At 37.6% G+C, this 72089-nt stretch overlaps 2 protein-coding genes across 2 annotated transcripts; both read right to left on the reverse strand.

Annotated features, from left to right (window-relative positions):
- Positions 1-5322: 5322 nt before the first annotated feature.
- LOC149848326 (iron-sulfur cluster co-chaperone protein HscB homolog) lies at positions 5323-41976 on the reverse strand. Its single transcript, XM_090004002.1, has 9 exons — positions 41835-41976; positions 41427-41637; positions 41055-41151; positions 40827-40916; positions 28707-28772; positions 28526-28594; positions 28301-28439; positions 7644-7745; positions 5323-5685 (listed from the first exon to the last, which is right to left on the reverse strand). Exons 1-7 carry the CDS (start codon positions 41974-41976, stop codon positions 28302-28304), a joined length of 813 nt encoding a protein of 270 aa, XP_089860128.1. The 3' UTR covers positions 5323-5685; positions 7644-7745; position 28301.
- Positions 41977-58792: 16816 nt separating this feature from the next.
- On the reverse strand, positions 58793-63901 carry LOC149848327 (bidirectional sugar transporter SWEET1-like). Its single transcript, XM_089991001.1, has 5 exons — positions 63734-63901; positions 63579-63615; positions 62135-62513; positions 60616-60735; positions 58793-59213 (listed from the first exon to the last, which is right to left on the reverse strand). The coding sequence occupies exons 1-5, from the start codon at positions 63765-63767 to the stop codon at positions 58992-58994; spliced, it is 792 nt and encodes a 263-aa protein (XP_089847127.1). The 5' UTR covers positions 63768-63901; the 3' UTR covers positions 58793-58991.
- Positions 63902-72089: the final 8188 nt, after the last annotated feature.

Here is a 72089-nt window from a genome sequence, read left to right on the forward strand (position 1 = left end):
TCTATATGTCAATCATGCTAATGTTTGTTTCCTAGTGTTATAACTGTACTTACATGTGCCATGTGTTGGAAGTATATATGCATCTATGTGCATTTTCGAAGCTAAGTTCAGTGGGGTTTTGCATAAGCACTCATGCATGTGGTTTGGCGTCAGGATGCCAGACCTTGATCAATAAATAGAACCTGATAGTCACTATGGGCAGAACTTCATACCCATTGTTTTTAATGGTTCTTCTTCTTCTAATTTTGATCAATGGTAACTCGCTTTCTAGTGTCTAAATTCATTTATGAGTAGAAAATGGAACTCTTTTTCCATCTGTGAATCTCCAAAGAAATATAAAGCAGGTCATTGAATTTAGTTCCGTCGTTTATTAGTAGTTCTTATTTAAAATTTTCATTATTTTTATTAATATTATATATTTTATTATTTTGATCATGAAGCTTACGCTTCAACGCCTCGAGGCTTATGCCTCGCTTCATAACAGGCTCAACGCCTCGCTTTGCCTCGTCGCATTTAACAACCTTGATATATATATATATATATATATATATATATATATATATATATATATATAATGTGTGTCTGCGTGTGCTCGCTCCAAGAAGACCTACATTAACCTAATAAAAACTACAGGTGTTGGTTGTATATTGTGAATTAGACATTGGTACCTTGTATGCCATTGATTTTTCAAGATCTTAAAAAACCTACATGCACATCATATCATGATCCAAACCTTGTTTTCTACTAAGAAATATATGTAAATTGTATCTATAGCATTTAATCAACCAATTATTGTGGGTTTAATGTTTCAGTAAAAGTGTACGTATGTACACATGCATTGGTGTAGGGTTTGTTGCCGGTGGAGCCCATCTCTGAGAATAAAGTTGGGTTGACAATCGAAGAGGCGGACTGGTTCTCCAGACACAAGTGATGCACACTCTACATCCAGGCTAGTGCGAGATGTTGTTACTGCACTTTTCTAGAAGTTTCATCAAAACGTAACTTTAAATACCAGGCGGTATTGTAAACAATAGAAAGAGTGATGACAATTTGGGTGAAGGAATGTAAACATGTAGAGAATGGTTACACCATACCAACACACATATATTTAACTTTTTGAATGTAAATACATGTTTGATTTTTTATGGGCAATATTATGAGCTATTTTGTGTAAAAATTTGGAGGAAAAACCATGACTGAAAAATGTCTAGAACTTGTAAACCAATGGCTGATATGTTAAGCAGCTCATAACATTTCTTTTTTTTTTTTAATCAAGCTGGGGATCAAGGCCTTCCTTTTTCCAATAGACAAACCCTACTGGTAGCTATACAATTAGGCAGTTATTCAACCACTCATTCCAGTGGGGTTTGAACTTGCAACGTCCCATCACTTGGTGGCTTGCAGAAACTGCACCTACCAAACGGTGGGAGCCCCCGTTGATAGCTCATACCAAATTTGCATGAGATGAGGTCTATAGATGTGGTACTGTGAAAAGATATGATTGCACAAATATTTGTGCATTAATTAAGCACCCTCTATCTTGCATACAGGGCCTGTCAGTTGTGGAGCCCAAGGCTTGATGGAGGGCGATCAGGTGCTTAATGCACAAATTATGTGCCATGTGATTGCACCATATCCGAAATTATGCGCAATGTGGTACTGGTGAAGGTAATTTCAAATTAGGTTCTGTTTGGGAGCTTTGCATTGTGATGAAAACACCATTTTCATGTATTATCAAAATGTGGTGTTGAGGATGGGGTTGCCAAAAATATCTTGAGAACATTGTTTACACGTAACTGCCAATTCCATTATCAACGAGGGTTTTCGCAACACCACTACTCCCAAACAGCAGAGAGCATTGAGGAAACTGCAATACACCTAGTGATGACGGGTACTATCTATCCTGAGATGCTTGAATCAGACTCAGGCCTAGGGTTGCCGGCAACTCCATTTGCATGTTAGAAACCCGTTTCTACGAATACAAATATACAATTATTAGGACATGAAACCTAACATTTTGGAAACTTGTGTGGGAAACTCATTGGAAATACGTTTCCCATCGTAGAAAAATCATATTTATGAGTTTTTCATGCATTTCACTTAAATAAGAAAACTTTTTCTATAAAAAAAAAGTTGAGACATGTCTTATTTACATTTATTAATTACTTACTTTTTAAAGGTCGGGGTAGGCCTAGGAAGACTTGGATGTAGATGATAGGAAAGGATATGAATGCTTTGAACCTCACCAAGGACATGGCATTGGATAGAAATGATTGGAGGAGAAGGATTCATGTGGAAGACCCAGAATGATTTTCTTTGTTGGTTCATATCGCCGACCCCAATTGTTTTGGGATGAAGGCGTAGTTGTTGCTGTGTTGTTTTCGAATATGCGTGTGCACACACACACACATTTCCCATTTTACATGAGTCTACGAAAGTTGTGCCCCATTTCCATTTCTCAAGATGTTTCTAATTTTAGTTTTCCTTCCTGGCAATCTAAGCAAAACCAACTTTTGTTGGCTTTGGCCAGGCCCAGGTCTAATCAGGCTGAACTACAGGCAGGCTGGGTCGAACCATTTAAGTTCGACTAGTTAACAGGCTGGGTCAGGCCAAGCTCCATTGACTTGTCACCTTATTCTTTCCTGAATCCAGCACAGAGACAATTTTTACGGGCCGGACATTATTAGAATGTCACAGCATCAAGCGATTGATCTACATGAGACAACAGTTGTACACCCAATTGATCTGCATTATTTTTTTTTTTTGATATATGAGATACATGAACATAATATAAACTACCTATATGAGCCGACAAGGGAACACTCACTGTTTAATTGCTCACTCAAGACTGTGTACCTTAATGTATGGATAAAAAGCCATAGATCACATATGTTGGGCTACAACAATGGTTAAAAACACCTAACTTAGATAGGTTAAGGGCTACCAAGAAAAGAATTCCAATAGCTAAATGAAGGCGTGCAATGTCTGTTAGCCATAGACCACTTGTTTCTGGAATCCTCCGTGAAAAGTAAGAAATTTTGCATATTTTGATCAATATGGATTGAGTCACTGGATCGAATTGGGCATATGCTAGAAGGAAGACTCGAACCTCGATTTATGTGAAAACATATGTTCTCATTTGAGCTATTCCAGCTCATCTCTAACCGTGGGACTCTCCACAATCCTCTAACTGAGCACAAAAAATGCTCTGCCTTTTTTAAGTGCCGTGGCCATGATCTTCATTTATAGGCATTCTTGAGGATTGAATTTAATCCACCACTAATTAGAGATAGTGCTTCATAAAATTCAATAACCTGCTCCATAACCATTCTTTGGGTTATGCACAGTTCATAAAGCCATATAATTATTCATAATGAGCTTAATGAGCCACCAATCTTGTGGAACAAAAGCTGAATCCCCAACTACCTTATAAAAGGGGTGTTGGCAATTTGTCCAATATCTTATAAAGTTGCTGCTACTTCGTTTCCTGCATTGCCTGCTTCAACCAATCGCATTCTGCTTGTGAAAAATAGAAACATAGTTTATTAAATTAAGGCTGATGCCAGTGCCCTGTGGAGTGAAGGAGAGATTTTTATACTTATGGGAATCCAATGTTACTAGCCCTTGGATCAGCAGATTTCGCTTGGGATGACTCTTTATATCATCTTATTGAGAGCCCAACCCCTCTTCTACTTTTTATTTATTATTTATTTTGCAACTCCTCTTCTACTTTTGAAATAATGTCTGACACAACGGATTCTCTGGTTGCGTTTAGTCTAGCGGGTTTTCTTGCATTCGTTTTTCCTCATCTATCTCAACATATGCCCGGAAGTCAGCCGCCACATTACGGATGTGAATTCCGAAGAAAAAAAAAAAGTTCAGCCCAAAGCCCGATCCGGGCTGTTAGCCCTGCCCATCAATTGATGAGCCGGGCTTTGATCGGGCCGGGCCGGGCCGGACTGGCCTGTGCCCACCCCTAAACAGGAGGCAGCCAATGTGTGGACTGTAAACCAAAGGAACTAAAAAAAACTTAATATATATATATATATATGACCAAGAACCTTATCAAGGATGCCAGTATCTAAATAGGCTTGCCTTCTTACAATGTAAGCTCTGGATAGTCCACCAAACCCATTCTTATAGGTATTCAGTGGCGAAAGGAACAAAGTACACCTTGGCAGCAGTGGGATTCAGTCTGCCATAATTCATCCCGAGCATCTTCGCACCCCTTATTGGCCAGGTCAATTCAACCTCTTAAGGTAGTTTTTAAAAATTTATTGAAAATACACTTAAATTTTTTGCGTTTAGGATGTTATTTGTAGTTGGCCAAACTGCATAAGGACACGCATTTGAGATGTGTAATGAGGCTTTTGCATTGAAGGTGAAAGAATTTGGTCTTTCTGTTTTCTTCTTTGTGCTTGGTTGGTTGTTTGGCTCTCTAGCTATCTGATGGTCTGATGGAAACTCAAACTGCTTGTTTATTTCTATTGGATGCAAAGATTGGTTATGGTTCCAGATCAGTCTCTAGCTGCTGCTGGACTCTTTGACTGAGACCAACCAACCTGGACTCCGCCCAAGATTGAGCCTGGTCAAGGTCAAGGGCAGCTATTTCCAATGACCAAGCTAGGATATTGGCTTGATTTGGTTACGGCTGAACCTAACACGGTCAAACGCAGCCATAGTATTTATAGGAGCAAGCATGGTTAAGCCTTTTAGGCTTTTGGTACTAACATCTCAATGATTCCCTTGCAAATTGATCCAACTCTGCAACACATTTGGTGATTTCAGAAGTTTATGCAAAACTTGGAAGCTGCGGGTTTTTGTAAAGTACATTAGGTGAAGGATGCTTTGGGTTCCCATTAACTGTTCACAAGAGGCAGCTCCATGTTTTCTTTGTGCTTTCTATCACACTCGCGACCTTTTGGTGTACAAGGTGAGTGCGATGACATCAGATGTAAACAGCAAGTGACACCATGCAACCTGCTTCCCTCTTGTGCTGTCTGCCTCTTTTGCTTATTTCTGTAGCTAGTGTGTGAGCCTGAATCTAGGATGCAATTGTTGCATATTCACTTTCATATTCGTACATCAATGTCTACCGGGATACTAAGGATGATTAAGCTGAGAACCAGATGATAGAAAAAGTCGTAGCTCATACGAAGGAACGAATACACTAATGGCTTATGATCCAGGCTTCGAAGATCTGAAGCTCAGGAAACCAAGTAGCCCTCATGGCTTTGCTGCACCCGTTCATGGATTGGAACATGATCCCAATTGAGGATTAAAAGTACGGAGTCAAAAGGTGAACTTAGATTCACTCCACATAAAATCAAGAAAATCAAATAACTTAATAAGTGAGGGCATAAAACTGCAAGAATTGTGCATTGTTCTACCAAAGTACAGACAGGTTTGCTTGTGACCACATAACGATAACATTGTAAAGAAGAATCACAGGGGCATGTTTTGAATAGCTCCAGAGACTATCCATGGGAGAGGTTATTTTACTTATTCGGTTAGCCTTCAATAGAAACTCGACAAGAGCTGTGTGCAATGGGCTTAATTAGATTACCAACATTTTTCGCAGCAAACTGAAGAAAGCCTCTAGGATTGGTAATGCAGGGCTGGCTCCTCTCTCTGTGATCATCAGTGTGTCGCATTGGCAAACATGAGTGTCCCCTTGTCTTTATCCTGAAGCAAAAGAATAACATGCATCTTAAAGTTGAGCTGCAGTAAATTTTTTGACAGCAGTTGCGAATAACGATCAGTTATGCCTGATACCAGGAATGAAAAAAAAGAGAAGCTTAAGTCTATACAATTCTCAAAAAGGAAATCTGGAGACATATTGGACTAAATCATGAGGCTCGTAAACTATGTAAAAACAGGAATTCTGTATATGAGCTCCAAAATGGCCTTACAGTTCAGATAAATTAGCCACAAGCAAAGAAAGTTAGGCTTATGAAGACAGAACCTTTTACAATAGTTTATTTTGGTTTTGTATGATCATGTTTCCTGAATTGCTGAAAATATATTTTTACACTTAAAAAGGACCATACCAGTAAAGTCTCATACTCTTCTCTAGCTTAAGCAAGATCACCAGCAATCAACCCTCTAATTTGTGCTATTTGTAAACAATAAAAAATATAATCTACTAATTAAGCTCTACGTACTTACAATTATGCATGACTATCTTTGTCTTAATCTTTTACTCTTAACACCACAGGATCATCACACATGTACTCAGTGCATATCAAGCACTCATGTCATTCAAGCTCCAGTAGATAGGAGGGAAAAAAAGAAAAAAGAAATTTGTAAGAAGACATTAGTCTCTTCAATTTCATCCAAATTTTCAGCATTTGAAATTTTACTCAATGCCATTAGACATCTATATTGGACACCATTATATAATAAAATTGGGGATACTACACTAAAGTATATCATCTTCTGCAATTTCAAATACTACTTCACGTTGCCCAAGTCCTAGAGTAAACAAACTCGTGGGTATAACAATTCTCTCTTTTTGTTTATCATATGCATGAGGCTGATTATCATATTCTCCGCTTCTAGTGGTCTAGCAGTATGCAGATCTGGAAGCAACTCCTTTTAAGTGTTCTGTTGCAAATACTTTCATTAACCCTTGGGAGCTGAAGCCAAAATGTGGGAAGCGGGTCAAGAAGTATAATTGTCATGTTCCCCATTTTGGGTTTTTCTTGACCAAGGATGCACAATCCAGGCACCTATAATTCAAAACTTAAAACCATGTTCAGTCACCCAATGTCCACAATGCTTTTGAAAGCTAAAAATGATGCAGCTGGGGGTTGGACTGGCGCATATGAACCAGATGCTTCAGTGCTCAGTTGGGCAGGCTGTCCTCTAACCAGTGGAATCTTAAGTTCTGACTGATCACGTGAGCAAGTCACTGTGCAAAGATGCAGAAAGAGGATCTGAACTCCTAACGATGAATGACAGTGGAGAAACTAATAGTATTACGCTAATGCTGTGCTATTTTGGGGAAAAGATATTGCCAAATGTTCACTCACAAGGAACACCGATAGACATCTAATAATGTCAAGAATGATAATTGAGATTCTGGGGTAATAATGTAATACATAACCAACTAATTTGCAAGAGAAAAGCATAAAGAATGCACACAAGCATGTACAAAGTCTAGACAGTCTTGATAACTGAGGCAATAGTAAGTGAGAAAGCACATTCTCAGGGCTATCTTAGGAAAATGTTGGGTGGAATGAGAACTCTTAGAGTGCAGTCAAGGGCCAAGATGAGAATGTAGAGATAATAGTATTTGCAAATAAGGAGAAAAAATGCTAAAAGATATTTTGGAGGAACATCAAATTTTCAATTTTTTTTGGATTTATAACCCAAAGAAACCGCACCCGGCACAAAGACCTGGTCACGGTAGCTCAGGCTCCCATACCTATGGTCGTCATGCCGGCAGCGTAAAACTCCGAGGCTAGGACCCCTGCCCCCCAGGCCTATGCTATGCGTTGGCTTGCGCAGAGGGGTGGCGCCCATGAGAATCGAACCTTGACTGCCCGTCTAGAAGCCAAGACCCCACCCCACTATGCCAACACCCCCTTGGGGCATCAAATTTTCATTTGAAAAAGATTTTTGGACATAATGAGTAATACCTGGAAAGATCACCAGCCAACTGTGACAAAATCCCAGCAACAAATTCATCTCTAGCATCAGTTGTACCTATATTCATTGAACTTTAATCTGCTACGCTCCCACTGAAATCCAACAAGGTTGGAAGATTCAAATATAAGTGTTGCAAATGCCTGTGAACTTAACAAAATGGTTCATACAGAAAGGGAAAGAGTTACCTCAACAATATTCAACATAAGAAAACAAGTTCTAAAGTTGTTTCATAGTTCATTTGATCATCCATCTCAAAACAAATTGAGGGCATTATAACCAACTAAAACATGTGAACATTTAGTTTGCTTTTGATTTCTGTGTATCTCTAAGGAGATCTGCGGACATGCGGATCAAGCGCGGGAGCCCACACCTTGATCCTACCTCCATTCAAATGGAGGATCTTAGATCTGAAAGCCTAGGGTCCTCGTTTTAGGCCCTCCCAAATCCGTCAATTTAAAGTCCGACGGTGGAGGGTAGGACTAGAGATCCTCGGATCTCAGATGTGATGATCTCTGGTCAAGATCCCTTGGATCTAAGATCTAAGAGATACAAACACACCTTTATTTACTTTAGTTGAAGCAGAATTAAAGCCGACAGACAGCAAACTTACCACATGCCGATATATATTTAACTAATCACAACATGCTTTTTTGTACATTTGGATTGTTGAATAAGCCGATATGTGAATAAAGCCTATATTGTCAAAAAGATGCAGGAAATGCTTTTCTGTTACTAAAACAACGGTGTAAACATACAATCTATGCCAATATTGACAATAGAGCAGATCAACTGGTGAATACATAGCCAAGATGCGATAAAGAAATAAAGAAATAAAGAAATCAAATCCCTGAAGATACATAAAGATAATTACTATTGAAAGTCTACGTAATATAGTGTAGCATAAAGTTATGTAAAGTACCTTTATTAGGCCATTATGTACAACCCTATAATAAAAGGTGTATACTAGTCTTTTTAGGCTTTTTGTTTTGAAGTCTCAAGGGGGTCGACCCTTTTAATGTGTAGAAGGCTTCTCATTCGTAACATTGAATATATGAACATTGGTTTCTCTCCTTCTTTTGTTGAGTCTCCTCTAACCCTAATCTCTCTCTCTCTTTTTCTATTGGATTTCTAACATGGTATTAGAGCCATGAAAAAAGAGATTAGAGAAGACTTGTGAAGGTGAATCGGACTTTATTCTGGTTTGCACTGAAGCTTGCGCAGAGGGCTCCTGACATCACCATTGTCTGTATGATCTTGCTGCTTTGGTGCATCTGAAGGTTTGGGTTGGCAGTTCCTGATTTTAGATGTTCACAGAATAAAAAATCACTATCATCAGCCTTGATTTGGATTTTTGGGAGATTTTACAAGCATTTTTTCTGAGTTATGGTTTCTTGGTGACTTTTCTTGGTGACTGTTTTCATTTTCTGAGCATATCAGTCACATCAGTGGGTTTTAAACCCTGGTTAGACTTTTTTGTATCGTTTTTGTGTTGGAAATCTCCTAGAAGTGGTATGATGCAAGTATTTGCTATATTGGGTGAAATTTATTCTCTTTTGGAAGTCTCTCTTTAGTGGTAACTAGTTTTTCATACACTATTTACATTGTTTTCAGCTCTGGGCATCAATCTTGGCTGCAGTGATAGTGATCAAATTTCATTACTTTCACCTGTGTGCAAGAAATTTCTGCTGTGCTGGTTGTGATTTGCAGTATTGGGTGTAAATCTATTATGTCTCTTGTATATTTTGGTAGTTGTTCAGCAGGTGTTTGAAGGTTTTGGAAGCTTAGTCGTGCGATTAGAGGTCTTGCTGCTATCTTTTTGTGTTGCTTTTGGAAGAATCTCTATAGTCTGCCAAATTATTACTTTTCTTGATAGTCTTTTTGGTTTGGTTGCTGCTATATCGTTAATCTTGCAGGAAATATTCTTGGGTGTGAAGAATATTTGGGCTTGTTGTATGCATCCGCGTGGTGATTTCTTGAGATCCACTGCTGGTTATATGCTACAGTAGTAGTTCTTGAGTGTAGAGCTTGTTTTTTATAAGATAGCCTGTTGTGGAACCCATTGGGTTCTATTTTTCTGTTGTGGATTTGTATTGCATGCAAGTTGAACTGTAATTTGGGGGTTGTGTGAGTCATGGAGAATGAGAAGATCCAAATTGTTCCAATAAAGTTAAATGGAACTAATTATGCATATTGAGCTGATTTCCTTAAAGCAGTAATTGTGGAGAAAGGTTTGGAAGGTTACTTGGTTCAAAGTCAAAACCCAAGGTCTCTAATGAGGGATTTGATAAGTCTATAAAGGAATGTATTATAAACAATGCAAAAGTCAAGGCATAGATTCTCGGGTCTCTGGAACAGAGAATTGCCATGAATATTTTCAAATTTCGTGAGGCAAAAGAAGTTTGGGTGTATCTCAAACAAGTTTATAGACAATAGAATTGGGCAAGGCGTTATCAACTCACTCAAGAGTTAAGTATGCGCCAAGAAAACAAATTCATTGAAGAATTTTATTATGATATGCAGAGAAACTGAGATGCTCTTGCTCTTATGGAGGGTTAGAAAAAGTATGAAAAGTGTACTAAGTATGAGTCTTGTACATCATGCCAAACTTGTCAGGGGATTCTTGATCAGCACAACGCGACTGACAAAATTATTGAGTTCTTTATGGCTCTTAGTGTTAAAATATATGTAATCTCATATTACTCCTCATCATACCCGATAAGGGGTAGCTCTGTAATTCTGCCCAATAGGGGCATTTTAGCCTTTTTGTATTTTTTCTATTTCTTTTCTTTTCTTTTTTCATATTTTTTCTTTTTCTTTTTTTAATGTAAAATCCATTTAATGCATTGGGCATTGGGGGGCCCAACGAGTCCTAGTTGGGCCTCCCAATGCAACCTCTCTCTCACTCTTTTCTCTCCCTCCCTCTCATTCCTTTTCTTATAAATAGAGGAATAATCCTCTATGAGTTGTATTGCTTTTAGAAGCCCTTTACTTGCTTTTATAATATTTTTATGTTTGCAGGCCATTGTTGGCTTTGTGTATGTCCATTGTGGACTTGTTCTTTGCATTTTACATGTGAATGTCCATTATAGGACATTGTGTTTATTTCCGCTTATTTCATTACATGGTATCAGAGCATGGTTTGTGCTCTTGATTCTTGCTATAGCTAGTTGATTAGTTATAGTTTACATATTATATCCATCTTTCTTGGTTTGTCTCTACTCATCCTTTCTTAAGTTAAGATGGAAGTAGAACAAAAGATTGATCTCTCTTTTAAGCTTAATGGTATCAACTATTTGATGTGGGTCGCCGCCATGGAGAACAATCTCAAGGGTAAAAAGTTTTGGGGATACGTTATGGGTACTATTCCGGAACCACAACTCCAACTCACAAAGATGGATGGTGATCAAGAAAAAACACTTGAAGGAAATGCTCGCATGAAAGCCATTGAAGATCACCAATCTAAAGTTGAAGATTGGGAAAGCAAACATGCAAAGATTCTTGCATGGTTCATGAACAATGTGAAGCTCAAGATTAGCGTCAACATTGCTAAATTTCGAATGGCAAACGAGACATGGTTCTTTATGAAAGGTATGTATACTCAAAAGGACCTTGCTAGACAATTCTTCCTCCAAGAAAAAATTTGTACCATTAAGCAAGGAGAAATGGGAGTAAGAGATTACTTTAGCACTCTTGGACCCTTGTGGGATGAGTTGTCTCTCTTAGAACCAAAATGGGTTTCTAGTGAAGATGTTGAATTAAGAAGGGAACAAATGAAAAAAAAAACACTTTTTCCAATTTCTACATGGGCTTAGGCCCGAATATGAACAAGTTAGATCTTCTCTACTTCATAGATTTAAGCATCTTATGTTGGAAGATGTTATAGCCGAAATATGCCAAGAAGAAACTCGTCTTGGCATGATTAAAGAAGGAGATGAAGTTTTGGCCGTGTCTGAACCCGACAATCATGTGAAAGTTTACAAGCCTCCACACTTTGGAAGGCAAGGTAACTATAATGACAACTATAGAAAAGCTATTTGTCATCATTGTCAAGAACCGGGTTATATAAGACCTAGTTTCCCTAAGCTAAATGAAGCTCCCAAAAGCAAGGTTGCTTCGGTTGAAGAAACCACTCAAAAGAAGGAAGAGCCTATCAAAGGGAAAGAATCATTCTCTCTTGCTCAACTATTGGAGGCACTTCAAATGCTACTCAAATCACCATTAACTTCGGGTGCCGCCATCGCTTCCTCTTCAACTCCAGGTATGTCCTCTTGGATCCTTGATTACGGAGCTTTCTTTCATATGACCCCTTATGAGAATGAGTTATCCGAATTATGTAATAACTCAAAAACCTCTTATGTTTCAATCGCCGATGGCACATCTTTACAAGTCAAAAGTTTTGGAACATTAATTTTTTTCAAAAATTTCTTTGTTTCAAATGTAAGGGTGGTTCCCCAACTTAATTTAAACCTTCTTTCTGTTTCTCAAATATGTGATCATGAATGTGAAATCTCCTTCTCAACTAAGGGTTGCTCTATACAGGATCTCCGGTCCGAGAAGCAGATTGGGCAAGGCCATAGGAGGGGAGATCTCTATTACATGAGTAACTTGAAACTTTTCACCAACTCTTTTTGTAACTATGTCCAAGATAAAAATATTGAAACTTGGCACCAAAGACTTGAACATCCAAGTTTCTCAAAAATGTACCCCTTTCCTTTTGGAAAGAAATTTTGTAATGAGAAATATTTTGTTTGCAAGAATTATATTTTTGAGAAAATGCAAGCCACTTTTTTTCCAAATAGAACTTTTGTGTCCAAAAGGCCTTTTGAGTTAGTTCATTCGGATGTTTGGGGCCCTTCTCCGGTCATATCGAAAGGAGGATACTCCTATTATGTTACCTTCATTGATGACTACACTAGATATGTATGGATTTATTTTTTCAACCTAAAATCTGATGTCTTTGCCTTTTTTAAGAAATTTCATATGATAGTCAAAAATCAATTTTTAAGCAATATCTCTACACTTAGATCCGATTCGGGTGGAGAATATTTATCAAATGAATTTCTAAATTATTTAGAAACAAATGGAATTTGCCATAAAAAAATCTTGTCCTAAAACTCCTCAACAAAATGGTCTAGCCGAAAGAAAACATAGATACATTTTGGAAACCACTAAGACACTTCTTATTTCTAAAGAAATTTCAAAAAACTATTAGGCCGAAGCCGCTTTAACATCAACTTACTTGATAAATAGAATGATATCTTCAACCTTACAAAATACATCTCCATATGAAAAACTATTTGAAAGAACACTCGACTTTAATAGATTAAGAATTTTTGGGTGTAAATGTTTTGTTCTTTCACATAAAAGAGATAAATTATCTCCTAAAGCTATTGAGTGTGTTTTCTTAAGATATGGAGAAAATAAAAAAGGTTTTAGATGCTTCGACCTCAAAAATAACAAATTATATGTTTCTAAAGATGTAACCTTCTTGGAAAATGAAAATGGGTTTGAGAAAACTAAAGATATTGATGAAAGCGAATATGCTTTCTTGTTTGATCTTTTTTCTCAAGAAGAGGTGATTTCTAATGATGTGTTGAATGACCAAGAGGATATTCCTCTTAACAATATTGAAAACGAGAGTGATGTCATTGAAAATAGACCAATTCAAACCTATGTTAGGCGTGGTCAACAAGTTCCTATAAATGCCTTAGAAAAATACTCTCAAGGTTCCAACATAGAAGAAACCTCTTTAAGAAGATCGGTCTGAGTGACCAATCCTCCAAGCAGATTTGTTTCCTATGAGTCTCTAACACCAAAATATAGGTCTTGTTTAATTGCGCTACACTCATTTCATGAACCATCTCATTATAATGAAGCCAAGAATATTCCTCGGTGGGTTGAAGCCATGAACTTAGAACTTAGTGCTCTTGAAAAGGCAAAAACTTGGGAAATAACCTCATTACCCACTGGAAAGAAATCTATTGGATGTAGATGGGTCTTTAAAATCAAGACTAAAAGTGATAGGTCATTAGAACACTACAAAGCCCGGCTGGTAGCCAAAGGATACTCTTAAGAATATAGTATTGACTATGAGGAAACTTTCGCTCATGTAGCTAGAATGACTAGTGTTAGGACACTTATGGCGGTTGTGTCTGTTAAAAAATGACCTATTTATCAATTAAATGTTAAGAATGCATTTCTAAATGGAGAATTAAATGAACAGGTTTATATGGAACCTCCACCAGGAGCATGTATTGGAAAAGACAAAATTCTTAGACTTAACAAAGCATTGTATGGATTAAAACAAGCCCCAAAGGCTTGGCATGATAAATTTAGTAATGTAATGACAAGTTTAAATTTTCGTTCATGTTATACTGACACTACTTTGTTTGTGAAAAGTACAGGGTCTTCAGTTGTTATTCTCTTGCTTTACGTCAATGATATGATAATCGTTGGAAGTGATGAGTAGGGAATTAATGATATTAAGAAAGTTTTAAAAGAAAATTTTGACATGTCTGATCTTGGATTCTTAAGATATTTCTTAGGTATTGAAGTGGCGTACTCTCCCAGAGGATACATTATCTCTCAAATGAAACTTGCAGCTGACATTTGTTTAAAGTCTGGCATCTCGGATGAAAAGAAGACAGAAACCCACCCCTGAGGTTATCGATGCAAAGTTAAGATTGGAAGATGAAACTCCTCTTGAAGATCCCACTCCCTATCGACAACTTGTTGGGTCTCTGACTTACCTATCCATCACTCGGCCAGACATAGCTCATGCAGTTCACTGAGTCAGTCAATTTCAACATGCACCTACAACCGTGCACACGAGTGCGGTCTTAAGAATCATCAGATACATTAAAAATACTATAACTAAGAGAGTTTTTCTTTTCTCATCTTCATCACTTGATTTAATTGCTTATACTGATGTCGATTGGGGAGGTCATACTAATGATAAAGTCTCAACTACTAGTTTATGTGTATTTTTAGGTGACTATGATTTCTTGGAGATGCAAAAAGCATCACAAAGTATCATTGTCATCAACGGAAGCTGAATATCGTGCAATGACCACTACAACCATGGAGCTCGTGTGGCTTAGAAGTCTCCTCAGTGATATGGGCATAATCATCTCTATACCTTCGAAGATGTGTTGTGACAATAAAAGCGCAATTTATATCGCAAGCAACCACACCTTCCACGAGCGTACTAAACACATTGAGATGGACTGCCACTATGTTCGTGATGAATATCTAAGAGGAACCATAACATTGTTGTACGTCACATCTGAGTACTAGTTGGCAGACTTCTTCACCAAAGCTCTTACTGCTCCTCAATTCATGTTTCTTCTCAACAAGTTTTCGATCATGTCCCCGTAAAGCATGAGGGAGGGTGTTAAAATATATGTAATTTCATATTACTCCTCATCATACCCGATAAGGGGTAGCTTTGTAATTCTGCCCAATAGGGGCATTTTAGTCTTTTTGTATTTTTTCCTTTTCCTTTTCATATTTTTTATTTTTCTTTTTTAATGTAAAATGCATTTAATGCATTGGGCATTGGGGATCCCAACTAAGAATCGTTGGGCCCCCAACGGTCACAAATGTGACTGTTGGGGGCCCAACGAGTCCTAGTTGGGGGCCCAACGAGTCCTAGTTGGGCCTCCCAATGCAACCTCTCTCTCACTCTTTTCTCTCACTCCCTCTCATTCCTTTTCTTATAAATAGAGTAATCCTCTATGAGTTGTATTGCTTTTAGAAGCCCTTTACTTGCTTTTATAATATTTTTATGTTTGCAAGCCATTGATGGCTTTGTGTATGCCCATTGTGGACTTGTTCTTTGTATTTTACATGTGAATGTCCATTATAGGACATTGTGTTTATTTCTGCTTATTTCATTACACTTAGACCTAAGTTTGATGGAACAAGAAGTGCCATTTTGCATGGCTCTCACTTACTATCTCTAACTCAAGTCATTGCACAATTAATTGCAGAAGAGACCAAGATAAAGTCTCTTGGATCATTTCCTTCAGAGGATAATGCTATGATTGTGCCTAGATAGATGGGTGCCAGATTTGGAGGCAGAGGTGGTGGTAGGACGGGAGGACGAAAGGAGATAGGATTTGGTAGAAGAGGTGACCTTAGTTTTGTTCAATGTCACTATTATGAGGGCTTTGGTCATATGAAGAACTATTGTCCCATTCTCAAAAAAAAGAAAGGCAGTACATATGTAGTTTCTATTGAGAGTGAGGGTGTAATGCCTAAGGATGAGCAATTAGGCGATTCTTCAGCAGTTGGCAGTAAAGTGATGGGTAGTGGGCAGATTTAAAGGCCAAAGCAGGTACAACAGGAGGTTTAACATTAGATCCAGCAACTGTGGCTTCTTGATCAGTCAGTCGTTGGTCATTCTACCTCTATCACTCCTACCTCCTCTGGTACTACTTTCTCAGGTATCTTCAGTCTTTCCTCTGGTTGGTTAATAGACACTTGGGTTTTGTGTCATATGATCGACGAGAGAGGAGAGAGAAGCTCTGATGGCTGCAAAAGAAAAACCCAATAGGGTCGGCTGTTCTTGCTTTACATTAAGTATTCACATGTACAAAAATTAGGGTACGAAAATACCCATTACATACAATACTAAAATTACAACATGCCATTAATGAGCATGTGTTTAAATAGATAAAACGAATTGGGTCTGAATCTCAGGGTCCAGACCCAGTCGTGAATGACGACGTCTTTTAACCCTCCCTCAAGCTGTACATGGTTTTGAACCATGAACAACTTGCCCTTTAACATCCAAAATCTATCCCTGATAAGTCCTTTTGTAAACAAGTCAACAACCTGATCAGCAGTCCGAACGTATTCTAGTTCAATTTTCTTTTCTTCGACCTTTTGTCTTACAAAATGTTGATCAATTTCAATATGCTTAGCACGACTGTGGTAGATAGGATTGAATGACATGTTGATAGCGCTTTGATTGTCATACAAGAGAACACTTTTAGAAATCGATTCTCCTACTTCTGTCAACAGGTGTCTGATCCATGTTACTTCGTCTGTAACAGCTGCCATTGATCTATATTCAGCTTTTGTGCTCAACCTAGCTATGGCCTTTTGTTTTCTACTGCTCCAGGAGACAAGATTTAAGCCAATGAAAACACAGTATCCTGAGACTGACCTACGCTCATCTGGATCTCCTGCCCAATCTGCATCTGTGTAAGTAAGAAGTTCATGCATGTGATGGTCATGCATACTCTTTCTGTACAGAAGACCATCTCCAATAGTTCCCTTCAAATATCGAAGAATGCGTTTAACAACTTTCATATGTCCAATATGCGGTTCATGCATGAACTGAGATACCTGGTTGACAAAATAGACAATGTCAGGCCGAGTGAAGGTAAGATACTGAAGCATTCCTACTATCCTGCAATATCCTGTAGGGTACTCATACAAATCTCCATCTTGGGAACTGAGTTTCTGAGGAAGTACACTGGGTGTGCTTAGAGGCTTGCAATCTGTCATACCTGCCTTGTTAAGAACATCAACCATATACTTATGTTTAGTAAGTGTCATGCCTTCAGGCGTCCTGTCAACTTCTACTCCAAAAAAGTATCGCAGCTTACCAAGATCCTTCATCTTGAATCTATGGTTCAGAAGTTCTTTAACCTGTTCAATATGTTCATTAGAGTTACATGTAATGATAATGTCATCAACATATATCAATAAGAGGGTAACTATATCTTTGCATTTAAATATGAAAAGAGAATGGTCAAGAAGAAACTGACTAAAGCCATATTTTTCAACTTCAAGCGAAAAACTTGCCTTTCCCCTGTGCCGTCCACCTTGCCTTTCCCCTGCGCCGGTGTCTCCCATTGCGCCATCCACCTTGCCTTTCCCCTGTGCACTCGCCGATGACCCTCGCCGAAGTACCCTGTGCACTCGCCGACGACCCTTGCCGACAGTCTCGCCGACAGTCCTCTTCTACCGACAACCCTCAGTCGAACCCCCTCTCCCCCTCGCCCCCATCTTCCTTGATTCGCCGAACCCCCTGCGTCGGTGTCTCCCCCTGCGACATCTTTCGACAACACCCCGTTCGGCACTCGTCGACGACCCTCGCCGGAGAACCCACGACGTCGTCTCCAACAGGTGCATCTGGTCAGGGATTGACTCAATATATAGAGTGGCGTCTCAAGAAGTAGGCCTCTCTCGTTCTAGAGTTTGTTTGAGCCCTCTGTTTCAGGCAAGGTTTTAAAACCCGTGACTCGGAACTCGACTCGTTCTTTATTGACTCGTGACTCGGCGGGTCAACTCGGTGACTCGGACCGGGTTTTGTTAACTTTTGATTTTAAAAGAAAAACAATATATAATTTGTCTGAAACCATGTTTTTGAGTAAACATAGTCTCCAAATGTCGGTAAGAATATAAAAACAACTGCAAAAAGCTATAGAGGTTTGCTTGAATAATTGAATTTGATATCTATACAAGCACTTTGACAGTCAATTTGTCATGTGCCACAGAAATCTGGGAGTTTAAAGATTAAAAGTTTATTAGATGTAGAACAGTTGGTCACGACAAGCAAAAATTCATTAATTTTGCTAGTTTAAGTCTCGACTCCCAAACCATTTCATCAGCTTGCAGAAAGTACTAGACTCTTTTAGCCTTACTCAAGACCTGGTTCTCCATTTCAACAGTTTATCTGATTTTTCATATCAATCCCAATTTTGAGGTAAACAAGGTCTGAAACTGCAAAATAGACCATTTTTTATTTGACAAAAGCAAATGCATACAAAAATCTCCTGGTTTTGCCAATAGAGTAAGTTTTTCAATGTATGTTTTTACACAGTCAACTGTACATACAATCTATTTGAACACAAATTTTTTTTTCAAATAGTTTGTCAACATGTAAGCAAGTTTCTCAAGGGCTTCACAAATCAATGGCCTACAATATGCCAAAATTTCATGACTCAAAAAAACATATTTTTACATAAAAAAATATGATAAAGGTGTGATTCCTAGCAAATAAACCATGTTGAACACATATATGAGGTCAGATTGCTTAGATACAACTTGCACCTATGATTTTTCAACTAGATTGTACAAACAGTAGACTGCATATATGTATATATATCATTACCATTTGAAACTCAAAAACCAAATTTCAAACATCCTAGAACTCGCCCGAGTCAGGCTGAGTCAGGCCGAGTCAAGCCGAGTCAGGCCGAGTCAAGCCCGAGTTTTGGCAAACCGAGTTTGCCTTGCCGGGTTGACTCCCTGGAGGGCCGAGCCGAGCCGAGTCAGCCGAGTCAACGAGTTGACTCGGCGAGTTTTAAAACACTGGTTTCAGCAGATCGTTCTTTTTGGTTTTCCCATCTATATTGGGGCCTGGCAGATCAGAAAGGGGCCTCTTCCCTCACGATTGGGGTTTTTCCTGCACGGTGGGTTCCGACCTCTTCCCTCACGATTGGGGCTTTTCCTGCACGGTGGTTTCCGACCTCTTCCCTCACGATTGGAGGGTTAGAAAGAGGCCTCTTCCTTCCCTCAAGATTGGGGCTTTTCCTGCACGGTGGTTTTCGGCCTCTTCCCTCACGATTGGGGCATTTTCTTGCACGGTGGTTTCTTTCTATGTTGTTTTGTTTTGTTTTGTTTTTTTTTTCAGGAAACACCGATCACTGTTCGTCGGAGAACCCTACACGATCTTCGGTTTCCAGGCACTGTTGAGGCCTCTAGGTATGCTTTCCTCACACAAATAGGATTTATCTGTGATCATTGTGCTGCATTTCTGTTTTGGTTATGATTCATCATCAAAGTTTTTTTTTTGTGTAAATCCTTTTTCTCTTTCTATTCAGTCCCAAGCCCTAATATAGGAGGAGGGTTGCGGTAGGCCAGTGACAGCCAGCATAAAAACTTAGTCACACCCTTTGAATATGAACCAATATGAGAATTTCGTTGGGGCGTTCCCTACTGAGCGACGCGTTGTACTCTGTAGGCCGAGAGGCAGTGATAAATGGCCAAGGGTTGCTAGGTCATCGCCCAGGAGCGTCGGGTCACACCGGTGCCCGAGTGTGGTGTCAAATAGGCAAGGGTTGCCTCACTTTGTTGGATGGGTGAAGGTTAAGACGATAGTTCAAGACCATAAAATTAGGTTAGCCACTTGACACATAGGGTCTATAACTGGTAAGTTAGTAGAGTTAGTATATGTTATGTGTAGGAGAAAGATTGATATTTTATGTTTACAAGAGACCAAATGGGTAGGTGAGAAGACAAAAGTGATAGACCCTTGGGGATATAAGATTTGGTATACAGGAATAAATAGGAATAGGAATGGAGTAGAGATTGTTATTAGTCGTGAGTTTATAGATAATGTAGTTTAGGTCCGTAGGAAGGGAGATAGGATTTTACTTATTAAATTAGTATTAGGTATGGATATCATTAATATTATTAGTGTTTATGCACCTCAAGTAGGTTTAGATGATTTCATTAAGCATCAATTTTGAGAAGATTTAGACGGAGTAGTACAAGGGATATCTCATGCAGATAAGATTTTCATCGGCGGTGACATTAATGGACATGTAGGCATTAGTAGGGATGGATTTGAGAGTATCCATCGAGGCTATGGTATAAGAGAAAAAAACGAAAGTGGAGAAAGGATTTTAGATTTTGGTTTGTCCTATGATATGATCTTAGCCAACACTTGGTTTAGGAAGAGGGAGTCTCACCTAGTAACATTTAAAAGTGGGGTTAATACGAGTCAGATAGATTTTTTCCTACTTAAAAAGAGAGATAGGGGTTGTTGCATCGATTATAAGGTTATACCAGGACAAAGTGTAGCTACACAACATAGAGTCTTAATTTTAGATCTTAGAATTAGAAAATGTCGCAAAAGGGATAGACATAAGATAGATTCTAGAATTAAGTGGTGGGCACTGAAAGGAGCTAAACAAGGAATGTTTGTAGAGCAGGTAGTTAAGGAAGCTGATGGGTGTCTCGAGGAGGATTCAGAATCAATGTGGAATAAGATAGCGGGTTGCATGAGAAAGGTGGCTAAGGAGGTATTAGGTGAGTCTAAAGGCGGTGCACTGCTAGGTAAGGATACATCATGGTGGAACGAGGATGTCAAATTAGCTATTAAGGTTAAAAGGGAGTGTTATAGAAATCTAAGTAAAAGTCATGATAATGAGAATTTAGAAAAGTATATGATAGCAAAGAAGGAAGCTAAGAAAGTAGTTCGAAACGCGAGGGATAAAGTATATAAGGAGGTTTATGACAAGTTGGATACCAAAGAGGGAGAGAAAGATATTTATAGGCTTGCAAAGATGAGAGATAAGAAATCGAGGGATCTGGGTATGGTTAGATGCATCAAAGATGAAACTCAAAGGGTTTTAGTCAAAGATGAGGAGATTAAGGAGAGATGGAAAGATTATTTTGATAAGCTTTTTAATGGAAGTCATGCTCAGGATCTTGGAGACTTCTCCATTCCTTCTCATGAGATGAATCGTGACTTCATGCGCAAGATTCAAAAGAAAGAAATTGCAGAGGCTTTAAAGAAAATGAAATCAAGAAAGTCAGTTGGACCATATGGTATACCAATCGAGGCTTGGAAATGCTTGGGTGAGAATGATTTAGAATGGTTGACAAATCTTTTTAACAAGATTTGGCGGACAAATAAGATGCCTAAGGAGTGGAGGAAGAGTACTTTGGTGCCTCTATATAAGCATAAGGGTGACATACAAGATTGCACAAATTATCGTGGTATAAAACTCATGAGTCATACTATGAAACTTCGGGAGAGGGTGATTAAGCATAGCTTGAGGAAGGTGGTCATGATATCGGAGAATCAATTTGGTTTTATGCTTGAAAGATCAACTATGGAAGCTATACATCTTAGACAATTATTGAGAGATATATAGAGAGGAACAAAGATTTGCATATGGTTTTTATTGATTTAGAGAAGGCATACGATAGAGTACCTAAGGATGTTCTCTGGTGGACAATGATGAAGAAAGGTGTTTCTCTCAAGTACATTACTATAATTAAAGATATGTACGAAGGAGTGGTAACCAATGTCCGCACTTGTGGAGGGGTGACAAACAATTTTCCTATAACAGTTGGGTTACATCAAGGATCTATTTTAAGTCCTTTCCTATTTGCTATAGTGATGGATGAACTTACGAAATCAATTCAAGAAAATGTGTTGTGGTGTATGTTGTTTGCTGATGATATTGTTTTGATTGACGAGTCTAGAGCTGGGGTTAATGCTAAGTTAGAATTATGGAGACAGACATTAGAAGCAAGAGGTTTTACGTTGAGTAAGACAGAATATATGGAATGTCGGTTTAGTAAGCAACACAATAGTGATGAGAGTGTAGTGAAGCTTGGCGAGCAAAAAATATTGGTGGATGACTGTTTCAAATATTTGGGATCTATCATTCGAAATGATGGAGATGTAAACCATAGGATAAAGGTTGGGTGGATGAAATGAAAAAGTGCAACTGGAGTGTTGTGCGATTGTAGAATGCAATTGCGGTTGAAGGAAAAGTTTTATAGGACGACAATTAGGCCCGCTTTATTATATGGTACGGAATGTTGGGCGGCCAAGAGACATCATATTCAAAAAATGAATGTAGCTGAGATGCGTATGCTTCGATGGATGTGTGGAAATACAATAAAAGATAAGATTCGAAACGAGGAGATACGTAAGAAGGTAGGCGTTGCATCCATTGAAAATAAGATGAGAGAAAATCGTTTACGGTGGTTTGGACATATTCGGCGAAGGGCTAATGATGCTCTAGTTAGAAGGATAGACAAATGGAAAAATATATTAGTCAAAAGATGTCGAGGTAGGCCGAAGAAGACTTGGATGAAGATGATAGGAAAGGATATGAATGCTTTGAACCTCACCGAGGACATGGCATTGGATAGAAATGATTGGAGGAGAAGGATTCATGTGGAGGACCTAGAATGATTTTCTTTTTTGGTTCATATCGCCGACCCCAATTGTTTTAGGATGAAGGCGTAGTTGTTGAAGCGAAAAACTGTCAAACCAAGATCGAGATGCCTGCTTCAGACCATATATAGCTCTCTTTAACCTGCACACGTATTCTTTAGAGTTCTCTTCTGCATACCCATTGGGTTTCTCTATGTATACTTCCTCCTTCAGAGTTCCATGTAGAAACACATTTTTCACATCCAGTTGGCTGAGAGTCCACTGATGCTCAACAATCAATGTTAGTATGATGCAAATAGTACCCATTTTCACGATTGGACTGAAGGTCTCATCATAGTCTTGTCCTTGCCTTTGGCAACCAGCCTAGCTTTGTATCGCTCGATAGTGTCATCTGGCTTATACTTTATCTTATACACCCACTTTGACCCAACCACATTTTGATTGTGTAGTCTGGGAATAATATCTCAAGTGCCACATTCATGAAGAGCCTTCATTTCTTCGTTCATGGCTTCAATCCTATCTCTTAGAATTTATTGCTTGATAAAACGTTGTGGGTTGATCTTCCTTGCCCAAAGAGGCTAAGAAGAGTTGAAAATCTATCGCGAAGTTCTCATAACTAACCCACCTATCAATTGGATGTCGAGATCGGGTAGATCTTCTGTGAACAGGTGATTGAATGGAAACAGAAGGATAATTTTGCTCCTGATTAGAGCTGAGAGGTATCTCCTTCTCACGTCTAGAGTAAACAATGCCTTTATACCTTTCGGGGGGCGACAATGGTTTAGAAATCACACTTTCCTGAGTTCTTTGCGCAACAGTAGATACGTTTCCCTCATCTCTTTGATTACATTCAGAAGAACAAACATCATCAATACTAGAAAAGAGATCTGAGTTCAACCAAGGATGATAAACTTCAATTTTTGGAGGAGTGTTAGCACTATGACCAAAATTTGATTCATCAAACACAACATTTCTGGATATTTTGATGTGCTTGCTCACAGGATCATAGCATTTATAGCCTTTGTAATAATCAGCGTACCCAACAAATCTGCACTTTAAGGCCTTATCATGAAACTTGTGCCGCATGGAACTGTCAACATGAACATAACATACACACCCGAATACACGCAAATCATGATAGTTGGGATGCACACCATGCAAAGAGAAATAGGGTGATTTGTTTTCCAAGATGTTCATGGGCAATCGATTTATGACATAGACTGTTGTATGAAAAGCCTCTGTCCAGAAGGAAACTGGAAGATTACTGTCATGCATCATGCTCATTGCATTCTCGACAATATGGCGATGCTTCCGTTCAGCAATCCCATTCTGTTGAGGTGTATGAGGGCAAGACACCTGCCTACTTATCTCATTTGTTTGAAAGAAACTAATAGTCATTTAAAGAGCATTCACCCCCTCCATCATATTGGAAACAAATGATATTCTCAGAAAATTGATTTTGAACAAAGGAATGAAAATTCCGAAATAACTTGAAGGTTTCAGATTTACTTTTCATAAAGAAGATCCATGTATATCGAGAATAGTTGTCAACAAAAATGAGATAATATCTAGTGCCAGACATTGAAGGAACTGGAGTCGAACCCTAAACATCAGAACATATATTTTCAAATGGTCCTGAAGCTCTTTTATTAATGTAATGAAATAGAAGAATATGACTCTTACACTGAAGACAACTAGAACATTTTTATTATCAACACTTAAATTCAGACTTAGTTGGGAATAAGACTACTTGAAACAAGCTTATCAATAAAGCGACTACTACGATGACCCAGACGAACATGCCAAAGATTTGGCTCAATACATTCAGAAAGATTAAAAACACTATCAGAAAAAACTGAAGATGATGATGTGAGCTTCAAGATGGAGTCAACAGGCTGAACACGAGAGGAAGGATTATCTTGGAACACACATATTCTCTTGATGTTTTCCTTCAGCGAACGTTTCCCTCGTGTGAAGGTCCTTAACACAAACAGAAAAAGGAGTAAACTCAACTGAAGCATTAATGTTATCTACAAGCTTAGAGACAGAAACAATATTTTTCTTGATATTAGGAGCATGAATGACATTTGAAAGAGCAAGAGAAGAGACATAGGAATTACATAATTTTCATTGTGCGAAATATAGTGGTGAAACCCATCTCCAGTGACTACTATTTCAACCAACATAAGGAACAAGATTTAGGAGCTTACCAGCATCACCAGTGACATGAGTGGTTGTACCAGAATCAACAAACCAAGTGCCTTGATCATTCTGTTTGATGTTCAATTCAGCCAAGACAGATAATAACAGTTCTTTGAATTCTCCACTATTCTTCAATGTATTTGTTCCCTTTCTTGTCTCCAATTGCTTTCCTCTATTTTGCGGGTTAAACCAGCAATTTGCCTTTATGTGCCCCCGTTTGTTGCAGAGAAAGCAGGTAGGTATTGTTCTTTGACTTTGCAGATTAGGAGGCATACTAGGAGTAGGTAATATTCTACGAGCTCCTTGTCTATTCCTCTCTTGACCTCCCCTTTCTCGAGATTCATACCTGTCACGTCCTCAACCATAGTTAACCCATGTGGCAAGAACATCATGTGCTCCAATGGGGTTGTGATTACCTTCAGAGAATTCATTCAAAGTCATCTCATATTGTAAGAGCTTAGCACAAAGATCTTCAAATGTAGGTAAGTCTGACAAACACAACAAGGAAGTAACCATCATATGATAATCGGGTCCCAGCCCACTCAGTTTGTTGCACCATATCGTTGTCATTAACCGCGCAACCCATAATAGCCAACTGATCTGTGATAGTTTTCATTTTGTTTAAATACTCTATGACAATCATGGAGTCCTTTCTCAGCATTTGAAACTCTTTCTTTAAAAATAAAACTCTAGCCTGAGAAACTTGAGAATACGTCTGAGCAAGACAATGCCATAACTACATAGTTGTGTGCAGTCATCTGGGATTGTCAAAAGCACCTTCTGTGACAGGGTGGAAGTGATGTAGGCAACCAAAGTCTGATCTCGCTTCATCCAGGATATATATTCTGGATTTCTGACAAAAGTAATGAAAGTGTCACCCTCCCCAGTCTTGCCATCTTGTAATATGAACTTTAGAGGAACAGAAACAGAGTCATCTAAATGTCCAGAAAGGTCCTGACTTCTTATGAATGGGATGATTTGTCTTTTCCAGGTGAGAAAATTGGAGTTGTTCAGTTTCTCAGATACAAGTTGGCTAAGAAAGTTGGAATAAAGGCCAGATTGAGAAGCATAAAAGGAATCCATAGGCGATTGAAGGCGAAAGCAAGACTTTGAAAGAGCAACAAATAAAAGTCAGAACCAAGACGAAGTTTCAGAGAACTCGGATGCCCTTTTTTTTTTCAACCAACCCTAGACAAAAACTGAGGTTATGCAGTAAACCGATCTGAATAAAGCTCAGTCAATGAAATGCAAAACAGAAACACGTTATTTGAATGTAACGTGCTTTTCTTTTCGAAAAATGCAAAGAGGAATAAAAAGAAAAGGGATCTGATATTTTACTCAGATCTAAATTTGACCTTATTTTTCTGAAGAAAATAAGGAACAATATAGACGTGATGTGAAAAGAAAACGAAATCACGTCAAACAGTATGAGATTAGATGTGAAAAGAAATAGATGCAGATTCAGATTTTAGAAATAGAAAGAGATAAGATACAGATTTTAGAAATAGGAAAAAAAAATGCAGAAAAGAAAGAGAGAATACGTTGGCTGGAAAGGGCTATTTTGCAGAATACGTTGACTGGAAAAGAAAGAGATAAGATGCAGATTTTAGAAATAGGAAAAAAAATATGTAGAAAAGAAAGAGAATACGTTAGCTAGAAAGGGCTATTTTGCAGAATACGTTGACTGAAAAAGAAAGAGTAAGAAAAGGAGGAATACCTTGGAAGAAGACCTTGGAGAGGATCACTGCTCTGATACCATGTCAGAAAAGGACGAGAGATGAGAGAGAAGCTCTGATGGCTGTACAAGGTAAAGACAAAGACAGATGGGTTTGTGGAGAGATATAAAGCCAGATTGGTAGCTAAGGAGTACACACAACGTTTTGAAATTGATTTTGTGAAAACTTTTGCTCCTGTGGCTCACATGACCACAATTCGTATACTGCTAGCAGTAGCAATCATGCATCAATAGGACCTTTGGCAGATAGATGTCAAAAATGCATTCTTAAATGAGGATTTACAAGAGGAAGTATATATGGAATTATCACAAGGATACTTAGATCCAGAACACACAGTGTGTAGGCTTCGCAGAGCTCTATATAGTCTCAAACAAGCACCTCGAGCTTGGTTTGAGAAGTTCAGTTCAATAGTGAGGTCACTTAGTTTTGAGTAGATCCACCATGATCCTGCTTTGTTTGTATCTTCCTCTGCTCTTGGAAGATGTATATATATAGATATGATTCTCACTGGGAATGACATAAAGAAGACTGAAGATACCAAAAAGAAGTTGACCAATATGTTCAAAATGAAAGATTTGGACCGATTGAAGTATTTTCTTGGGCTTGAGATAGTCTACTCTTCAAGGCAACTTACTTGTCCCAACATAAGTATGCCACATATTTGGTTGTGAAAGCAAGACTGGCAGATGATGCAAAACGAGTAAATTCTCCCATAGAGGCTAACTTAAAGATGAGAGCAACTGATGGTGTTGAGTTAGAGGATCCTGTAGTATATAGGCAGGTTGGGAGCCTTATATATTTGACTATATCCAGACCAGATATAACCCACATAGTTCATGTAGTAAGTTAATTTATGAGTTCTCTCTGATCAATTCACTTGGCAACAGTACTCAGAATCATCAAGTATGTCAGAGATTCTATGCACTATGGTATGTTTTTCTCGTCTTCGTCTGACAAAGAGTTGAGAGCCTTCTGTGGTGCTGATTTTGGAAGATTCACTAGAGATCGTCTTTCCACTACAGGGTTTTGTATTTTCCTTAAAAGCTCCTTAATCTCATAGAAGGGCAAGAAGCAGCAAATGGTTGCCTTGTCCACTGCAGAAGCCGAATACACGGCAATGACTCAAGTTGTAGCTGAGATTATTTGGAGTTGATGGCTATTAAAGTAATTAAGAATTCCATGTGAAAAGAAAACTCAGCTATATTGTGACAATATGAATACTATTCATATTGCAAAGAATCTAAATTTTCATGAGCCTACTAAGCACATTGAAATAGACTGCAATTATGCAAGAAGGGCTTATGAAGATAGGATTATAGCTTTGGAGCATGTCAGCTCAAAGAATCAGATTGCAGATATATTTACAAAAAGTCTTTCTCTTTTGCATTTCAGTTCTTTCCTTTTCAAACTTGGAATTATTCCTTTACATTCTTCCAAGTTTGAAGAAGAGTATTGAAAGTCTATGTAATATAGTGTAGCATAAAGTTATATAAAGTACCTTTATTAGGCCATTATGTACAACTCTATAATAAAAAGGGTATACTAATCTTTTTAGGCTTTTTGTTTTGAAGTCTCAAGGGGGTAGACCCTTTTAATGTGTAAAAGGCTCCTCATTAATAACATTAAATATATGAACATTGGTTTCTCTCCCTCTTTTGTTGAGTCTCCTCTAGCCCTAATCTCTCTCTCTCTCTTTGTATTGGATTTCTAACAATTACTTCCTCAAAATACAATCATGTCATGTTAAAGCTGCAAAGAAAAAGAGACATACATCACAGTTTTTTCACTATTTCTTCAATTGCACGCTCATAGTATGTCATCCTCTGAATTGATTTCACAGCATCTTCAAATTTGCAGCTCCTGAATGCATTTCCAAATGAATTGCGCCAGTGTTCTAGTTTGGCTTGGATCTACAAAGACACATGAAGTAACTATCTAAAATAAGGCATTAACTGCAGAATGAAGATGCAGATGGCTGTAGGCAAATTTGAAATACCTGACACCGTATTTGGTTTAGAAACTTGGCATCAGTAGCTTCTTCTACAGATTCTCTAACCTCCATCGCCTGTTACAAAGTTACCAGCAGAAATATGCTAATCAGAGCAGTTGAAAGCTTTCAGAATATGAAAATAAAGCCCATTAAATAGGTTAGGACATTGAGCTCTTTGATCTGGTACCTCCATGAGCAGTTCAGGATCTGAAATTGTATTTTCTTGATCCACATGAACACCTTCAAGTTGCAACTACACGTAAAATGGCAGGTCCTAGTTAGCACACCTAATTATACTTCACAAAGAAGCAGGTAAAACTATATTCAAGATCAGATCCACCAATATAAACATGTAAAAGGCCCTAGCATTGTAAAGCCAAATCAATGGCACCACAGCACATGCATGTGAACAAGGAAAATTGGCCATAGGAAGATACCAGAAGTTCAACAAATTCACTTAATAAAACCTAATTATTGAAGAATTATGTTCAAAGTGCAGCATATCAATCATGGGTATTCACTTGCTCGTGTGTGCGAGAGAGAGAGAGAGAGAGAGATTAACCCAATAGCTCTAGGAAAAAGGGCACAATTTGTTAGAACCCTAGTTTGTTCTTGGTTCTAACAAAGGAGAGGAAAGAAAACAGGTGGAAGGAGAAAGATATGGCACGGAAAGGGGAATGCTTCGATTTGAGGGGAAGCTTGCCTCCAATACCAAGAGGGTGAAATTCATTAACATTCGATAATCCTTCTCGTTACAAAGGAAACTAATTATTTAAACACTCTTCAACTGAATGGAATCCGGACCTATAACTCTCCGATCCATCATCCTACTAAAGTATGAGCCATGTGCATATCCGACCCTCGACATAGGAGTGAGCTTGTAACAATTCCTGCCCCCTTAAAAAGCACCTTGTCCTCAAGGTGTAGTGAAAAAAAAGGGACCTTGTTGATGCAATGTGGCATCACTCATAATTTGTTTCAGCTGCACTATCTTGTTTGTGATTTTGCCTTGGGTGAAATGAGGTCAGAGATGGAAAACATGTGAGAGCATTTGCAAAGTATGCAGCATGCAGAAAAGGAACTTCAGGTGCTTTATGGTTAGTGAGTAGAATAACGTCATCCAGGGAATTGCTCTTCAATATCCAGTTTTGGTGTGCTATAAACACTTTAGTAGACACCCTTATGTCTGCTAACTGAACGAGTGTGGTTGCCACAGCTGTACTCAAGCAGTTTCTCTGTATTGTATGGTGGGCATCTTTGAGTAGGCTGCCACTGCATAAGTCCTTGACTGGTTTACTGCACCATCTGTAGGCTCCTTTAGAGCTGTTGAGGCATCACAGTTCCGTAGAATTTGGTCATGACTAGTGGCTGTAGAATATGAATTCTTATGCCTTGCCTTTGCAATTGTCAATTCCAATTCGAAACATGCGATTGTCAGGACTAGAATTAGCATGAAATTCAGGAGCACATGCTTGGAATTTCCCTGCATGATGCTCAAATAGAAGTGTGCATCCTCATGAACTTCTCCGGCCCTTGTCGAGGCTGGTTCAGGAACTGTATATATTTCACATCTTTTGCACCATGAGCAGAGTTTTCAGTTTGATTTCCAATGCCACTTTAGTGCTGAACAATTAGTTGCTCAATCGTATCCATTTGCTTGATCATTTTAATTGAAAATGAATTGCAAAATTCAATGGAACTACACTCAAGATTAGGAAGCATCAATTGGTTTGACAGTATTGTAAGCTTCCTGATTTCATCTAAACTGAACATGAACAGAGGCTTAGATGAACTAGCACTAGGCTGCAGTGGAGATGACATCACATTCCCAGGTGTATAACTAATTGATGTGGAACATGCAGATCTTGGCAATGGCCTAGTGGTGTATGTCGTTCTCAAGTTTTTAGCATGACTCAGAGATGGCATTAGTTGCTTCCATTTTCTTCCACTCTGATTCTCTAAAACTGTCTGCTCATTTCCCAGGAAGGACCTTGTCCAGTTGCCACCTTTACACTCACCACCACTATCTACCACAGTCAGCTTGTCATTAGATTGCTGAAATGCAATCCTTCCAACTGCACGCACCAACTCACTAGCAATGGCAACTTCATCGTCTGCAGCATTGTCGCCTTGTTCCATAGCAGCTTCACAAGGATCACTCTGATTTGCAACATTAGTGAACATTTCCAGTGTCAGCTTCTTCGCAAAGAAAGATTGATTGTACCTGCAATGGAAATGCTTGTAGTCTGAAGTGAAGAGAATGGGGTTGTTGTAAAACCACACCCGACGAAATCGTTGTGGGGGAGATTTATAAAAAAAAAAAATAAGGGAGACGGTTCCCCTGGGGAACCGTCACCCCACTAACCGTCAAGGGGGGCCTATAAATAGCCCTCACGGTGAGCCCTCCATCCACCGATCAAGCACCAAGCGACAGAGGGAGAGAGAAGCGTGAGGAAAAAAAAAGGGGGAAATTGAGAGGAGCAGCAGAGTAGCTTAACGGATTTTCGGAAGCCGACGACGCAGGTAATCCTATCCTTCTTTCTCTTGTTTTCCAGGTCGATCCAAGGGTCGACAACCATTGCTGCCGGCAGGTTGCAGAGAACCCTCGGACAACAAGCCGGCAGCCATGGCTGTCGGCCTTGCTGCAGAGAGAGAGAGAGAGAGAGAGAGAGAGAGAGAGAGAGAGAGAGAGAGAGGGCCGGCTGACACCGGTGGCCGGGCCCCTCTGCCATAGAAAGAAAGAGAGAGAGGGTCGGCTTAGGGGCCGACCCCTCTGCACCTAAGAAGACGGAAGGGGCAGAGCCCCTTCTGCTTTCGATTTTTTTTTCTTTATAGGAGACAGACCGGGATGATTTGGGTGCGACCCAGACCGAACCAGGTGAGTTTTAAAGAAATAAATAAATAAATAACAAAAATAAAACATTATTCTAGGTCGAACCTATTTAGCTCGAATCAACTTAGAACCGAACCAATCTAAACCAAACCGGTTCAGACCGACTCAGACAAACCAAATCGGTCTGGGTGTGAACCAGATCGAGTCGGGTCTTGTTAAAATATGTTGATCCTTAAATGTACATATATATATTTATATATATATAAAGATACGTATACATATATATATATGTATACATATCTCTATTTATATATATATATATATAAATATATATATTTTATCTTCCTAAAATACCCTCAAGGGTATTCTTGTAAATTAGCATTTTACGCATATTCCAATTGGAATATGCATTGTAATTTTTGTTTTATTTTTATTTTTTGTTTTTTATATTTTTGGGTTTCGTACCACATTGGGGGCCTCCCAAAAGTGACGTTGGGAGCCCCCAACGGTCACAAATGTGACCGTTGGGGGCTCTCCAACGTCCCCTTTGGGAGCCCCCAAGGTGGTCCCTTTTCATGCTTATAAATAGGGGATTTCCCCTTTGTATTTTGTATTCTTGAGGGAGCTTATGCTCCATTGTAATGGGGTTTTCACCCCTTCTCCATTATTCTTCAATGATATGTAACTTATGACTTTAAGTCATATTTTTCCCTTTTTATGGGTTTTATGTATTGGCACACATACCCTTTAATGGGTATATTTGCACTTTACGTGCATAAGTATGGGTTCATTATTGAACCCAAGGTATTCCAAGTCACTTTCTAACATGGTATCAGAGCAAGGTCACGATGGGGTTGTCTCTTGGTGCAACGGAAAGCATGCCGCTCAAGAAATGGTGAAGTATTCATTGCTCTTCCTAAAGTATTATGCTTTTGAAGTTATTCGGTATGTATCCCTTTTCTCAAAAAGTATTATGCATTTGAAAGTATGTTTCTTACATATAGTTTGTTTGTTTGATGGTCATGATAGTTGAATTATTTCTTTTCACATTTCGTGTGCTCATATATTTTGAAAATATCTCCTTCTAAATTTGGTGAAATCGTTTGTTGTCCAAATATAAAATTCGTGTCTATTTATCGAACTACTCATAGCATATAATAGTAATTTATGTTTTTAAAAATTACCTTCAATTATGTGAGATTTATAGTTCTTAAATAAGTATTTCATGATTGACCTATAAGTTAACTTTTAAAATTATATATGATCTCTTGCTAAAATAATGATCTTTGCTTAAAATTTCTTAACTCTCATATGAACCCTAATTTGATTTGAGTTCCTCTCTTGATTATGGATTTTAGTGCATTTTTGAAAAATTTGATATAATCATTATATGAGAATCTCTCACATCTAAAATCTTTGTTGAATCCTAAAGTAGTTCTTGTTAATGATAACTTATAAGAACTCCTAAAAAGTTTTTCAATGATTCTTTTTTGAAAAATTATTTATGATAAACCATTAGGAAAGATTGTTTTTAAAAGGGAATTTCCCACATAGAATGCATAGTTCATCTATTGCATCCTTTTTTGGTATAAATGATTTCATTTTTCATCCTTATAAACTTGTTGGTTTGTATTTTTCATAAGGTTTCGAAATCTCTTAATAATATCTTTAAAAATGCCTACATTGGCCATAATATAGTTTTAGTTGTCCTCAATTGCACTTGTCAAGCATGTAATTACATAATTAAAACTTGAGAATTTCAAGCATTGCTCTTTTTATAAAGTGCATACTTGCTCACTTTTGTGTATTTTTGTATTTTGTGCACATTTGCTTCTCAAAATATTTGCGCTTGTATGCATTCCCTCTTTTTTATGATATACATGCCTTAGTGCATGTTTGTTTACACCTTGGTGTGTATTTGTTCAAGTATTATATGTTGTGCTTATTGTGCACATGTGTTCTTGTGTTTTTTCACAAGTGTTCTTGGTGTGTGTATGTTCACACATTTGTTCTAAAGAATATTATTTTATCATCTTGTTGAAGATACTTTTACATGCATTTATTCCAAAATGTTATTGTTATGAGTATTCATGTTTTAAAAGGAATATTGTTTCATTCGAGGTTTATTTTCATTACAAGTTTATTGTCTCAAAAGTCTTTTCCTTGTATGCCCATTATCTAAGTGTCATCATATGTAGACAAGAATTTTATTACACCTTCGTGTGTTTTTAGCCCTTTGTTGGCTTTTGCTCTCTTGGTCTAGTAGCTGAACACACTTGTCTTGAGTGTTTTTATATGTAGACAAGGCACGTTGATTCACACCATGGTGTGTGATTTTTAGCCTATGTTGGCGTTTGTGTCCTTGTTCTAGTCGCTTAAGATGTATGCCCATGGTTGGCTTATTTCACTCATTTCAAGTGCTATCATATGTAGACAAGAGATGTATTATGTTTTAGCCCATGGTTGGCTTATTACTCTTGTTCTAGTAGCTGAACATACTTGGTTTTAAGTGTATTTTTTACGTAGACAAGAGATACTTTTTAGTCCATGTTGGCATGTATTCTCTTGTTCTTGTCGTAGATGCACTTATTTCAAGTATTATTATATGTAGACAAGAGGTTCTTTTACACACCTTTGTGTGTATCTTTGGCCTTTAATGGCTTTATATTCTTGATCTAGTAGCTTATACACTTGATTTATGGGTTTTGGAGGACTAATGAGGAAGATGTTTGTAATGGATAAACTATTGTTGAAATTTGCAAAATTTCATTCATGACTTGTGTTTTTCAAGCAAATCATATTTTTGATATGCATATCAAGTTGATTTCTTAGCATTTAATCTATATATTAAGTGCTTATGGTTTTTGCCACCCTTATATGCAAAATGTGTATTAAGTATGTCTTTCATAAATGATTTTAAAACCTTGTGAACTCTTGGGTTTATTTTGCCTAAAGTATGCTTGGAGACTTTGTTTCTCTTGTTTGGCACTTCATTACATGTTTGAAGCATGTTCATTAATGAGTTCTTTGAGTATTAATTCATTTCATGATAAGTATATGCATATGCTCTTTATGGCCTTTTTGGGCCCTCATTCAATAGTGTTTATGTATATCATGCCTCTTCGTAGGCTTATTATGGTATCCCTTAGTGGACCATTTTGTTATTTCCCATTATGGGGTTATATTTGTCCAACGTTGGACCTTATGAATGCATTATGCATTCTTGCAATTTATTTCCGCATAATATGCTTCCGCTCATTTTGTTTTAAACATGATATATGATTTTGAAACTTTGGGGTCATTTTTGCATAATTTGCATTTCTTCTAACCTGTGCTAGTTAGAAATGTTCCATTTGAATAAAAGTACAAAGATTTGTTTTACTTGTTTCTTTGTTGTTATTTCACATGATCTTGGAGATAGGACAAAGAGAAGTACCCTGGATAGTTCGGGAAATTTGAAGACAATAGGAGGAAGGCCTTTTCAAGTTCCATTGCATCCTTGCCGGAGCCTCTTGGAGTCTTGCCCTTTGTTCAATCTTTTCGTTTCCCCGCAAAGATTGAGGGGGGGTGTTAAAATATGTTGATCCTTAAATGTACATATATATTTATATATATATATATAAATATACGTATACATATATATATGTATACATATCTCTATTTATATATATATATAAATATATATATTTTATCTTCCTAAAATACCCTCAAGGGTATTCTTGTAAATTAGCATTTTACGCATATTCCAATTGGAATATGCATTGTAATTTTTGTTTTATTTTTATTTTTTGTTTTTTATATTTTTGGGTTTCGTACCACATTGGGGGCCTCCCAAAAGTGACGTTGGGGGCTCTCCAACGTCCCCTTTGAGAGCCCCCAAGGTGGTCCCTTTTCATGCTTATAAATAGGGGATTTCCCCTTTGTATTTTGTATTCTTGAGGGAGCTTATGCTCCATTGTAATGGGGTTTTCACCCCTTCTCCATTATTCTTCAATGATATGTAACTTATGACTTTAAGTCATATTTTTCCCTTTTTATGGGTTTTATGTATTGGCACATTATGTGCGTGTGTTGTTTCCCTTTAATGGGTATATTTGCACTTTACGTGCATATGGGTTCATTATTGAACCCAAGGTATTCCAAGTCACTTTCTAACAGGTCTGACTGAGTCTCGGTTCTCAGTTTGGATCCGGTTTGATATGGATCAGACCAATTCTTGATCCAATCAGTCTGGACCAATCCAAATGAAACTAGATCCAGAGAGAACTAGGTCTGAATCCGGTCTGACTGTTTTGGATCCAAAACAGAACTGGATCGTGTTCAAATCAGTATTGGATCTAGATCTAACTGAATGAATCAGTTCTGGATCCAGATTCAACTCATAACTAGATAGACCAGTTCTGCATCCAGATCAAAAATGAGTCTGGATCCAGTCAGATAGTTTTGGATCCAGATCAAAAATAGATCTGGACCGAGTTTGTGATTTATTTTTGAATTTTGAGAATAATTATCAAAATAACCAAAGTACCCTTGTGTGTACCCAAGATCCGTTTTGGTAAAATGGTATAACTTTGCACACTGAACTTGAAATTGAGTGAGGTTTGGTGCGTTTGACTCATATCGTAGAGGAGAATCTACTTGTCCTCTGGTTTTGGTCAAATCAAGGGTACAAAATTGAGGTTTGACGAGTCAAGTCAGGAGGGGTATTTTGGTAATTTTATTAAAATATAAGAGATTATGTGTATCAATACGAATATGCTTGTATGATGATCAGATCCTACTATTAGAGCCGCTTGAGACTCGATTGCGACCAAAACACAATATTTGTATTCAAGGTAAGAGATATTATAAATAATTTTAGTTGTGAATAAACTTGTTTGCATTGCATGTTAATGTTGATATTGTGAATGAGCATAATTAGAAAGGTAGATCTTGAGTGTGAGTATGATATGCATAAAATAACCATGCATAAAAGTATTGCAATAAAATGATTACATACACATGTTAGTCTTGATAAGTCATGAATACTAAAAAGAAATTATTTTTGTGATAGCATAACTATGATATAATTTGCAAATAACATAAATCATGATGAAATTGTGATTAGACTTGAGTCATTTTATTCTATTTATGTCATGTGAATGTTTATATTGAGATTAGAAGGAATAACCCCTTAAATCCCAGAAGTGGCGACCTGTGGTAAGGGCTACCTGGTTCGTGACCAGAGTGCAACCATCATGGACAGTGGGCCACCGGTGATTTAACGATGTGGAAACTCTACATCGTTGCGTGCTTAGTATGAGATAGGTGTGAACCCTAATGTCATTCTGAGATTGAAGAGTGAGATATGTCGTGATCATTTCACGATATCACTCGTGAGAGAACGAGTGAAATACGAGCTTGAGAATGTGGTTCAATGTAATGAACTTAATATATGACTTGGGGTTATAATCATACAGAGTTTGAGACTCTAAATGACCATGAATAGTTGAAAACCACCATAGTTAGGATTTAACATGAACCTCTCGGCTAGCTACCGGTGGGGTCTCCTTTTTGTTTCACTACAGTGTCTGGTAGTCCGGAAATCACTGGGAGTGTATGATTCATAGTCTGACCAACATGTAGAATTGGGGGGTTCTACACGGGTTGCTATGCTCATAGACGACTATGACCAGTATAGCCGACCTAGTGTTAGTTCGGTGTGACAGAGTGTTTGAGAGAGTTAAAGAGGGATAATTAAAACATACAAACTTGTGTGGTGTGTCAAAAACTAAACTCAGACTAGGAGCTTAAAGACCACTACAATTGTAAGTTAAAGTTTTTTTTTATTTGCTTTATACTTATTCCTTACTGGGTTATAGACTCATCCCTTATATAATTACAATTGTAGGTTTCAGGCACACTAACACAGGCAGGATGTGATCAACTACTTGAATTTCAGTAGAATACTTGGTAATTTTTATTTTCTTGTCATTGAACATTTATGTACTTGTTATTTTCTCATGTTATGAATGATGAACATTGTGAAATAAAGTGAGTTATTGGAAAAAGAATAAAAAAAAATTTAGCCATGTTTTCTTTGTGTGAACCTTGTATGCTTTCCCTCTGGAAAGTAATACCAACCGGACTCAGACTCGGACTCTCGAGGTCCCAGATCGGGGTGTTACAGTTGCATAACTCCTAAAGCTGCAAATAGTTCAAAAGTTCAAAACTACATATGATAGCTCAATTTTTCTCGAGCTTACTAACGTGGGCAATGCAACTTGACCACTAACATGAACACTGACTAGATCTTTCACTGTTTCTGTTTCTTCTCAATTGGTGACAAAGCAGCACTAGTCATATCTTGATTGAAATTAGCCTCCAACTGTAGTTGTGTGTGAACAGAGGTATTTACAGTGAGGAGTTCGATACTCTGCAATCTTGTTTTGATCCTCCAGTTGTCAACATTTGGTTCTATACCACTTCCGTCAACATGTGGCACCCTGACCAACCTATGATCTTCACAAAACTCAGCAGCCTTCTTAAGTACATGATTGTTGCTCAAATTCATTTCGGGAAAGACCAATTTCGTAGCTAGCAGCAAACACATTGTTGCAACTTGATCCATATCATGTAAGTAGTCATTGTTCTTGCTAACAAATTGGGCAACAACTTTGGCTGCTTCATTAGTGCAACCAAATCCAGCATACCCACCCAGAAAATCATTATCTGCAGTAGTGCCTCCCCCCCAACAATCTCTTCATGATCTGAAGCTGCACTAGCCGAGTGCCTTTCTTACTGGAGTATGTACCATTTTTCTCCAACACAGTGATGTGTTGTTGCTGCTCAGTCGGGGGGGTAGGCAATTTCACAATCCCTTGGACACCAACTGGTGCGTCCTGTACATTTCAAATGGTGATGCTGTGCTTGTTGCAACTTTCCTCGGCAGCCATGAGCTGAACATTACCCATCAAGGATTGTTTCCCATTCATCATGGTGCCATTCCCACCATGACAAGGCACTTTATCAAACATGTGTCAGGCAACTCTGGGCGGATCAAGGGCCACCATTTCTGCCGCCAATTCAATGCGGATGTGTGCCAAACATGCTACAGCCTTTGACAGCTCAATCTCATCTATGTCAGCAAGTACCTCATCGAGATAGCTCAGTGCTTCCTTAATGATTCTCAACTTCGGTTCTAGTTTTGCAAATCTGTATAGATCATCAACCATCTCGAGGATCGCTTTAGCCTCCTTAATCTCTGCATCCATTTGAGTCAAGACCATCATCGTAACCATTTCACGCAAGCAGTCAAGAACTCATCAAAGTCGTGTATCTCCATTTTCAGCTCAAGTTATGCCTCAAACTCATGCAAGATCACATGCTCTGGTACCAATTGCTAGAACCCTAGTTTTCTCTTGGTTCTAACAAAGGAGAAGAAAGAAAATAGGTGTAAGGAGAAGGATATAGCACGGAAAGGGGAATGCTTCAATTTGAGGGGAGGCATGCCTCCAATACCCAAGAGGGTGAAGTTCATTAACATTCCATAATCCTTCTCATTACAAAGGAAACTATTTATTGAGACACTCTTCAACTGAATGGATCTGGACCTATAACTACCTGATCCATCATGCTACTAAAGTATGATCCATGTACATATCCATCCCTCAAAATAGGGGTGAGGTTGTAACACAATTTTGCACTAATAATGCATTTCGGATCTCAAAGATGTAATGATCATAGTTCATTGGATAGCAGGTGTGCTTCAGATCGATTGGTAACCATTGTTAGACCATGGCATATCAGTACAATCTTAGCTAATTTTGTTATTCTAGAAAAAGCAAACCTAGTAATACTTTAAAACTAGAAGATTGCATGAGAAGGGAAAAACATCTTTGCAGATTAGAATGTGACACAGCTAAAGTGTCTAAGGGATCCACAAGTACAGCTAGAAGGCATCATGGGCACTAATGGTCATATAAAAAAGTAACAAAAGACTAAGTCTAATCTACAAAATAGCAATCAGACATTTATGTTGAGGGTCTGCATAAAACCTTGGAGCAACTCAAGGGAAGGCTAATATAACCTTTCTTCCATTCAACATGGGCATCAAGAAATCCCTAAGAGGACTGGCACCGATAATGTTCAGGTCTTGTGATTCTTCCAATTTTACATGAAACATTCCTGTTTAAGTTTTAGCTGACGTGACAAATCTCCTGTAAACATTGTGTATTATCCTGTCTGAATTTTTCACCATCTTCTTAATCCACTATTGCTACAATCCTCCTCCCTTTATTTTTATTTTTTTTTTGAAAGGCAAGCTGGGGTTAGGCAGACCCCTACCGGATATCTCTTAAGCCCAGGGATTCGAACCTGGGCCTTCAGCTTGGCACAGGACCCCGCTTACCACATGGGATACCACCTCGGTGGTCCCTCCCTCTATTTCTACTGAAAGTAAAAGTAACTACATATGTATTAGTGGAAGGGACAAGATATGACCTTGCTTGTATATTTCTTTTTATCTTCCTTACAATAAGATATTTGAAGACATAAGGACACCACCAACCAGAAAATTGGACTATCTACCTGCTTCTCTGAATCTGTTTACATATAAGCTGGTCCTTTCACCAGACATAGGTAGGTCTAACACCTTTTCTGGTGTTTTTCAGTGCCAATATCGTGCAATGATTCAACCTACAATTGCCTGGAAAGGCAGCAGCAATAATGTAAAGACAGGCATTGGCAGCAAGACCACCATAACAAGAGCTGAAAGCTCAATGATGCATGCAAGACCCTGTCCTCGTCCCTATAGTGTTTAATCCTCCTGACTCAACCTTTACTCTGAAAAATAAGGAAAGTGCTTCACCCATCGTACCTGTGATGATGCTAAACAATGCTACAAGGAATTTTCACATAGTTTTATGCTAGAGCTGCATACTTGCCAAAAGTTCCTTTCTACCCTTTTTTTCCCTGTATAGGATTTATGAATTTTACCCAAATATATCTAGATAAACCCCCGCTAAGATGGTCAACTCACAACTAAGGTTTCACCCAATCCAGTAAGAATAGAGGTACATCTATTACGTAGCATATATGAGAAAAGGTTTCCAAATCATTTCTACCATGAGAAACACATCACAAGAAATACAGGTTCAATACTCCAAGAGGATCCACAGAGTCACCTCCGACTATATGTTAGCCAGGTTATTTTCCATGAAAATTGATTATTTCATCACAAATACTGGCAGCTTAAAGAAAAGGACTATAGTACCAGACAGTTGAGCTTCAATCATTTTCCATATCAACTTTTTCCATCAATCGTCGTCTATAAGATGTTACATATTGATTTAGAATATTATGTACTCAGCACAATAAATAAAAAAGGAAAAAAGGAAAAAAGGAAAAGAAATTGCTACTATCAAATCAAACATGCGTCTTTATTAGAAGGAAACAAAAATGACATTTGAAGGCAAATCACTCGGGATAGCTCACCAAGTATATCGCCCTTAGCAGTGGCTTACTCAGTGTGTGGTAAGCTTCGATTACACGAGCAGACTGTTCAACAGCATAAGCCTTTTCTTCCTGAGCCAAAACTCAATAACATATAGAACCATCAAACAAGCTTCATGTAACCACAAGTTCTTAACAAGAAATCCACGAGGAAAAAGGGGAAAAAATGGTAAAGGATATAACGAAATTGACTAAATATAGGGCTCGAACCTCAGATTTAGTGTGAACTAAATCAGGATGGAGTTTCTTTTGCCATTCTTTGTACTTCGCCTCCAAACTGTCAGTTCTTACATCAAAACCCTTCTCCCTACCAAATTCAATCACAACTCGCGAGATCATCAAACCCTCCAACAGACCATCAAAAAACTAGAAGAAGAAAGTGTCTACAATGAAAAGTAAAAGCAATCCGGACTCATTAATGAATAATTTGCATTGCCCACATGCTAATTTCCAATTTTATAAGGAATATGAAATTGGGAAGCACATTTCTTATCAGAAAATCTGTGGGCTAACATTGATTATGATGTCCAATCTTGCAACTATAGAAATGAGAGTAGGAGTAGTTTTTAGGGAGAAACTTACATGCCGAATATTTGAAAGTAATCAATCGACGGATCGACGGGTTGAACGCTTCTGCAAGAGTCGCAACAAAGAAATGGAGAGGGCGCACCACAAGACCAGCACCTCCCGACTGTTTCAGAGGAGAAGGCTCTCCGTGGAAATTCAAAATTGGTCGAGAAACGGGGAACAAGTCGGAGACCCCAGCTGTTGTGTCCCTCACAAGCAAAGCATTCTGTTGATGATGGGCTCCAGGAATTAATCTCGAGATGGATTTCCATAGATGGGACAATGAATCCCCGGTGAGAACACCGACGAAGTCCTGAGAGGGCGGGAGAAAGAAGGCTCCGGCTTGCCATCGAGAGAGAGAGAGAGAGAGAGAGAGGAGAGAGAGAGAGAGAGAGAGAGAGAGAGAGAGAGATGCACTCGCACCTGCCGATTCCAAAGCAGGAAGCAAGGTCGGACTTTTCACAGCAAAGCAGAAAGCAGGAAACAAAAAATCTGTCACTGGACACACTATTTTTGTTTTCGTCCCTGGTGATACAAGCGGACACGTTCGGACACATATGGCCATCATTTTAATGTTTTTAATAAATTTTCATATTTTTTACTATTATTTCAACAAAAATATATTTATTATTAAATATAAAACTATTTTTTATTGATTAAAAATTAAAAGCTTCCTGTCTGTCTCCTATTTTCCAAGTATTTCAGTCCTGCGGATGAGCAGGACCGGTGAATCAAACATTCCCTTGCTTCTCCACCACCCTCATTGCTTTCTCTCTTAAGCCCCAGCTTGTTCTCATCCCAGGCATCCGGGCTTACTCCAACATACAATCAAACATAAAATATATTTGTTCCATCTCTCATTGTAGTTTGTCTTGGCTATTTCGCAATTTGGTATTTTGTTTTCCTTGCACTTCAAAATCTTCCATAACTGATAAACATGTGTGCGTTCCAACGTAAATGAAACAAAACAAAGCAAACATAGTTCACATGCACACACATGATACAATCAATATATAAAAAAATCCTAAAATCAAAGCATAACCAAGTATGCATTATTAAAACCTTAACCCTATTCAAAATGAAAATTTAGATTTAGCATACATTCACACAATAGAATGCCAAAACAAAAACTAAAATATAAAAACTCCTAAAATATAATCATAAATAAGCAAATATTTAGGAAAACATTTAGATTTTGCATGCATTCACTCAATAAATAGCAAAAATATAAATTAAAATACAAAATCACTAAAATCTAAACATAACCTAAAAAACACCCTTCTCATGCATTTCACTCAATATTTTGCAAAAAATAAAGATTTAATTACAAATCTTGCTAAAATCTAAGCTTACCCCTCAAAAAATTAAAATTACCATGCATTCACTTAATAAATTACAACAATAAGGTATAAAATACAACCCCTAAAATCTAAGCATAGCCAAATAAAAAAAATGGATTTAGCATGCATACGCTCAATAAATTATAAAATTAGAGATTAAAATATAAAACCCCCTAAAATCTAAGTACATAAAAAAATTGAATTCAACATGCATTCATTAAATAAATTACAAAAATAATGATTAAAATACAAAACCCTTAACATCTAAGCATATCTGACAAGAAACAATTGCATTTAGCTCACATTCACTCAATAAAATGCAAAAAAAGGGTTTAAAATACAAGATCCTAAAACTCTAAGCATATCGAAAAAAAAAGAAAATGGATTTAGCATGCATTCCCTCAATACATTACCAAAATAAAGTTTAAAATGCAAAACCCCTAAAATCTAAGCATAATAAAAAAAAATCTAATTTCGCAAACCCTAACCCTAAAATCGGATTAAGGTTCACTCTATCCATAAGAGAGAGAGGGGGGGGGGGGGAGAGAGAGAGAGAGAGAAACAAAAATATCAAAGGTTGAGGATCGTCTCCGAAGGGTGAGGATCGTCCGTTGACAGGTCGTTGAAGGGTGCACCTTGCTAGCAAGAGATGGGTGAGAACCTGAGAGGAGAGGTTGCATACGAGTTATATTCGCTTATCATCATGTTTGATCGAAAATCCAACCTTTGTTATTGGGATACCATTTTGGGTGCGTGTCTTTAGTGACAATATCGAACACGTTAAAATGGACATTGGCACATATAGCCATTATTTTAATATTATTCAATAATATTTTGATACTTTTAATAAAAATACCTTTTTTTACTATTAAAATATAAAAATAGCTTTTAAATTTATTCATATTAAAAAATTTGTGTCCCATTTTCTGGAAAAAAAATGAACCTGCAAGATGAATTAGTGCCACGCGTGTCCACACATCTTTGTGACTTAAAATTCAACCTAATCAGATATTGAATAATAGAATTCAGTTTTAGATCTGAGTTTAGAATCAAATGGAAAAGATAATACATAGTTCAAATTCGGCTAGTTAATGGGATGCATTTTATACATATCCAGATTTAGATTATCCATCCAATTAGAATTTGGATTCAGATGTAATATTGCACACCATCCGGCCGAACAAACAGATTTAGATTCACTAAATATTTGAACCAGATATGATTCATTCACATTCTCATAGACATCAGAATTGGAAACTATTCCAAATTAATCCACTTTGGTTTTGACTCTTACAACTCAAAAATATTTGTACAATCCAAAGAAAAAAAAAACTCTGGCTGCACATTAACTGGCTTCATTTGGTAGAAGCCTTGAGGTTCTCCCTGCCCACAGAGAGTACACTCAGCTTTGACCTTGAGGCAAGGGACACCAACTATGGATTTCAAACTTGTGATGACCCGTCAACTTGGTGACATTCACAAGTTTTTTTTTGAAAGGCAAGCTAGGGTTAGACAGACCCCTACCAGTTATACAACTATACCACTACAAGGATGAGGGTCGATAGTGGCGACTCTTTTTCAGCAAGAATAAATATCGTCACTATTGATAAAACAATAACAGCGAGAATTTTGTCCCCGTCAATTGATAGGTAATAACAGAGATATAAATATCTCACCGTTATTACTCTATTAGGCCATGAATATCGTTGTTATTAGCTTATCAATAATAGTGAGCTAGATATCCCTTGGAATGCCTTTCCCTTGCACATGTCTCATCGTTATAGGTTTTACTCTATAATGACAACAATTATATCGCCGTTATAAGGTTTCTACGATAGTTATGTCATCGTCATAAAGTTTATAAATAACAACGAGATTACCTGATTGTTAGATATTGTCGTTAAACACTTTACAACTATATTTAATGGCTAGAAGATCTTGTTGTTATAGATCAATAACGGTGACAGATATGCCATTGTTATAGGATTTTAAACTATAATGACGACAATTATGTCGCCACTATAGAGTTTATAAAAGAAGCCCGATGGACCCTTTACATATTTCACTCTCTCTAATCTCTCTTTCTCTAACCCTCCACCCGTTAGACCATCGCCAACCACTTCCACCTGATGCCAGATTTTGGCCACCCTCCATGGAGCTGTTGTCGACCATCCCCTGCCTTTGGTATGCTCTCTCTCTCATATCTCTCTCTAACCCTCCACCTGTCGGACCATCGTCGACCATCCCCTCCTGCCGGTCTGCTCCCTCCCTCACTTGAATCCCTCTCTCTCTCTAATATCGCTCTAACCCTCCATCCCCCAAACCACCTTTATAGGTATTTTTTGTGTTTCTTTCTCAATCAACATTAAACATGATTCTATGATTTCATGTTTGATGTTAATTAAAATTTTAGGGTTTTATTTTTTTTTTGTTAGTATATCTATGAGTGATGCTTGTTAGGATTTAGGAATTTGATTTTTTTTTAATGACATAAATGTTGAGCTATCATTTTAGTTTTTTTTGTATTTTTTTCTAATTACTATTAATCATGATTTTATGGATAATAAATGCTTGATTTTACTTAGAATATTAATATTCAGGTGAATCAACCCAATGTTGTGAACGTCGTATTCGACTTTCAATCATTTTTTAAAACTATTCTAACGAATCAAGCATTTTCGATTTTAAGCTATTTTTTTTATATAGTAAAGTTGGGGTTAGGCAGATTACGACCCACTCATCGATAAGAAGAGAAAACATTACAAGTCATGAAAGGAGGGAGACCAATTAGGAGGTTTGTCATTCCAACATCGATCATCTCCAAGAACAACCATCCGACATAAAAGTCTCGGAATTGAAAGAGTTGTATTCTTTGGGTACAAGAGATTTTGAAATATCTAGACCAATACAAAGATTTGAGGAGTGTTTCATTGATGGTACCCAGATGTCCTTGCCCTTCAACGTGATTATTCAAAATCTAAACCAAATCATATTTTATTTGCTTTTTCTAGCATAATGTATGATAGAATTTTTTTATTTAGTTTATTTTTAAATAGCATAAATGTTTAATTAGAGTTTCAAGGTTTTTTGTTTGTCTTTTAATTAGCATTAGGCATGTAATGAGTGTTTGATTTAAGTTAGAATATTAATATTTTTTTAATAAATATAAATCCATGATTTTTTAGAGATTAGGGTATTGTTTTGCATTTTTCCAAATGATGAAAATGTTTAATTATAATTTTTAGGTTTTTTGTGTTTTTTTTTATATACCATTAAGCAAGAACCCATTAATGAATGCATGATTTTGGTTATTACTTATCAAACCCCTAAATCTTTGATTTTTGTTAGAATTTAAGTTTTTTATTTGGTTTTGAATATATAATTAGATATTTTTGTATTTCTTAATCAACATTAAACATGATTCCATAAATGCATGTTTGATGTTGGTTAAATTTTAGAGGTTTTATATTTCTTTTTCAAAGTATTTAGATATATGCTCATTTACCATATGCAATTGAGGAAGGACATATAAATTAAGAAACTCTAGCTAAATAATATAAGTTGGTTGTTTAAACTAAGAAGGAAGATAAGCAACCTATTTGATCATTAAGGTTGGAGAGTGTGTATCTCCTTTGGCTTGGACACTCCTCCTACTCTCTCTCTCTCTCTCTCTTTCTATCTATATATATATAGCCACTAGAATATGTTAACTGGAAATATGTGAACTAGAGTGTGAATTAGGTATTTTGACACCTTTTTTTTTAAATCCAACCCTGCAGATGTATTTGTCATGGTTCTTTTACATATGCATAAATCTATAATTTAGAGTTTATTTTATTTTTTTGTATATGCATATATCTATAATTTTTTATATTTAGGTTATTTATTTTGATTTTTTAAATTACATGAATATGTAATTAGGATTTTGTTGTGTTCAACATACCAATGATGTGGATGATGTTTGTGTTGTGATAGATGACTCTGATATGTTTATTGTGTGCTCATGAGTATTGATATCATGTGTGCATCACACTGAGGTGTTGGATTGATTCATCTCATTTCTTGCATAGTAGATTCCTAGTAAAAAAATTTATGCACATACTCCATGGTGGGCTAGTTATTATATTTATTTAAACGAATATTCACATGGCATATGTGAATCCAACTTATGTTTTATCTTTTATGATGTTTTATTTTAGAATTTTCAATGTCGCCTTCACGAGATGATCTTGCGTGGCAATACTACACAAAGGTTGATAATGTACCACTACCAGGGTTAGGATTGAGATATGTGTTATGTGGTCATATTTTTGGGGTGGATTGCATAGATTTAAGAAACATATTATAGGTTTTCGTCAAGATGTACGCCCATGTTCTTCTCCATCCATTCTTGCTACTTTTTGTAATGATGTTATTGCTGAATTAAAAGCAATTAGAAGAAGAAGAATATTACAACAATGCAAAGAAGGACTTCCAACCATTGTTCCAGATTTTGATAATGATGATGATGACCCAAGATAAAGAGATCATCGTGTAATAGTTGGATGCAACATAGAGGAAATGCATTTCTAATATTTGGCAAATAGATATTAGAAGATAGTTTAGTTTTAGGATCTTTATAGTTTAGAGATGAAGATTGACATGTAAGACGTTGGTTAAATGTAATTTTTTTAGTTATCATGAACTCTTAGTAGTTTAGTTATGACTTATAACATTTTAGTATGATTTGGATGTGAATTTAATAGTGCTAAGGCTTTAATTGTGTTTAAATTATGTAGTTGCCTACTTGCCTTTTAGTTGCATTGTGATACAAGCTTAAGTTAAAACTGAAAAAAATGAAACCCCGAGCTGAGGTAGTTGGGAACAGTAAACTAATATAAGTTCTAAAGGACAATAAAATAATATAAGTTCTTATTTAGATTTGTTGTATTTTCAAATTGTTTCTTCTATCTTTATTTCTTTTTTGTTTTCTTGATCTTTCTTGTGCATGCATGTGTGTATCCATATTCAAACTCTTTTTGTTTATAATTTCTAAACTCTCTTTGTTTACTTATTTATGATCTAATTGTTTTGATTCTCCTATGATGGGTGTATACAATTTTTAAACTTTCTTTATTTACTTGTTTACGTGAATATTAGAAGTGCATATGTTTGTTGCAGGTTTGGAGAGGATGTAAGGGGTTTGTATTTGAAGTGTGTTTGTTTTTAGAATTTCTAAGCTCTTTTTGTTTACTTGTTTATGTGAATATTAGAAATGTATATGTTTGTTGCAGGTTTGGAGATGATGTAGGGGGTGTAGGGCATTTTTATTTGAAGTGTGTTTGTTTTTAGAATTTCTAAACTCTTTTTATTTCCTTATTTATTTGAATATTAGAATGTAAAAAAAAAATTGAAAACTAATTTTTGGTTTTTCGTTTGCAGGTTTATAACCTATAATGGTGGGATCCATGTCTCGCCGTAATAGGTGAGATCCATGTCTTCTTATAACTTACAAGTAGCCTATAATGAATCTCATTGTTAAAACAACCTCACCATTAAAGATTACCATGTCGTTATTGGTGTTCCTAGTTCTAGCCAGATTCTTCGCTGGTATTGGTTCATCATTTAACGATAAACTATAAATGTCGTTGTTATTACTCAAGAAAAACTAATTTTTTTCGATGACTTATTGCTGAGAAATAGGAAAATAGATGCGAGATATGTCGCCACTATTGACTTGCATCCTTGTAGTGTACCATTTTGAATCTACAACATCCCAACACAAGGTGACATTAACAAGTTGCCCTTACCAGATGAGTGAAGCTCTTGTGGGCTATGCTAAGATTTTTTTTTTTAATGGCAAGCAGGGTTTAGGCAGACCCCTACCTGTTATACAACTATACCATTGGGTTTTGAACCTCCAATGTCCCAACACAAGGTGACGTGCACTAGCTGCTCTTACCAGACAAGTGGAGCCCCCGTTGGTTAAGCTAAGAGGTTTTAATTGTTCTCAACTTAAATATGTACATTTGTTTGAAATGTATCATCTATATCATTCAAAAGGACTATAGTGTGATGCTTTTAGTTAATTCAATAATAATTCGAAGTTAATTCAAACAATAAGTTCTATACTTTTAGTTTATCTTAATGAAGTTACCGGCTCCCTTATTTAGTCAAATGAGAAAAAGACGTCTCTCCTTAGCAAAGGATAGCAATTCTTTATGGTGTTTAGGCTGTACATGATAATTCACACACATACTTCATGAACCTTCTTCAGTGCCAAGCTCATAGATAAGGCAAAAGCGGATGTCCTTCCATGATAATTCACACACATACTCCATACATGACCCTTTTTGAGTAGCTCTTTCAATTTCAATTACCACTATTTCTCCTGATGGGCTAATGTTGATGTTCTTCCAGTCACATTGTTAGGTAAGACAACTCCATGTTTGAGTTTGATTGACCATGCTGCTATAGGCTTTTCATCCAAATCATCTACAACTAAACCGAAAGCAATGCTTAAAGCTTAATTCCTAAGTGTTATAGCTAAATAAAAGGCTATTTCTTCCTTTGCTTCAGCGTAGACATGCACACTGATAAAGATAATGCAAATCACAATTTTCTCAAGACTCCAAAATCGATAATTAGTACAAAGAGTCCAGCTTAACCTCAAGGCAGTCTGGAAGAATCCATACACAAAGAGTTCAGCTTCAATAAGAGAGTCTTAAACCATGCAGAGTCCAACTCAAACAAGATATCCTAGACCTACTAGAAGTCGTTCTCTCTGGAATACTCTAATTGTAACCGTGTTATGATCAAGATTATCATAAAACAATAATCCAAGTGTGTACTCTATATTATCGTTTCTCTGCTCTATAAATAAAGTGCTCAATCTCTCGATGGACAAAAGAGACAAAACTGAGCTTTACAATTCTTGCAATTCTTTCATGGTATCAAAGCCTGCAACCTCAAACAAGTTATCAATGGCATCTTCATCGTCCTTTCCGTCTTTCATGACCCAATGGAATGCCATCACCAGTTTAGTCTCGATAAAATTAAGTTGAGACAATTACCTGCTGCGGAGATCATAACTTGAATTTGTCATGATCAACAAAGACCTCCTCAAGTTCGTTGATGGATATTGTCTTCAACCAGATCCGTTCATTACCACAACAGATGGAGGTAAGACCGAAAATCCAAGTTACCCTATTTGGATTTGTTTTGATCAATTAACCCTTAGTTGGATTAAAGCCACCGTGTCTGAAGTTATTCTTGGGAAAATTATAAGAAGAAAAATGACTCATGAAGCCTGACTTCTTTTGAAAAAAGTGTATGGATCTCAATCTCCTTTGAGACTCATGCTTCTAAAAAAATATCTGACTTTTATAAAAAAAAAAGTATGGACATGTTGTCCTCTCTGGACCGTATCAAGTTTTTAGCTAACTCTCTTGCCATTGCTTGTCATCTCGTAGAAGATAAAGAACTAGTCCAAATAACTTCGAATGACCTTCCCCTTGAATATGAAAGTTTTGTGACTTCCATCACTACTAATTTGACCCTGTATGCCTTCACAGATCGGTATGATTTGCTCCTTAGCCAAGAAAGACGTGTGCTTCTAACTTATGCTAAGCCTCCTGAAATGCAAGAACCTCAACAAACTGCTTTCACTACCTTCAAAGGCAGGGGATGTGGCCGCGGTTTCTATCGAGGCTATGACAGAGGATAAGGAAGAAACTCCTCTCCCAACATGTCCAACAATAACCTTGTGTCTCAAACTCAAGATGATCATGGATTTGTCACCTGTCAACACTGTGGCAAACAAGGACACAATGCTAAAACACATTGGGACATCTCTAAAGTGTTCTCTGTCATGTCCTTTCAGCAAAACATTAATGATTATTGTTATCCTGACACTAGTGCTATAAATCACCTAACTATGGATGATCAACAATTCTCTCATAAATCGCCATATCAAGAGGGTGGGCAAATCATGATTAGCAATGTCAAGATACTTCCTATCTCGCATACTTGTAATCCTATTTTAAAAGCTCATGGCACTTCATTAGATTTAAAGAATGTTCTTCATGTTTTTGCTATTACGAGGAACCTTTTATCTGTGGGTCAATTTACTGAAGATAATGATTATATATTTGAATTCACTCCTTTTGAATTTCATGTTAAGGACCGACAGACAGGCAAGATTCACCTCAAAAGACCAAAATCTAGCGTGAGACTTTATCCAATCAAGGTTGATGATAACTTGCAGGTAGTAGCATATGCAGACAGAGCAACATCTTTTGATATATGACACCAACACCTCAGACATGCAAATAAAAAGATCGTGTCTTATTTAAACTCTAGACATTTTATTTATGTTAATAAGAATAACAAAATCAAAGAGTGTGAGAGTTGTCTTATTGACAAAGCTCACAAACTTTCTTTTGGTAAATCTTGCTCTTCTACAACATCTTTACTAGAACTTTTATATGCTGGTATCTGGGGGTCATCCTTAGTGTCTTCATGGGAAGGTTTTCACTTTTATCTTCTTATAGTGGATGATTTTTCTCATTTTTCATGAATTTTTTTCTTATAAATCAAATCTCAAGTGTTTAAGTGCTTTAAGTCTTTCAAGCATATTACTGAAAAACGTCTTCGACTTGCTATCCACACTTTTCAAACTGATAATGAAGGAGAGTTTACCAACCATGAGTTTGAAAACTTTTTGCGAGACCATGGCATAATGCATAAATTTTCATGTCTGCATACCCTAGAACAGAACATACTTGTTAAGCACAAACAAAGGCATGTCGTTGAAACCAACCTTGGTCTATTACACACTTCCTCCTTGTCTTATACATTCTAGGTTGATGCTTTTCACACTGTTGTTTATATTATTAATCGTTTTCCAACACTAGTTCTTAATTGCAAGACTCCGTATGAACTTCTATTTCATAAACTGCCTGACTATAGTCATCTTCGTATTTTTGGTGCCCGTTGCTATCCGTTGTTAACACCCTATCATACCTTCAAATTCCAGCCCAAGACTACCCCATGTATTTTCCTTGGATATGCTTCTCGTCATAAAGGCTATCTTTGTTTCAATCCTTCCCAACTTTGTACATATGTCTTCTGATATGTCTACTTTGATGAGTCTACCTTTGGACCCCACTCTTTGTCTCCTCGTCCTTCTTCGTCATGTCCCTCTGAGTGGGGCCTCTCCCTCCCTATGGTCCTACCCCCTCCCGACCCTCTTCCGTCGTCTCTCTCTCAACCGCCTGTTCCCCCTGACTTATCATTTCCTTCACCTACTTCTTCTATGAGACATATTCCCGATCTGCTAGATGCTTCTTCACCATTACCCTCTACCTCTTCTCTCCCTTAATCCGTCGTGAGTCTCCCACCTAACCATATTCACCCTATGGTCACTCGCACCATGACCAACTCCCTCAAACCATGTGTATTCACCACTATTCTCTATCTCTTACCTGCTTTAGCTATGTTCTCCTCACCCTCAAACCCAATTATTTTAAATAGGCTAACCTTGACCCCAAATGGCGCACGACTATGGAAGATGAGTTTTATGCCCTCCAACTTAACCACACTTGGCACCTTGTTCCTCCCCGTCCTCATTACAATATTGTTGGTTCCAAATGGGTTTTTTGTATCAAACGACATGCTGGTGGTTTTGTGGCTCGTTACAAGACCCACCTTGTTGCTAAGAGCTTCCATCAAGAGGAAGGTATTGACTTTTTTGAGACATTCAGTTCAGTTGTGAAGCCCACCACCATTCGTATTGTTCTTGCTCTTGCAATTTCGTCAGGTTGGCCTATCCATCAACTGGACTTTAATAATAACTTCTTAAATGGTCGCCTTTCTGAAAATGTTTATATGGCACAACCTTCTGGCTTTGAAGACTCTACTTTTCTCGGTATCTATGCAAGCTGGATCAAGCCCTGTATGGTCTCAAGCAAGCCCCCCGTGCCTGGTACCAACGACTTGGTTCTTATCTTCAATCCTACGAGTTTCACATCTCCCTTTCTGATGCTTCATTATTTATTCTTCAAGATAGTGACTTTGTTATTTATATATTGGTTTATGTTGATAATATCATACTCACTTATAGGTCTACTATTTCTATTAAGCAACTCATTCAATGGCTCAGTCTTGCCTTTTCCATCAAAGATCTTGGCTGCCTCAACTATTTTCTCGGTATTGAAGTTCTTTATACATCATAAGGGCTTCTCTCTCCCAGTGGGCCTATGCAGTTAATTTACTTCATCAGGCCTCTATGGTTGATGCTAATCCGGTCACTGCTCCTATGAGTGCCTCCACTCGATTATCTAAAGATGATGCACTCCTGTTTTATGACTTTACTTTATATTGCAACATTGTGGGCAGTCTTCAATACCTCACCATCACGCAACCTGATATTACCTTTGCGGTCAACAAGGTCTGTCAGTTCATGTACCAGCCCACGGTTACCCACTGATCCGCTGTCAAACATATTCTACGCTATATCAAAGAGACCATTCATCATGGCCTGCGACTCTCATGATTCCCTTCTCAACAGCTTAACACTTTCTCTAACGTTGATTGGGTTGGTAGCCCTGATGATCGCAAGTCTACCAATGGTTTTGCTATCTTTTTGGGTACCAATTTAGTATCTTGGTCTTCTCGCAAGCAACGAACTGTCGCTCGGTCCAATACTGAAGCTGAATACAAGTCTCTAGCATGTGCTGCAGCTGATCTTCCTTGGCTTAAGTCTTTGCTTACTAAACTAAGCTATGCACCTCCTGCTCCACCCATTTTGTGGTGCGATAATCTTGGAGCCTTATATCTCACAGCGAACCCAATTTTTCATACCCGTACCAAACATGCTAAAATTGATTTTCACTTTGTTCAAGATCATGTGCAAAAGGGTCATCTTCAAGTTTGATTCATTAACTCTTCTGATCAGCTGGCTGATGGTTTAACTAAACCTCTTCCATTCTCAAGGTTTGCTTTTCTTCGAAACAAGCTCAACGTCATTGACCCCATGTTGAGCTTGCAGAGGCATGATAAAGATAATGCAAATCACAGTTTTCTCAAGGCTCCAAAATCGATAATTAGTACAAAGAGTCCAGCTCAACCTCAAGGTAGTCTAGAAGAGTCCAGACACAAATAGTCCAGCTTCAACAAGAGAGTCCTAAAACACAAAAAGTCCAGCTTCAACAAGAGAGTCCTGAACCACGCAGAGTCCAGCTCAAACAAGATATCCTGAACCTACCAGAAGTCGTTCTCTCTGAAATACTCTAGTTGTAACCATGTTATGATAAGGATTATCATAAAATAATAATCCAAGTGTGTACTCTGTATTATTGTTTCTCTACTCTATAAATAAAGTGCTCAATCTCTCGGTAGACAAGAGAGACAAAACCGAGCTTTACAATTCCTGCTATTCTTTCACACACACACACACACACACACACACACACACACACACACACACACACACACACACACACACACACACACACACACACACACATATATATATATATAAGAAAACTATTTACTTTTCTAGATAATGGTGTTTTGAAGCGTTTTTCATGTTTTCTTTAAATTTGACCACATAGATGTGTTCAACATAGACAATTTACTAGGAAACAAAACTTGAATAATGTTTTTTTGATAAAAAAAGATGATCATTTAATCCTTGAATATTTTTTAAAATCTTAGACCGTCAATTTTTAAATCTTACAAAAACTTACCTGCATGTCAAAAAGAAAACTAAGTTACTGAAAACAAGAATAATAGAAACGGGCAAATTAACTAATGCATAAAATTAAAGAAAATAACAATTCTCAATCCAATCAACCCTCTCCAATGGGTATTTATAGGGAACATAGAAATCCCTAAGTCTATTTTGGATCCAAGATGGATCTATTACATTAAAAAGATCCAAATATAAATAAAACTCAAATATAAAACCAGATCCAAATGGATCTCTTGAACCCAGGCTGCATGCTGCTATGCTCCTGCATCAGATGTACTCTCTCTCTAAACTTACGCTAGAAGAATCTCCTTCCCTCTACAACCTCTCAGTACCAATAGGAGCTGTAAACGGCGAAATTTCTGGTTACTCGTGGATTGAGAAGAAGCCAACAAATCCTCTAGACCTGTCAAACTTCCAAAAGGTAAGCCGGAGCTATTTTTAGTTTCTTAGAGAAGAAATTAGGTCGGTCTGCATTTTGGTATGGATTACTTGCCTTCTCAATAACAATACTTATTAGAAACAATTTTTGGTACACATGCTTGGCTTCATGGTTAGTTATGAAAATTTTGTTTTACAAATTTACATCAAAATAAAAATAATAAGGATGTTTAGATTTGTTAGTTACAGGCCAGTGAAAGGCAATTGCAGTCTCTAATCCTGTTGATGGAAGGATTCCTTGTTCCTGGGTATGTTACCCTGTTGTGTTTTATTTTCAGACCTAGCAGTTACAGTTATATTGCTTTGGACATTAATTCTCTGGGCCTTTATTTTCTTCAATTGGTAAAATTATGTATTTTTTTGTTTTCTCCATTGCTTTTATTTTTTGTATTTCTTCCTTATTTCAAAAATTTTGGAGCCCCTTATTCTCTCTGAAGATTTTGATTCAGCACAGAGTTACTTCTCTGCCAACCCAGTTGGTAACTGTGCTTATACAACAACAACAAGCAACAACTACGCCTTCATCCCAAAACAATTAGGGTCGGCGATATGAACCAAAAAAGAAAATCATTCTGGGTCTTCCACATGAATCCTTCTCCTCCAATCATTTCTATCCAATGCCATGTCCTCGGTGAGGTTCAAAGCATTCATATCCTTTCCTATCACCTCCATCCATGTCTTCCTAGGCCTACCCCGACCTCTTTTAACTAATATATTTTCTCATTTCTCCATCCTTCTAAAAGGAGCATCATTAGGCCTTCGCCAAATATGTCCAAACCACCGTAAACGATTCTCTCTCATCTTATTTTCAATGGGTGCAATGCCTACCTTCTTACGTATCTCCTCGTTCTGAATCTTATCTTTTATTGTATTTCCACACATCCATCTCAGCTACACTCATTTTTTGAATATGATGTCTCTTGGCCGCCCAACATTCCGTACCATATAGTAAAGCGGGCCTAATAGTCGTCCTATAAAACTTTCCCTTCAACCAAATGGCATTCTACGATCGCATAATACTCCAGTTGCACTTTTCCATTTCATCCACCCAACCTTTATCCTATGATTTACATCTCCATCAATTTCTCCATACTTTTGAATGATAGATCCCAAATATTTGAAACAATCATCCACCGGTATTTCTTGCTCACCAAGCTTCACTACGCTCCCATCACTACTTCGTTGCTTACTAAACTGACATTCCATGTATTCTGTCTTACTCTTACTCAACTTAAAACCTCTTGCTTCCAATGTCTGTCTCCATAATTCTAACTTAGCATTAACCCCAACTCTAGACTCATCAATCAAAACAATATCATCAGCAAACAACATACACCACGACACATTTTCTTGAATTAATCTCGTAAGCTCATCCATCACTATAGCAAATAGGAAAGGGCTTAAAGCAGATCCTTGATGTAACCCAACCGTTATAGGAAAATTGATTGTCACCCCTCCACAAGTGCGGACATTGGTTACTACTCCTTCATACATATCCTTAATTATACTAATGTACTTGAGAGAAACACCTTTCTTCATCATTGTCCACCAGAGAACGTCCCTAGGTACTCTATCGTATGCCTTCTCCAAATCAATAAAAACCATATGCAAATCTTTGTTCCTATCTCTATTTCTCTCAATAAGTTATCTAAGAAGATGTATAGCTTCCATAGTTGATCTTCCAAGCATAAAACCAAATTGATTCTCCGATATCATGACAATCTTCCTCAACCGAGACTGAATCACCCTCTCCCAAAGTTTCATAGTATGACTCATGAGTTTTATACCACGATAGTTTGTGCAATCTTGTATATCACCCTTATTCTTATATAGAGGCACCAAAGTACTCTTCCTCCACTCATTAGGCATTTTATTAGTCCGCCAAATCTTGTTAAAAAGATTTGTCAACCATTCTAAACCTTTCTCTCCCAAGTATTTTCAAGCCTCGATAGGTATACCATCTGGGCCAACTGTCCTTCTTGATTTCATTTTCTTCAAAGCCTCTGCAATTTCTTTTTTTTGAATCTTGCGCATGAAGTCACGATTCATCTCATGAAAAGGAATGGACAAGTCTCCAAGATCTTGAGCATGACTTTCATTAAATAGCTTATCAAAATAATCTTTCCATCTCTCCTTAATCTCCTCATCTTTGACTAAAACCCTTTGCGTATCATCTTTGATACATCTAACCATACCCAGATCCCTCGATTTCATATCTCTCATCTTTGCAAGCCTATAAATATCCTTCTCGCCCTCTTTGGTATCCAACTTGTCATAAACCTCCTTATATACCTTATCCCTCGTGTTCCGAACTCTTTGGTAACTGTGCTTATGTAAAAAAAAAATTAATTGATGAAGTAGGCAGTTTGATGATTTGGACAGCACTGTCCTTTCCCTTATATGCTTGATACTCAAGTACAATGTTGTCTGAAACTGTAGGTTGAATCTCAATAAATCAACTTGCTATCTGCATACTGACTACAAGCTCCTATTATAAATTCTCCACCTAAACTCACATTCTAAGCATTTTCATGCTTTTCATTGTCATTCTATCGAAATAAATCCTTGTAACTTAGCTGAGGGGTCCTGCGCTTTTCCTCAGAAAAAGGGAATTTCCTTTTATTGGAAGACAATTCATCTTGAACATGTCACTCATTTTAAAGTTTATTTTATACCACTTCTGGTTTATCTCGTTTACATTTTTTTACAGATCCCTTTTTCATTACTTTTATATGCAATTTTTTATGTTTCTTATCCCTTTCGCCATTAGAATGTTGGTGGAAATGAGGAGAAAGGACTTTCCAAACACGAGTTCTCAAATCTCGATACATTTGATTCCTGACTGTTTAACACTGTCTTCAGGATCAAGGTTCAATATACTTCAAATTGTCATGGTTTTTGCATGACCAATCACAACATTTCGAGACAAATTAAAGCCCAAGCCAATAGTTGGAATTCTCTTGTGCCTGCAAATCTGAATGAACTCAGTTTTATTTGGATGCCTGACGTCACGTGCCTCATCTGTATCTCGAGTTAGGCCTATCATTTTAGACTTTGCGTTCTGAGCAATGAGTACATCATAAACCTGCTTGTTCTCGGTGATCACTTTGCATTATTGATGGAGAATTGCAAAGGATATAATCTGTACAACTACAATAATATGTCTAAAGTATGTTTTCTTTCTGCATGATGCAAAATGGCACGGGTGTTGTACTATATATATATATATATATATATATATATATATATATATATATATATATATATATTGATATTGTGTTATTGAAAGTACACAACTATTGAGTATAAATCACCTTCATTTCATATTTTTTTGGATTTTTTTTAGATCAGACTTTATGATGAGATCTACAAGAATTATTTGGTAATTAAAAAATGAGTTTTAAGTCATGTGATTGTGACACCTACACAGATTTTTTTAAAGCTTAAAAAATTAACCGCTCACAATGTTATCAACCATTGATTTTGCGCAAAAATCAGGCATTGGCGGCCGACTGCCGCTAATGTTCTAGGCAGAAAACAGGAATTAGCAGCACGTTAAAAAAACCCATCACCGCTGATCCGTACGGGATCAGCGGTGGAAAATAACATTGGACAATCCTGATTGTATAACTGGCTGCATATGACATTATTATTATTGTTGTTATCCCGCCAGGTTCAGGTACGCTTGAGTCGGTCGGATACCAAACTTATTTGACAGCATACTGGCTTTCCTCTGTTTCGGTTCTAGGTCTAAGACCCCAGATCCATGGACCCTGCACAAGAGTCCCCCACCCTGATCACCCTTTAAAACTTAAAACAGGACAAGATCCAAAGCAAAAGGAGACCATGATTTATACACACACACATATTCCATCCCTAATTGATTAAAGCTCACAGTTTGAAATCATCATCCCCATTAATCAACAACTGGAAAAACAGAAACATTAAGGCATTAATAGAGAGAGAGAGAGAGAGAGAGAGAGAGAGAGAGAGAGATATTGACTTTCTACATAAAAGAGAGCCAGGTCACGTGACCACCCCCAGGTGGGTGATTGCCACGTGTGCAGGTCACGTGCGGAGAGCATTGTTGTCATGGTTGAGAGAGGTCTTGGGGTCATTCTTGAGGTAGCCCATTTCCATGTCATCATCAGCACACTTGGCTTGGCCACCTTCATCACCCTTGCTGCTGCTCACCACCTTCTTCTTACTGTCATCACCTCCACAGTCTCTATAGATGGCATAGAGGATGAGCTGTACGGCCCCCAGCCCACATCCAAACCCATTAGGTACCTACCCCACGAAATCAAAGGCAACAATTATTACCAGAGAGTCAATTTATAAGCCAAAGAAACCAATAAAACAAGACACGCTTCCCAAAGTTCATATCTAAAACGAAGCTGAGCAGAGCAGGTGTCTTACTAGTTTTTTACTGCACCAGCTTTTTCCAATGTTATCAGTATCGGTGCGTATGGGCCGATACGGTGGAAAATAGATACGCTTTACCCTTGAATAAGTTATTTTTAATAAATATAAAAATACTAAAAGTAATATTTTAATGGTTTTAATATGTGTCACGATTGACATGTAATATTTTTTATTATTTTTGACCAATACAGGGTTAGCGATCCACTTGAGTATTGGTATCGGCTGATACAGCTGAATTGGTGGTCAAACGATTCAGGACCGATACCGATACTGACAACATTGTCTTTTTCTTGGGACATCCATAAATCTCATCCTGACTAGCTATCTTGAACCATGTGTCAAAGTTGAAACAAACTAGCTTAGGTCATTGAACTTTTGTTTGGTTCTTATGGACCCCATTAACATGGCTAGAACCATGAGCTCAATATCCAAAGATTCCAAAGGAAAATAAGCCTAGCCTAGTTAGCAGTAGGTTTTGACCTTTGGTGATGCTGGACCAATGCCTCAAAGCCCTCTAATAAGACCAACAAAGCTACCAAATAAACATCACTATAAAAAAGACTCTTGAGCGGCCAAATTTATTCAGATATGCATGCATTAAATTGCAAGAAATCCAAGACAAAATAAAATATTTTTATATTAAAAAAAGGTTGGACGGAATTTAGGGCACATCCCTCTTTACCCCCGTAACCCCCTTACGTATCCTAACGGTCATCGACAATTGACTTTATTTATTCGTTGTTTATCCGATAAACCGTTTCCCTAGAAACCCGCTTTGACCCTTCTTTTGTAGGACTGACCTTTATGAGGGGTATTTTCGGTATAAAAATAGCGAACCCTATCCTACGGTGACGAATGCTGCTGCATTGACCTTACTTAGGGCAGGGTATTTTGGGTATACAACCTCTTGTTTTTTTCCTATTTCCAAAGAAGTGATTGCCATGGAGGAATGTCTGTATCTCCCCATACAATAGCCCCACCACTTTTTTCTTTTCTTTTTTTAAGGGAAGATTCCCAATGGGTGCTATCATCGTTTTAGTCAGTTTATAAATGTTGCATATAAAGCTAAATATATAGCTCACTACCTTCAAATCTTCAATAATACCAATCAGTTTTTTCTTTCTTTTTTTAAAGAAATAATACCAATCAATCAGAATGTTGCATATAAAGCTCAATAATTCACTACCTTCAAGAATACCAAATATTGGAGAGAGAGAGAGAGAGAGAGAGAGAGAGAGAGAGAGAGAGAGAGAGAGAGAGAGCTTACTGCAACAAAGGGGTCGCGACCAAGAAGGCCATAGACAAACCATGAGGTGCCACAGAGAAAGACGAATAGAGAAAGGAAGAAAGGCATGTACTCCACGCTCTTGGTCTTTATCACCAACCTCTGCTCACGCCACCATAGCAAAACAGACAATCAAAAATCAAATTCACTCCTCTCATAGCCGCCATAGGAAATCAGACAATAAAAAATCAATTCACTCCTCTCAATACCCCAACAACCATTTTTGAGTTATATCTCTTCTTACCAACTCAAACAAAAACCGGGAATGATAAACTCACCCTCCCCATTGATTCGAACAGATTTGTATATATAACCATAAAGGACGGCTATCATTCACACAAGGGCATCTTGGTCATTTGGAGTTACCCAATGAAAGAGGCAACAACGGCAACAAAAATGCTACACTGAGGCAGGTCATAAAAAACAAGGCTACCCTAAAGCCAACCAAATGTCTTTTGGACCCACTTTGCCCAAATGGCAAATGATGCACCTGCCTTCTGGTTCTTTTACTTTTTAATTTACCTTTCTCTAGAAATGGGACATATATATGACTAGAAGCCTCTTATTAAGGTGGAAAGCATGGTGACCAATATATCCTAAAGGGGCAATGTTCAATCAAGAAGGTGTACTGCCTCTTCTTATTTGGAGGACCAACGATGTCATTTCATTGAAAATATGATAATATATATGCTCTGGAAGGAACATTAAAATGAGTGGAGCAGAAAGCATGGGGTTGTTTTCAGATAGTGAGAATTTAGATTGCTCTTACATGCAAAGATACAGAATCATTAAAAGAAAAGACATAAAGCTTTTAGGCAGATGCCTCATAAAGTGAGGGGTAGTTAAGTAGCAAAATCACCAACACATTCCTCAGCAGTGCATGGAACTCTCTCTCTCTCAAGTCATTTTCTGAAAATAAATTTCGGTGCCCACCGAAGCATCTGGGTGCGATGAGTAACCGCTGCACAGAGGCCACACCAACACCATACTGCCCTCACCAACAAACAAATGACCGGTCTGTCCTTTGAACACCAGAGTACTAGAGGTGGGAGAATCGCCACCACCACTACATATCAGAGTCACCAACTTGCTGCTTCAACTTGAGAGAGAGAGAGAGAGAGAGAAAGAGAGAGAGAGAGAGAGAGAGAGAGAGAGAGACTAAAAAATAACCAAAAGAATTTCAAGATGACCAACTATGCGAACATGGATCCCATCATTTGAAATAGGATGGGTTCCATCATACATTCAATCCTAGCCATTGATTGGATGGCTAGGATTGAATGTAGGATGGAACCTATCCTTTCAAACGATGGGATCCATGTTCAACTTATGCTAGAGAGAGAGAGAGAGAGAGAGTTTCAAATGACCAACATATGCCATATAGAGAGAGAAAGAGACTAAAAAATAACCAAGAGAATTTCAAGATGACCAACTTATGCTAGAGAGGGAGAATTTCAAGATGACCAACTTATGAGAGAGAGAGAGAGAGCGAGTTTCTCACCATGATGGAGAGGGGGGAGGCGTACATGCAGATGGAGAAGATGGTGGCGGCGAAGCCGCAGAATATCTTCCTGTGTTGCCCGTGTAGCGCCAACAGGGAGACCAGCACCACGGCCGAGAAGACCAGCAGCACCAGCGCCAGCAGCCCTCCCACTTTGGCCCTCACTCTCCTGTCGCACGCCAGCACCAGGAATATCAGCACGTACACCAACTCGATGACGGTGCCCGTGCCGTTGATGGTGCTCACCAGCAGGTTGTGGGGTGACACGAACGGCAGCCCGTACCACGCTGACAGCAGGCAGTTGAGCAGCGTCGCCACGTACGGCACACCAGAGAACTGCTCCGTCGACCTGCTCTTTATGATCCTCTTGAATGTTATCCTGTAGTCGTGTCATGTCATGTGTATGTGTGTCATTTCCTCATCCATCCATGTATCATTCAAATATTCAAATGCAATCAAATTGCAAAGTTTTTGTGGGAACCAAAGATATTTTCAAGTGGGGATCATGATTCAATCAAGCCAGACTGCCCACTTTCTTCACTCAGCTGGTGGGTTTGTGGAGACTTGGATTGGAATGGAAGGTTAGGGTTAGCACTATGGGAGGAAAGTGAGGAAGATGGTTAATCATGAATTCATGATTGTGGCAGGAAAGTAGTAGAAAGAAAGGTTTCTTTTGGGTCTCTAGGACTGTGGTCAAGGTTGGAGTGCATGGGGTGAAAGAATAAGAGGAGACCTTTTGAGTGCCCTAAATATGGTGGCAGGGTTATGTTTAGGGGCTTAACTTTTGCATACTCAAGAGGGAAATTGAAAAACAACGATTGAGAAGTATTAAGATGAAAGATGCACAGGAAATGAGATGAAAATTTTGAAATCTGAGATTAGGTTAGCTAGGGGTTGGTTTTTCTACATATTATAAACTACCTGACCTCTGTCAATGTAATTCTAACAAGGAACAAAATGAAATGGTACAAGATAGTATCCAGATTATCTGAAAACCTTTCATTGAGCGGAGAAAGAAATCCTAATAAACCTTTACAACCGAACATGATAAATTTTAACGGTGTTAACCAAGAAAAAAAGAAAAAAGAATTTTGAAAATTAACAACTGAAGAAAAAACCATCTTTGGGGACTAGTGTCCTCTTTGCACACAAGAACAAACACTCTTTTGGCCTTGCAAGCGGTTTTCTTGGGAAAATAACCATTCAACTGGCATCTTTGGAAAAACCAACTACGTTTAAACATGGAAAATAAATGCACGTACAATAACTAATGGATGTGCTAGGTCGCAAATAAGAAAATAACACAAACCCAACACCCAAAATCAATGGATTAGTAAAGAACAAGAATTTGAAAGAAGAAGATGAATGAAGAAAGCGGATGTTCTTTCTCTAAAAAAAACAAAAAGAAAAAAAAAGAATAAAGAAAGAGGATGAGGATACTCACGATGGTGCCAAGAAAAGAAAGAGAGCAGTAACATTCCCTATCACCAACATCAAGAAAGAAGGCGCACCAATTAATAACAAAGATGTAAAAACAACTACAAAATGTTTTAAAACCTTAATAATGGAACCAACATAACTACAACAGGTGGTACTCACCAAAAATCCCAAACACGAAATGCAAAACCTCCATGTTTTTCTTCACTTAAGTGTGTTTAGAAAGGAAAGCCCACAAAGGAAACGGAGAAACAAAAATATATGCAGGAGACCTAGAGAGAGAGAAAATTGGAGAGAGGGAGAGAGTTCCAAGATAAACTTGTGATGGATAGATGGGAGGGAGGGTGTGGGAGTATATATAGAGAGAGTGAGGGAAATTCATTTCGTCCTTATCCGATTTTTGTGCATTCAGTAAAAGCCTGCCTACAGAGACAAATAAGTTAGATGTCTGGGCTGTCCTCTTTTTGTTTTTTTTGCTTGGTTAACAATTTCTTTGTTATGTAGGTGTAATGTGATTGCACACTTTTATTGTGCTGCGCACCTGATCACCTACCATCTTTGACGTACAGCCTGTCAGCGGTGGACCCCAACAGCAGATAATTGGTTATCAGATGCAGCAGCACACTTAAAATGGAGCAATCGCATTGCACTTGATCTAAATTCAAGTTTTCTGCTTTATTCGATGAAGCATTAAATCCTGCTGTGCCTCGTGGCTTTTGTTGGTTCAGAGAGACAGAGAGAGATTCTTTTCCGTTTATGTCCTATCTTTTTACAACATTTTTGAATTTTTTGATCTCTGTATTCTGCATAAAAGAAACCAACTGATTAAAAGATGACAGAAATGACCAACTGTCGATGGGGTAGCAACAAGATTGCCATTTTTTTGGTCCGTTCATGACGGTTTTTCTTTTCTTTTTCTTCGTATTCATGTAGGTCATTATTGACTGCACCGTAAGGACTGCCAACCTTGATAAAGTTATTTGGGGGTGGGTCCACGTGTAAGGGTAATTTCATCATTTTGGATTGCGCTAGCATTCTAGCGTACGTATACTTCCACAGTTACACTGGAACTGGAGAAGGTATGGTAGTTGGAAACTTAGAATCAGAGTCAAGAACTGAAACTCTCATGAACCAGCCCAGCATAGAGCCCAGTCCACCTAGTGGGGCAGAGACTTGGGTGGACTTGTTTGAGTCATTCCTAGCTCTAGTTACCAGAATTGAAAGTGGATAATACCAAAGCTAAGCAGATCAGAAGCGAGTGTCAAATAGAAGTGTGAAGCAACAGTGAAGTAGGATGCTGATGTTTGGCAAGCGTTGGCTTGGTTGAGAACGTGCATGAGAAGTTGATTCAGCTAAGACTCAGGTGGCATAGCATATCTCTCTTGGTTTAGGAGAGCCTTAATTGACTCACACCAAGCCAATTAGGACAGAACCCAGATTGAATGACTCAGTGTAGTTGTTACGTGGCTTTGAATTCTGAACCCGCTTTGCTCGATGACCCGTTTCCGCATAGTTTCCTAATTTTTGCAATTTTTTTTCTTAATTATCAAGTAGGTGTTTCCTTGTGTAATTGGAAAATCATGTTCGACTTGCATAGGGTTGTGAGAGTTTTGGGTTTATCAGGTTTTCTCAGAGCGATAGCAGTGTAACGCCTCGGTATTCTCTCTTTGATCATTATAGTGAAGCTTTGCTTCCCTTGCTTATGGACGTAAGTCATAGACTGAACCACGTATATTTTGTTTTCTTCTGTTACTATCCTTCTTATTGCTGTGGTGTATTTCAATCTTGCTCGTGATTTCTTAACAGTTGTCTTAAAGATTCAAACCAAACTCAATTAATTCCAGACATTCATGAAACGTGGAGATTTTGAAGACTTGGCATATATAGCAAGGGTCCACTGTCACCTAACTGCACATCCTGTCTTGGTGATGTTTGATTATGTAAAAATGTACAAGTTCGAAGAGGGCTGGAACATCGACTATTGAAAGGACAGAAAGATTAATCTCTAAGCAAGCAGGGAATGGTATTGGCAAATTTAGTTATTGTACATATGATTTCAGGATTTTCTTTCCAATATTGTGAGAAATAGAATCAATTAAGTTGGTGACTTGGAGTTGTGATGGAACAATCTGTGGTCTAGCCCCATGTGGAAAAAATAACATATGAATAAAGATGGACGAATAGGGTAAGAGTCTCAACTGAATTGACAACATTCCTGCCATAGCTGGAAGCCTTGTTCTTAAGAAGGTGCAATAAGCTTCGACAGAGTTTGACTACCAACCGCAGGCTCACTGGGGTAAATGAGATGGAATCAAATCAACAGTCACAAATTGCAAACCGCCTGCCATATGACATGATGGTTCTTTGACGCTCAGTTGTTAACGTATTCACAGGGTTATATCCATCCATTGTAGAATTAAGACGTGTTAATTAGGAAGGCAACCGTGCATGAGTATTTATTTTTTCTACCATAATTAAATCGAAATATGGAAGTTGAGATGAGAATTGCAAGTCTGATTTCTACTGTATGTGAAGTCCTACTCTTTCCTCACCAAAGTGCCCACACTATTGTATTTCTTATTTTTTATAACCATGGTAAACCACCTCACTCACTCACAGGCTCATTGGTGTAAAACCCCCAGGTTCCCCTTGCCCACCGGGAAGCAAACCCAGCTTCGTACTTCTGACAAGAGATGCACAGCCATGGGTTTCAATCAAACTCATGATAGCCTTTCACCTCATGACTCGCCCCAACCAGATGAGTGGAGCTCTGACATGATCAAAGAAAACTTGGAAAAACTTGTTCACAAGATGGTTTGCTTGGGAAAATTCCGTATATAGTGCCAATGGGTCAGATCCAGGATGAAGGTTTTACAATCTTTTGCTATTCCAGATCCAACTCCCCCATGTATATTTAGCTGTTCCGAATCCGAACAATTTGCATTCCTATATGGTGGCGCCGACAATGATGTATAGGTACCCCCGACAAAGGGGAGACATCTAGTGCAATTCGTAGCCACATTACAAGGACAAATCAACTCTATTTGTTTGTAGTCATCGGTTTGACATTTTTTCTTTTGAAAAAAAATAATGATTCAATTCATTTCAAATAGGAAGTATTACAGTATGAAGTGACCAGAAGTCAACATTCAGGCCTTCCCATTTGAATTTACATCAGACAAGAAGTTTTCAAAGCCAGCTTTAGCGATGCAAATGTGATGATCACTTCCGTCCATATGCATTCTAAGATTCTGTTGCAGCCATATGAAACGCCAGAGAATGAGAACAAAACACTGCCAAGTAAAGGTTAACTTTGCTCCCCAAAACTGGATATGTGAGGCAATTAGGACGTCTCTCAGATTACTTGGTGCATTCCATTGCGAGGCAACTGATTGCCAAACCAAATTGAAACAAATTTTCATGAAGTCGAATTACCAAAAAAAGGTGCAGTGATGATTCCTCTTCCCATCTACATAATAAGCACATGCTCTTGACATAGATGCCTCTAGATTCGAGCACTTGATAGGTAAGAAGCCTATCATTTAGAATCAGCCAAGCATTGGTAGAGCCTCGAACAGAAATGCAATGTCCCATAATGCTTTGATAAGCATACAAAACACGGTTGGGGATTCAAGCATTCGATAACATGATTTCATGGTGAAGTCACCATTAAAAGAGTGCTTCCAATGCAAAGTGTCCAGTGAACCATTGGGCCTTAGAGGTGACAAATCCTTCATAAGGCGCATCCATTCATCAAACACGATGGGTGAGAGATTGCTTTATAGTTGTATTTTCCAACCATTTTGCGGGTTTCAATATGAAGAAATAGAATCTTCTTTGCCCTGGGCAGTCCAATAAAGAGCGGGATAAAGATCTTTCAAACAACCATCATCACGTTAAGCATCCTTCCAAAACCGTGTGTTGGTCCCATCACCAAAAGATGCGAAGATTGCACCAACGAACTCGGAAATGAGTTTCACCAACTCCTCCCAAATTCCGAATCCACCAACCCATTTAGAGCCTCCACTCCACTCCCATGGCCAACCATGAAGTCCATATTCGTTCTTGATAGCATACACCCACAATTTATCAAGGGTGAGAGTCATCCAAAGCCATTTAATCAATAGAGCTTTGTTCCATCTACCAACCTCACGAATGCCCAATCCGCCCTCATCCTTAAAGCTGGTGATGATCTCCTAAGAAACCAAATGCATTTTTCCTTTTACAACTTTTTCAAACCAAGTAAATATTTGAAAGACTATTGATTCGTTTCCTTGTATTGTTTGGAATGTGAAAAATTTGCACATAGTGGATGAGGTAACTAGTGAGGACATGCTTCACAAGCGTGACCCTTCCCGCAATGGTGAGGTTAAGTCTGATCCAAGAGTTAAATCTAGACAATATTTTGTCCTCAACATCCTTCCAAAAGCAATCTCTTGTTACACCTTGGTGAAGGGGCAGACCAAGATATTTAAAAGAGAGACTTCCGACTTGGCATCCAAACAAGGTCGATGTAACTAAGTCAAACATACCATAGCCATTAAAAGAGACAAAGCTCGTTTTGAGGTCATTAATTGAAAGCCCACAAAGCTCAGAAAAGAAACACAACAAGACCCATAAATTTGTGATGTTGGTGTCTCTAGCTTGGCCAAACATAAGAATGTCATCAGCAAAAAGAATGTGTGAGAAGTTGGAAAAGTTGGGCAACTCCATGCCTTCGAAAACACCATCCTAGAGGAGAGAATGTGTCAGAAGTTGGGAAAACCGGACAACTCAACGCATTGAAAAAAACCACCCCCATAGCTGAATCATTTGGCATTTATAATTGTTCTTATACCTTTAAATGATTCTTATTTAGCTTGTGATCTTATGAAAGCTGCATTTATGTACTTAAATTGAAAGAAACTTTAAGAAACACTGCATATGAAATAGAGAATGCCAAATGTAACACACAAGTTAAGTCTACTGTCTTTATCACATAAGAGTAACCATGTCCATACTGACAAACTACTCATTAGTAGATTTGAAAAAAACTACAAGAAAAGGCCATCTAACACATCAATGGAAAATTGATTTCAGAAAAAACATCATTGTGGAGGTGTAGCCAACAAAGTGTTTTAAAACGATCTTCTTCAGCTCCATTAACATAAGGACTTACATGAACACATTCTCCTTTGAAAATTTTAGTTTAGAGTTTAGAGTTTGACATACATCAAAACATACATGAAAATTTTAGTTTATTAAAATGCCCTCTACAATAGGCACTGTCTAGCTTACATCAATGGATCATCACTATAGAGGTATTACAAAAATTTCACAAGAAGGTAGAAGCATGGCTAGTTTAAAACTTACTGAGATAATGATTTTCTTAGGTATTGATTATTATTATTATTATTATTATTATTATTATTATTATTATTATTATTATTGCAATGTAAATTTGAAGTATAACTGACGAAAAAGAATAGATTCTTTGTGACATAGCTGTTGCTGGTGGCGGTAGTTAATTTTCTTCACTCTCCCTCTTTTATGGCACTAAGATCCGATCGCCCCCTCCTACCCCTTACATAGTTTCACTTACCATTGACACAATACACAAACACATCATGACTTATCACTTGCCAGCCATGCTACACAAGCTCGGCTTTTCAAAAAACTTCTTTGCTATATCCTTTCGATGATTCCAAATAACCTACAACATTATATGACTAACCATAGTAACATCTCATGTGGGGGCAGTCCTAGCCCTTTTTTCAATTAGCAATAAAAAGCCCCTACCTATTTCTGCCTCAATGAGGCTAGAGATTTTTGCTACATGCCAATGAATGAACGATTTCTTAAGAACACACACAAGGCACCCTACCTTGCACCAAGGCATAACACAAAAAAAGTTAGTCGGGCTAGCTTGATGAAAGCTCTAGTTTTGAGAAGCGAAACGATCTTGTTTCAATAAGAAGGAAGGTTACGAAATGGAGTATTGATCATTCCTCAGGGCTTCATTCTAGTTGTTATTGGTAACAATCAATTGACAAATGAAGGTTTCTTTCAGGTCCTCCAACCCCCTTAATATTTGGGTAGAACTTCCTTTTTGGGGGACCTGTTTGTGCTAAGCACATATCTATCCTAGCTCCTTCTTTATTGATCGTCAGAAGAAAAGTAGATAGATGAATAGATTGATCTCCTATTATCGGTGCGAAACAAGACTTTGTCTATATCCACATCCTTTTCATGCTTTTGCTTTCTTTGCCACCACTCGTTGGAGCAAGACCACATAAATTCTATTGTGTGATTGGGTTATCTACCTTGCTGGTTGAATGTTGAATTGAGAAAAAAAATATAATAAGGTAAACCACTTGCTGCATACTCTATAGTCAGTGCAACATGTGGCTTCATGTCATGGTTCTAAGTATGAACCGGATGAACTTGATTTGGTTTAATAGGTGAACCAAACAGACATATTACCTGTTGTTGTACATTATGTGAGTCTGTTTCTGAACAATTGTGTCATCACTTGTAAATAATTTTTTAATGTTATATTATAATTTCATGTCATAAGATTATAATAAGTTGCATGATGTGCGAATGTATAATGTGATGTGTTAATATGTAACATGATATGCATCATGATATTATATGATATTATGATGTGTTATAAGACATGAATGCATGTATACACATGTGAATGTTTATAAATAAGCTTATGGTTTAAAAGAACCAAAGTTGTGTCATAAGTGCACAAATATGTGTGTGGCATGTGATGATATTTGTTGTAAGATATGAAAAACATGCATGCATATGAGATCAAGCAAGGGGTTGGAAAAGAACCCATAGAGTGCTAAAAGTGTACTAAGTTATGAAAAATATATGCACATATAATAGTTTGGTTATCATCTTCACAGGTAAGATGCTTGACTGGTTTAAATGCACTAAAATAACTAATAAAACTGTGTAACTATCATGAAAGGGTAGTATGATGCTCATGACATGAAAGACAATATAGAAAGCTACCCTAGAGGGGTACTTGAGCTATTGAGTCTGGAGTGCTGAATAATAAAATGCATATATGATGAAAAGTAATGAACCTTGTTTTAATAATAACACTCAATAACCCATTTAGACCAAGTTTTCCTTGGAGAGGGTAGGTGGTACAAAATTTTATTGGACCGTTATGTATTTTTTTAGAGCAAGGCATCTCATTTGGGCAAAAGTCCTCAGAGTTTGGGGATCAAATTACCAATGTGTCCTAGGTAGTAAGTTTATGTCTTTTGCAGAAGTTTAGGATATATCCTTAGAATCTCAACCACTATGGATTCTCTCTCAGTCACATACCACCCTTAGTGGATTCGTTTCAGTAGGTCACTCGGGAGATTAAAATACATAGCATAATAAACACATGAGTGGTCTTCTCTTATTTGATGACTTATCATGTGCGTGACCGCCTAAGTGATAAAAAGATAAACAAAAGCTTTACACTTAAACATATTTATTGTGTGAAAAATTATATTGAAAGGATGCTTTAATAATGCAAACACTTAATCATGGATATGTTCATTGAAATATGCTGCATGGATTTGATTATTATACTTGCCCAATTGAATGCACAAATTTCATGGTTATAGATATTTATTAGAATGCATTATAATATGATTGCATTGCATATATTTTAAAGAATGTATGTTCTCATGTACGCTTTGTTCTCTACATACATGCATTGTTATTGTGTTTCTAACGGGACTTGATGAGTCTGATCCCTACATTACAAATATTCAGGTAATGAGTAGGAAGATGAAGCAATGGGGAGATGCTATGGGTGTCTGGATCCTTATTTTTAAAAGAAAAAATACATGTTTTTCCAATGATTTTTTTTTTTAGAAAATCGACCAGAGATCTTAATATGAATTTTAGAAAGGTGAGGAACTGTTCTTTGAGAGCTCGCACCTTTCATCCTCCATTGAGCAGAGATCAGCCTAATCAAGCATGATAGAATTTCTTCAGAGTAGTGTTTCTTGAGAATATGATTTCAGATCCTCTAAATATGGAGAATGACTTCCCTATATATTTATAGTTTTTGAAGTAGATTTGGATATGTTCCTACATATTCGAGATCTAAGATAAGATCTAGGGCTTAAATCGAAAGAATTCATACCTAGGGTTAAGATTTGATTTTATAAAAGTGTTTCGGGGATAGGATTTTGTTTTAATAAATGTCATTAAGAGAGGGCTGTCCTTGACTGTCAAAAATAGACAAAAATGGGTTTGAATGCCCATTTTTGAAGCTTGCCAACATCCAAAATGCCAGATGTTTTAAAAAGATAATAATAACAAACCGGCAAGTAATGAGGGCAGTCCAATTGAAGTTAGTCTTATGGAGGCTAGCTAGGTGTCAAGGTTTTTCCTGCATAGAGCCTTGACTTATGTTCTCAAATAATCTTATGTGGCCATTACATAGAAACACATGCTAATCACCTTTTTAGACCATTGTTGCTGGAAAATTTCTAGCACAAATGTTCAAACGTGT

This window comes from Nuphar pumila, chromosome 1 (assembly GCF_984573655.1).
Source record: "Nuphar pumila chromosome 1, dmNupPumi1.hap1.1, whole genome shotgun sequence".
Classification (NCBI taxonomy): domain Eukaryota; kingdom Viridiplantae; phylum Streptophyta; class Magnoliopsida; order Nymphaeales; family Nymphaeaceae; genus Nuphar; species Nuphar pumila.

Coding starts and splice junctions, on each gene's coding strand:
- LOC149848326 (XM_090004002.1), bottom strand. CDS start 41,976: ATGGCCATATGTGTCCGAACGTGTCCGCTTGTATCACCAGGGACGAAA. Junction 41,638..41,834: donor TCCTGCTTTGGAATCGGCAG/GTGCGAGTGCAT, acceptor CATCATCAACAG/AATGCTTTGCTTGTGAGGGA. Junction 28,773..40,826: donor TGCTAAGGGCGATATACTTG/GTGAGCTATCCC, acceptor TTTTACGTGTAG/TTGCAACTTGAAGGTGTTCA.
- LOC149848327 (XM_089991001.1), bottom strand. CDS start 63,767: ATGGAGGTTTTGCATTTCGTGTTTGGGATTTTTG. Junction 63,616..63,733: donor TTTCGTGTTTGGGATTTTTG/GTGAGTACCACC, acceptor TGTTGGTGATAG/GGAATGTTACTGCTCTCTTT. Junction 62,514..63,578: donor TTTCTTTTCTTGGCACCATC/GTGAGTATCCTC, acceptor ACACGACTACAG/GATAACATTCAAGAGGATCA.